Source organism: Myxine glutinosa, chromosome 1, assembly GCF_964187855.1.
Source record: "Myxine glutinosa chromosome 1, kmMyxGlut1.1, whole genome shotgun sequence".
In the NCBI taxonomy this organism is placed as follows: Eukaryota; Metazoa; Chordata; class Myxini; order Myxiniformes; family Myxinidae; genus Myxine; species Myxine glutinosa.
Genome location: NC_136261.1, coordinates 372163709 through 372235797, shown reverse-complemented (window position 1 = coordinate 372235797; position 72089 = coordinate 372163709). Strand labels below are relative to the sequence as shown.

The 72089-nt window shown below is 45.8% G+C and overlaps 2 protein-coding genes across 2 annotated transcripts; both read left to right on the top strand.

The window, feature by feature from the left end:
• Positions 1–20544: 20544 nt before the first annotated feature.
• LOC144889539 (E3 ubiquitin-protein ligase TRIM50-like) lies at positions 20545–37397 on the top strand. The gene is made up of 5 exons (XM_078770179.1): positions 20545–20586; positions 29633–29685; positions 31236–31685; positions 35787–35882; positions 36965–37397. The coding sequence occupies exons 3-5, from the start codon at positions 31275–31277 to the stop codon at positions 37121–37123; spliced, it is 666 nt and encodes a 221-aa protein (XP_078626305.1). The 5' UTR covers positions 20545–20586; positions 29633–29685; positions 31236–31274; the 3' UTR covers positions 37124–37397.
• Positions 37398–38027: 630 nt separating this feature from the next.
• LOC144889538 (tripartite motif-containing protein 14-like) lies at positions 38028–69857 on the top strand. The gene is made up of 4 exons (XM_078770178.1): positions 38028–39237; positions 39703–39830; positions 46592–46645; positions 69220–69857. Exons 2-4 carry the CDS (start codon positions 39737–39739, stop codon positions 69738–69740), a joined length of 669 nt encoding a protein of 222 aa, XP_078626304.1. The 5' UTR covers positions 38028–39237; positions 39703–39736; the 3' UTR covers positions 69741–69857.
• Positions 69858–72089: the final 2232 nt, after the last annotated feature.

Sequence of the window (72089 nt, the reverse complement as noted above, 5' to 3'; positions counted from 1 at the left end):
AACAAACAAACAAAAAAAAAATTGAATTGAACCACCAACTATTTTTGAGATCAGCGTAGGCCAAAAGGTCAACATAGGCCAAAGGTCAACCACTTTTTTTCAAATATCTAAAATCCTCAATTTTCATCCGATTGACTTGAAATTTGAAAAGGATTTACATATCGGCCACCTAAATTCAACCACCAGCTATTTTTGAGATCCGCTTAGGCCAAAAGGTCAATATAGGCCAAAGGTCAACAACCATTTCAAATTTCTTAAATCCTCAATTTTCATCCGATGCACTTGAAATTTGAATGGGATTTACATATCAGTTAACTGAATTCACGCAACAACTATTTTTGAGATCTGCCTAAGGCAAAAGCTCAACATATGCCAAAGCTCAACCACTTTTTTCAAATTTCTAAAAGCCTCAATTTTCATCCGATTGACTTTAAATTTGAATAGGATTTTCATGTCAGCTAACTGAATTCAACCACCAATTATTTTTGAGGTCAAAATGATGCACTACCGAAAGCCATTCTGCTTTGTTCTGTTTTGCCAAGTGTCACTCTACGAGTGATTTTTCATTTCTGTGTTTGTGTGTTTGTCTGTCTGCTCACTTATACTTGCCTACAGGTCACAATTTAAAAACGATCTTCACGAAACTTCACGAAATGGTAGAGTTTGTGGTTCGACAAAATCCTATATATTTTTGAGATCAAAAGGTCAAAGGTCACCATAGGCCAAAGGTCAACCACTTTTTTTTGAATTTCTAAAATCCTCAATTTTCATCCAATTGACTTGAAATCTGAAGAGGATTTAGATATCAGCTAACTTAATTCAACCACCAACTATTTTGAGATCAGCATAGGCCAAAAGGTCAACATGGGCTAAGGGTCAACCACTTTTTTCAAGATTCTAAAATCCTCAATTTTCATCCAATTGACTTGAAATTTGAAAAGGATTTACATATCGGCTAACTGAATTCAACCACCAACTATTTTTGAGATCTACATAGGCCAAAGGTCAACAACATTTTCAAATTTCTAAAATCCTCAATTTTAATCCGATTGACTTGAACTTTGAATGGGATTTACATGTCAGCAAACTGCATTCAACCACCAACTATTTTTGAGATCACCATATGCCAAAAGAGCAACATAGGCCAAAGGTCAACAACAATTTAAAATTTCTAAAATCCACAATTTTCATCCGATTGACTTGAAATGTGTATAGTATTTACATGTCGGCGAACGGAATTCAACCACCAACTATTTTTGAGATCAGCGTAGGCCAAACGGTCAACATAGGTCAAAGGTCAACTACTTTTTTGAAATTTCTAAAATCCTCAATTTTGATCCGATTTTTTTTTTTTTTTTTTTTTTTGTATACAAGATCGAGGCTCGTGAAAGAGCGAAAAATCGCGAAAAAAGCGATTGACTTGAAATCTGAATAGGATTTGCATAACAGCTTATTGAAACCAACCAGCAACTATTTTTTAGGTCAACATAGGCCAAAAGCTCAACATAGGCCAAAAGGTCAACATAGGCCAAAGGTCAAACAGTTTTTGGAATTTCTCTAAAATCCTCAATTTTCATCTGATTGACTTCAAATTTGAAAAGGATTTACATATTGGCTAACTGAATTCAACCACCAACTATTTTTGAGATCAGCTTCAGCCAAAAGGTCAACATAAGCCAAAGGTCAACCACTTTTTTTCCAATTTCAAAAATCCTCAATTGTCATCCAATTGACTTGGAATTTGAATGGGATTTTCGTATCGGCTAAATGAATTCAACCATAAACTATTTTTGAGGTCAACATAGGCCAAAAGGTCAACATAGGGCAATTGTCAACAACCATTTCAAATTTCTAAATCCTCAATTTTCATCCGATTGACTTGAAAACTGACTAGGATTTGCATATCAGCTTACTGAAACCAACCACTAACTATTTTTGAGATCAACATAGGCCAAATGTCAACCACTTTTCATCAAATTTCTAAAATCTTCAATTTTCATCCGATTGGCTTGAAATTTGATTAGGATTTTCATCTCAGGCAACTGAATTCAACCACCAACTCTTTTTGAGATCAGCATAGGAGAAAAGGTCAACATAGGCCAAAAGGTCAACACAGGCCAAATTTCTAAAATTGTCAATTTTCATCCAATTAACTTAAACTTTGAAGACGATTTGCATGTCAGGTCACTGAATTCAATCACTAATTATTTTTCAGGTCAAAAGGATGCTCTACCGAGTGCCATTCTACTTTGTTCTGTTTTGCCAAGTGTCGCTCTGTGAGTGATTTTTCATTTGCATGTTTATTTGTGACCAAAATATCTTCCTCTTCTTCAAATTAAATTAACCCACAAAACACAGTCCGTGAACTCTTAATTACGTAATGTTGGAATATACATTTTTACCCTTTAGACTGCTGAGACCCTTTAGACTGTTGACCCCACAGACCTTTGAAGACCATTTCAGTCCACCAAGATCCTTGAGACCATCAAGACCCCTAAAGACCCAAAATACCATGAAAACCCAAAAGACGCTTAAATACACGGAATACCCAAAATACCCTTAAAGATCCAAAGGACCCAAAACACCCAAAATACCAAAAAGACCCGAAGACCCAAAATACCCAAAAGATCCTGAAAGACCCAGAAGAACCAAAAGACCCTTAAGACCAAAAAGCCCCTGAAAACCCAAAGGACCCTGAACACCCGAAAGACTCCGAAGACGCCAAAGACCCCAAATACCCCAAAGACCCTGAAGACACCGAAGACCCAAAACACTCCAAAGACCCAAAGTACCCTAAAAGGCCCAGAGGATTCAAAACACCCTGAAGACCCAAATGGCCCCAAAGACCCAAAGAACCTTGAACCCTGAAGATCCAAAACACCCTGAAGACACAAAAGACCACGAAGACCCAAAATACCCCAAAGACCTAAAACAACCTGAAGACCCAAAACATCCGTAAGACCCAAAACATCCTGAAGACCCAAAACATCATGAAGACCCAAAACACCCTCATGACGCCAGATACCCTTAAAGACCCCGAAGACCCCAAAGACCCTAAAATACCCCAAATAACCAAAATACCCCAAACACCCTTAAAGACCCAGAGGAACCAAATGACCCTTAAGACCCAAAAGCCCCTGAAGACTCGAAGACCCAAAACACTCCAAAGACCCAATGTACCCTAAAAGGCCCAGAGGATCCAAAACACCCTGAAGACCCAAATGACCCCGAAGACCCAAACAACCCTGAACCCTGAAGATCCAAAACACCCTGATGACACAAAAGACCATGAAGACACAAAATACCCCAAAGACCTAAAACACCCTGAAGACCCAAAACATCCTGAAGACCCAAAACATCCTGAAGACCCAAAACACCCTCCTGACGGCAGATACCCTTAAAGACCCCGAAGACCCCAAAGACCCTAAAATACCCCAAATAACCAAAATACCCCAAACACCCTTAAAGACCCAGAGGAACCAAATGACCCTTAAGACCCAAAAGCCCCTGAAGACTCGAAGACCCAAAATACCCAAAAGACCCCAAAGACCCAAAAGACCCAAAATACCCTTAAAGGCCCAGAGGATCCAAAAGACCATGAAGACCCAAATGGCCCCAAAAACCCAAAGATCCTGAAGACCCAAAACACCTTGAAGACCCAATACATCCCCAAAGACCCAAAAACACACTGAAGACCCAAAAGACTCTTAAACACTGAAGACCCCAGAGACCCTTAACACCCAAAATGCCCCAAAGCCCAAACCTCAAGACCCTGAAAGACCCCAAAGACCCAAAATATCACAAATACCAAAAAGACCCTTAAAGACACAGAAGACCCAAAATACCACAAAGACCCTTAAAGAACCAAAATACCATGAAGACAAAAAACACGACAAAGATCCAAAAGACACTTAAAGACTATGAAAAACCAAAATACCCCAAAGACCCTTAAAGACCCAGAGGCACCAAAAGACCCAAAAGACCCTGAACACCCAAAACACATTGAAGACCCAAAATACCCTGAAGACCCCAAAGGACCCAAATACCCAAAAGACCCAAAAGACCCCAAAGACCCAAAAGACCCAAAACACCCTGAAGACCCAAAATACACTTAAAGACCCAAAGGACCCAAAAGACCCCAAATACCCAAAATTCCCTGAAGACCCAAAACACCCAAAACACCCAAAATACCTAAAAGACCCTGAAGACCAAAAAGACCCCAAAGATCCTTGAAGACTCAGAGGAACCGAAATATCATCAAGACCCAAAAGCCCCTGAAGAACCAAAGGACCCTGAAGACCCAAAAGACTCCGAAGACCCGAAAGACCCTGAATACCCCAAAGACCCAAAACAGCCCAAAGACCCAAAATACCCTTAAAGGCCCAGAGGGTCCGAAAGACTCTAATGACACAAATGCTCCGAAGACCCAAAAGACCCTGAAAACCAAAAAGACCCTGAAGACACAAAACACCCAGAAGACCCAAAACTCCTGCCGGTGCTCCTGCCTCACACCCAGCTCGGCTTCACGCCCTTGAAACCAAAGCTTTCAGAATCATTGGAATCTCCCGCGATGAAGCTATCTCCGAGGGCCTTTCACTCACTCACCGCAGGCAGTTAGGTGGTCTTTCTGTCTTCTACCGACTCCTCTCCGGTCTTGCTCCCCCAGCTCTATCTGTGGTCTGTCCCCCAAATATTCCTACAGGTCGCTCAAGATCTGCCAGCAACCCTCTTATGGTTAAACTGCCGAAATCTAGGCTCTCTGCTCACCTTCACTCTTTCATTCCTCTTTTCTCCCACCTCTGGAACAAACTCCCACACTCCCTTCAATCCCACCCCTCTCTCCAGGTCTTTAAAACAGCTGTTCACCACCATCTCTTATCTTCCCCCATCCAAAACCTTGATCTTTTCGACCCCCGCTAATTCACCCCAGATCCACTTTTTTTGAAATTCCAACTTCTTTCCTGGAAGTCCTTGCAGTGTCCATGTGTTTTATACCTCTCCCACCCCCCTTTCCCATGCCCCCCTCCCAATGCCCTCTCCCTCCCACAGATCTCTCGATGTCCCTGCTCTCAAATGTTGTATTTGTGCCCTTCCCCCTCTATCCCCATCTTGTCTATCGCTCCCCTTATTATATGTTTTATGTATCGGTTTGTCTTTCTGTGTGATTAATGTTAGCTCTTTCACGAGCCTCGATCTTGTATACAACACACACACAAAAAAAAGACCCAGAGGAACCAAAAGACCATTAAGACCTAAAAGCCCCTGAAGACCAAGAAGACCCAACAGACCCTGAACACACCGAAGACCCAAACCACCCCAAAGACCCTAAATACCCTTATAGGCCCAGAGGATCCAAAAGACCCCGAAAACCCAAATGGCCCCAAAGACCCAAAATACCCAAAACACAATGAAGACCCAAAAGACCCTGAAGACCCAAAAGACACCGAATACCCAAAACACCCTGAAGACTCAAAACACCACAAAATCCAAAACATCCTAAAGACCCAAAACACCCTGAAGACCCAAATACCCTGAAATACACTGAAGACCCCGAAGACCCTTAAAGACCCAGAGGCACCAAAAGACCCAAAATATCCCGAAGGCCCAACCCACCATCACCACCATTAACCCCCACCCACCATTCCCGCCATCCCTCACTCCCTGAGAAAACAGACATGGTCAAAGATGCCTACCCTCTGAAACGACGCGTGCGAGTCACGCTCGTATATGCAGTTCAGCATCTAAAAAGGCTGCGATGAATATTCCTTTAACACTCTACCGAAACACGTCCTCATTTTATTGTTCCCCAATTCTTTCATTGTACACCGCACCTTTCCTACGCCATCTCCAGGCGCTGCATAACGTCATTGCCGGGCACCGAAGGGGGCTCGGCAATGACGCACGTTGAAAGGGAGTACTCAGTTTTCACTCTGGTTGTTTTCTTGTTTTTTTTCGTTTTCTTTCTTGTTTGTCCGGGCGATATCTCAGCCATCCTTTGAGCTAGGAAGCTGAAATTTCGGCACAATAGTGAGCAAGTACTTTGTCAAAAACAGTAGTTTTTGTTTTTTGATTAATCAATTAATTGAGGAGTTTTTTAATTATTAGCGATTAATTAAGTACTTTTCCATTTCCTTTCCCTTCTGGCCATTATCTCAGGCACCTTTTGAGTTAGGAAGCTGATATTTGGACATGCCAATGACCAAGTGATTTGGCTGCAAAGGCTATTTTTGATTTATTGATTAATCAATTAATCAATTAATCTATTATTTATTTAATTATTCGATTAATGACTAAATATTTTTTTATTACAGATTCTGATGACATGGTGGTGGTTTATGTGTTCTATGAGCGAATTGATGAATTTTTTCATTTTTTTATGATTATGATTTATTTATTTGCATTATTAATTAATTTATATATTTTATTTCTCATTTGGGCAATATCTCAGGCACCTTTTGAGCTAGGAAGCTGATATTTGGACATGACAATGACCAAGTGATTTGGCTGTAAAGGGTATTTTTGATTTATTGATTAATCAATTAATCGATTAATTATTTATTGATTAATCAATTAATTATTTACTTTTGTTATTAATGACCTATTTAATTAAATTTCTAAAAGTTACATCTTCGGATGAAGCATTAGTGGTTTATTTGTGCTATTAGCGAATTGAGTAAGAAAATATTTTATGATAATCTTTTATTGATTTTAATCATGCAATTAATCAATCAAATATTGTGCATCTCTCCCTCCAAATACAGTCTCTATGAGATGCACGGCGGTATTGGCGGGTGAAGTTCTTTAAAAGTGGAATTCAAGTGGAAAATTAGCGAAATTCATCCAATAAAGATATCAAGCCACAGAGATCACAAAATGTTGGTTGATGCTTTCATAGCTAGAACCAATATGGGGGAGTTCCATACATGAGGTTTGAATCAACGTTCAACATTTTTTTTATACATAGTATCGATATATTATCAAAGCAGATCACCCAAGATATAAAAAATGTGATCCTGTGTAAAAAGGAAATTTTCCAGATATAAATCTAGCAAATACTCTCTGTTCCCTCAGTGCCGAAAAAAAAGGCCTGAATCAAAATGTCAGCTTAAGATCCCCACAATGGGAAAGTGAGCTGACAAATAAAAAGCCTTTTTTGTTTTTTTTCATGATAAGCACCCCGTTAATAATCTTCAAAAGGGGTGTTTTAATTTACCCAAATACACAGTTTTCATTCCCGCACTCACTTGGAGGTCCCTTAATATGCATTAGTGGGGCGGCTTAGCCCAAATATTCAAAAGAATTGTGCATTTTGTGATACAAGCACCAAATTTGGCACACTAGTAGACTATCATATTATGAAAAGATCTGGATATTGGGCCATCTCAGATTCAGAGATTTGATTTTTGCAAGATTTGCAGATTTTGCAAGCTGAGATTGCAACGCCAGGGACGGCCGACTCCTTCCTACGAGCTGCCCACGTCACCCGCACAAGAAGAGCTCATCAAATCACTGCAGCGGCACTGCACATCCTGCAACACCGTGCGTATGAACGCCACTGTATGACATATGCTGATGATGCAGAAGACCTGCCTGAGTTCGAAGACTGGTGTCACCAGAGAGGAGAAGACATTCCCAACTTTCAGTACTGGGCAACTGTGCTGGAACTAGAGATGTTGGTACTGGTCTACGTGCGTTCTCTGCGGCAGGCTTCATTCACGACGTACCTTGATGCCCTGACGGAACTGGTCCCATGGTTCCATGCCTTAGACCACACACACTATGCCAGGTGGGTCCCTGTTCACCTGAGGGACACGGTTGCACTCCCAATGAAGCACCCAGATGTAGCCAGAGAATTCAGGGCTGGCAACTTCACTGTACAGAAAACGAAGAAGGTGTTCTCTTCGATCCCAATCGAATCGAAATCTTGCAAAAATCAAATCTCTGAATCTGAGATGGCCCAATATCCAGATCTTTTCATAATATGATAGTCTACTAGTGTACCAAATTTGGTGCTTGTATCACTAAATGCACAACAGGTTTGCTATGCTGCTACACTACATGCAAAGTTTTGGGTCGCTAGGTTTCATGGTTTTGAAGTTATGGAGGTCACACACACACTTATTATTATAGATAAACCTTTTACCATTACCAAAGATACCAACATACCACCTTAAATTTATTATTTTGTACACTTCACCAACCATCTCCACAAACACTGCACACTCAACTTTGAATTCCTTATTTATGAAATACATTTTTACGATCTCCACTACCAAGAAACAACTTTGAACGAATACATATATGTATTTTTATTTAGTTATTTATTTATTTCCACACACTTTCCTTTCTCCACTGTCTACATATATGAATATATAACTTGTTGTTCTAGTTGTTTGTTTGTTATAGCTGTTTTCCTTGGCCGACTTGGCCATTTCTATTGCAAAGTCCTGAAGTACATCAGTGGTTTATCGACCTGAAGTACATGAGAGGTTTCTTTCTTTTTCAAGACACTTCAAATTGTTGTATTTGCTATGCTCAATTTTTGTGCGATGGTTCTAATTTAATTATTTGGTTATTTCAGCTTCCAAATTGCTTGCTTTTCTTTCATAGACAGTTCTCTGGTCTTCATGTTGGTTTATTCCTGCTGACTCCAAAGGCAGAATCCCAAGGCAAAATCAAAGCCAAAAACCAAGACGAGACATTCACAGCTCTTTTATGTGTGAACAATCAATGCAAAAAGAAACACCTCTCAATCATTTGTTCGAATACTTATCTTACCTAAAATGGGTGGACTGAACGTAAAAAGTGCTATTGTTCTACAATGGTCAAACACTTATACACTACATGACCAAAAGTATGCGGACACCCCTTCTAATTACTGGATTCTGCTATATCAGCCACACTCATTGCTGACAGGTATATATAATCAAGTACACAGCCATGCAGTCTCCATAGACAAACATTAGCAGTAGAATGGGCCATACTGAAGAGCTCAGTGAATTTCAACGTGGCACCGTCAAAGGATGCCACCTTTCCATTAAGTCATTCGTCAAATTTCTGCCCTGCTAGAGCTGCCCCGGTCAACGATAAGTGCTGTTATTGTGAATTGGAAACGTCTAGGAACAAAAACAACTTAGCTGCGAAGTGGTAGGCAACACAAGCTCACAGAACGGGACAGCCGAGTGCTGAAGCACGTAGCACGTAAAAATCGTCTGTCCTCAGTTGCAGCACTCAATACCGCATTCCAAACTGCCTTTGGAAGCAATGTCAGTACAACAACTGTTTGTCAGGAGCTTCATGAAATGGGTTTCCATGGGTGAGCAGCTGCACACAAGCCAAAGATCACCATGCGCAATGCCAAGCGTCGGCTGGAATGGTGTAAACCTCACCGCCATTGGACTCTGGAGCAGTGGAAACACATTCTCTGGACAGATGAATCATGCTTCACCATCTAGCAGTCCGACAGACGAATCTGGGTTTGGTGGATGCCAGGAGAAAGCTACCTGCCCAAATGCATAGTGCCAACTGTAAAGTTTGGTGGAGGAGGAATAATGGTCTGGGGCTGTTTTTCATGGTTCGGGCTAGGCCCCTTAGTTCCACTCAAGGGAAATATTAAAGCTACAGCATACAATGACATTCTAGACGATTGTGTGCTTCCAACTTTGTGGGTTGGTGTCAGGAAGGGCATCCGGCCATAAAAACATTGCCTCAAACGGGAACCATGATTGTCATGGGGCCCGCAAGGCTAACCCTCGCTATAGCGGGGAAAATGGCCTTAAAACGATCATTCATTCATTTTCATTCAACTTTGTGGTGACAGTTTGGGGAAGGCCCTTTCCTGTTTCAGCAAGACAATGGCTCCATGCACAAAGCAAGGCACAAACAGAAATGGTTTTGTCGAGATCGGTGTGGAAGAACTTGACTGGTCTGCTCAGAGCCCTGACCTCAACCCCATCGAACACCTTTGTGATGAATTGGAACACCGAATGTGTTCCGAACACCGAATGTGTTCCGAACATTAACAAATGTGTTAATGAACACCGAACCGAACATCGAACACCGAACACCGAATGTGGAAATAATCCACAAAGTTGGGAATGTCAAACTCGGTGGTGTAATGGAGCGTCGGCTCTGAGTCTGGGAGGTGGGAAGTTCAAACCCGGTCTGGGTCATACAAAGAGTTTGTAATTGGTACGAGCTGCTTCCTTTCTTGGCGCTCAGTATTTAAAAGGATAGAGCATGGACAACGCTGGGAAGGCAATGGCAAACCACCCAGTATGACCTACACCAATAATCTGTCCCGGCATCACCCATGCTCTGTAAAACGTATGGGACACAAATCAAAAAAGTGGGAAATCTTACATTGGTGTAAATCCGTGTAAAGGTTGATTAACATCTGATTCCTCACACTAGAAAGTTCATACTTGGTTGGGGAAACGATTGGAGTGTGTGAGTGTGTGAGGGTGTGAGGGTGTGAGGGTGTGTGAGGGTGTGTGAGGGTGTGGGAGGGTGTGTGAGGGTGTGAGGGTGTGTGAGGGTGTGGGACTGTTGTGAAACCATGTAAGTGGCAATGGCGGTTTTTCTGGTTTTCCTTGTTTCTGTTTCTGTTTTATTAATTTATTTTTCCATTTGGTTCCTGAGGCTGATTTATAACTCACTGTTTATGCCAAATGTCTCCTTCACTCAACTTGTACGTGAGGATCACACAAGGCCTAACACAAGGAATTTCAACACAGGAGGAGACCACGAGGCCCATTAAGCCTGCACAATCGTGCAAACATCCTTGCACCACTCGACCTATCCACCACTTAGAGTCATTGCCTCAGTAGTCGTTCATTTGGTTGTTGTGGACAATAATGCAGAAGCAATAGAGGTCACGATCTATTCCCAACCTGGGGGAATGCCACTTGTTTTCCAGCTTTCTGCGTTTTTGTTTCTCACACTTAATTTAGTGAAAATACCAAGGAGTGTGAAAACGAATCTTCACAGATTGTGACGTGGCAGGTACATGGACATTCAACAAGGTGCAAGAACAGAGTTATGGCGGTATTTGCCTGTTATTATGTTTAACATTTGCCATATACTTTTCATATCTCCCATATAAACCACAATGTCAGTTTGTGTGTTTGTACAGATGTCTGTCCCCCTTCATAAGGGAAGGTTTTAAATGCCAATCTTTTAACACGAATGTGTGTTCACTGGGGTCTATTTTTGAGTACAAAACAAACTCAAAAAGCATTTTCCAGAAAAGATTAATTCTGTCTCTTCTACGAGAATTGTAGACGGTGGCTTGCACAATGAGACTCAAGGGTGGTGTACAAAAGTGTTATTTTAAACAATGAATACAAGGCGTGCAGAGCAAAACGAATGTTCATTTTCGTCCGTATGATGTTTAATACGTAAAAAGATGCAAGTACACCTTGCCACGAGGCCGAGGCTTCAGACGTTGGCACGCTCATGAGGCTGCACCATTGAATAAACTGTTCAAACCCATCATTTTTGATGGGCTTTTATACTCGAACATAATAAATGCCTTCTGCTTTTCATTGATAGCATTCATTCCCTCTCTGCTCTCCCACCCTGTTCTCTCTGCCTCTGGGTTATATTTAACACCATCCATATTTGCTCCTACCTCCTCCTTTTTATTTTTTATATTCATGGTCAAGGCTCGTGGAAGAGCAAGAACACTGAAAGGATCATGATGCAACAGAACAAGAAGAACAGCAGAAAGAGGGGGGATACACAAACAGCAGGGCTGAAGGGGAAAATGGAAAGAGACTCGGACAAACACTGGGAGATGGGGAGGAAAGACTGAGTAGGGGAGTATGCATGCGGTGGACAAGATGGATAGTAAAAGTCTTTTTGGTATTTGAAGCAAGCTGGGGGACTGGTATGCCATTGAAGAGACAGAAAAGGCAAAATTGAGAAGATTGAGGGGGGGGTGGGGGGGGCTTTTTTTTGTGAATTGGGATGAATTGAAATTGGGATGAAAAAGGATGAATTGATTAGATTTTAGTGAAAATCCAGATCTGGATCCAGATCTGAGAATGTTTTAAGTGATTCTTCACCACTGAGTGAAAGGGCCAAAATCCATATGTAGCATGGTATCGCAAAAAAATGAGGATGGATTTGGACAGGTTGAGTGTTTGTCAAAGACGCATCGAGACAATTTTGGTGAAAACCCAGATGTGGGTTTGAGAATTTTCTGAAGGATTCTTCACCATTGAGAGATGTGGCCAAAATGACATATTGCGCACTGTAACATGATGTTTCACAAAGTTGAGGACAGATTATAACAAAACTTGGTGGAAGAATGGGGCAGGTGGCAATAAGAAGCCAATTAGATTTTGGTTCAGGTTCAGATGCAGATCCGGCCTATCAATGGAATACAAAACACAAACCTTTCAGCCTGGCGGAGGTGTGCACTCCACCGAGAGCCGTTCTTGTTCCTCCACCACCGAAGGTGGAAGGAGATTGTTTTCACCCCTATCTGTCTGTCTGTCAATGAGCACGATATATCAAGAAGGAATGGACGGAATGAGACAAAACTTGCTGGACAGGTTGCGTGTGCGACAAGGACGAATTGATGCGATTTTGATAAAGATCCGGATCTGATAAGTTTTTGAGTGATTCTTCACTGTTTAATGTTGAGGCCAAAAACCATGGATAGAATGATGCCTCAAAAAAGTTATGGATGCATGCATTCCAAGTAATGCTCGGGAATAGTTCATATACAGTGAAGGGGTACCAGTTCCCTTGAATGTACCTCTCAAATTGCTTATTCTATGGAAATCAAGGGAGGCGAAATGTGCCCCTCCCGTTTTGTGGGATCGTTTCTCTGGATGCAACTTTAACATACAACAGCACAACAACAGGCATTTTAAGGCCATTTTCCCTGCTAGAGCGGGGGTTAGCCTTGCGGTCCCCATGACATTGTTCTCCATTTTGCCCTATTTTCTGCATCTCCCCTTGTTAACCCCCTTGCCCGCATTTCTTCTTCGACCATCATTAGCCAAGTCTTTCTCGGTCTTCCCCGTCCTCTACTTCCTTCTACATTCATTTCCATCACTCTTCTCAACCAGTCACTTTCATCCTTCCTCAACACATCACCAAACCATCTCAACCTGTTTCTCTTCACAGCATCCATCACAGGCTCTATTCCCATCATCTTTCGCAATTCATCATTTGTCTTCCTCTCTCAACGATACTCCACACATCCACCGAACCATTCGCATTTCCACCCTTTCCAGCCTTCGTTGCTGCTCTATGTTCATTACCCATGTCTCGCTCCCATTAATCATAACACTTCTCACACATGCAGCATACACCTTTCCCTTCAGCTTCAATGACACTCCCCTCCTCATCAGCACGCCACTCAGTTCCCGAAACTTCTTCCATGCACATCTCACTTGAGCAACCATTGCCGAGTCTGATCCACCTTCAGCATGTCTCCTAGGTAACAAAATGTTTTCACACCTTCCAGCTTCATGCCGTCTCCAAGATCCAACTCAACATTTCCTCCATCTGCAGCTCCCTCTGTGCACACCTTACATTTGAATGTAGCAGCCACACTGGTTAATGACCCTCTCAAGCCACTACTTTTTTGATGAACCCACTCAGCACACATTGTACATTGAATGGAATTCACTCCGACACCCTTCCTGCACACAGCACACGGCCATTTCCCAGTTCTTTCCACCTCACCACATGCTTTACCACTTGCCATCACCTTCGTCTTTACGATATTCACCTTCAGACATTTTGTCTCCATACATTCCTTCCACTTGTTCATCTTCTCCTTCAGTCCATCCATACTTTCTGCAATCAACACCAGATCATTTGCATACAACAACTCCCACGGTAAACCCTCCTTTACGTTCTGAGCCAGCACCTCCATCACAGCTACAAATAGTAGTGGACTTAGTACCGACCCCTGATGCATTCCCACCTTCACCTCAAACTCACAACTGTTCCCGTCCTTCGTCCTTACAGCTGTGCGCACTCTTTTGTACATTGCCATCACTACTCTGATCAACCATTCCTCCACTCCTAACTTCCTCAATGCCCATGTCACTACTTCACGTGGAACCCTATCCAATGCTTTCTCCAGATCAACAAACCCAAGAAACAACTTCCCTCCTCTTCTCCATGTACTTCTCCTGCAACTGCCTCACAATAAAAAGCGCGTCTGTCGTTCCTCTTCCTGGCATAAATCCAAACTGCATTTCGTCAATCTTCACTTTCTTCCTTATCCTCTTCTACAACACCTTTTCCAATACCTTCATTCCATGCTCCAATAACTTTATCGCTCGATACGAGCCACAGTCCAGAGGGTCACCTTTCCCCTTGTATAGAGGGACAAGGGTACCCAGTTCCCAATCCACTGGAATGCGGCCTTCTTTAACAACCAGATTGCAGATCTCTGTCATTCTCTTCACACCCCAATTTCCCGCTGCCTTCAACATATCTCCCACAACTCAACTTTAACATGGCGACTGAAAATTCGTTTCTTGGCTTAAACTGGATGAAATTGCCTGCAAATTGCAGAAATAAATGCTTTGCACGTTGAGGTAATATGTTGCAAGTTTCAGCAATGTCCGTTAAGCATTCTTGAGTTTTATTAAGAAAACCCCCAAATTCACGATGGTGTCCGTCCGTCCATCCGCCTGTCCGCCCAAAATGTGTTGTCGCTCATATCTCAAAGGCTATACATTGAAACGAGCTGAAACAAGGTCTGGCGAGTCGGGTGGATGAGGATTTCACTCAAAATGCAGGTCCTCGATTGTTGCAGCTGTGGTGCGGGCAGTATGGGGCCGAGCATTGTCATGCTGGAGCAAAATACCTGTAGTGAGTAGTCCAAGACGTTTTGATCTGATTGCTGGTTTCAGATCAGATTCAGATTTGTTTTCATTTCAGTTTCAGATTTCAGTTTCAGATTCAGTTTTCAGATTTGGTGGCTCCTTGGCAGAGTATCGTTGAGAGAGAGTAAGACAAATGATGGATTGCGAAAGATGATGGGAATAGAGCCTGTGATTGATGCTGTGAAGAGGAACAGTTTGAGATGGTTTGGTCATGTGTTGAGGAAGGATGAAAGTGACTGGTTGAGAAGAGTAATGGAAATGAATGTAGAAGGAAGTAGAGGACAGGGAAGACCGAGAAAGACTTGGCTAAAGATGGTGGAAGAAGAAATGCTGGCAAGGGGGTTAACAAGGGGAGATGCAGAAAATAGCGCAAAATGGAGATCATTGTCATGGGGACCGCAAGGCTAACCCCTGCTCCAGCAGGGAAAATGGCCTTAAAATGCATGTTGTTGTTGTTGTTGTTGTTTTGTTGCTGGTTTCAGATGATTTTTAAGGAGGTCCCAATATGACGCACTGGTGACTGTGGTCCCTCTGGGCATGTAATGCCCCACAAGTGGACGTCAGCTGTCCCAGAAGAGCGTCAGCATCACTTTTCCAGTGAATGGCTGTGTGCGGAATTTTTTGGGCTACGGTAAAGTTGAATGGCACCACTCTTTGCTTGCCCTCTACATTCCTGGCTGAAAGTAGTGGACCCAGCTTTCATCCCCAGTCACTATACGCTGTAAGAATCATCGCCTTCTGTTTCATCACGTCGCAGAAGTTCTTCACATGCCTCCACTCGCCGTTTTTTCAGTTCGGGTGTGAGTTGTCTGGACACCCATCTTGCAGACACTTTGCTGAACCCCAGCACGTTGTGAATGATATGGTATGCTGAACCATGGCTAATGTTCAATTTGGAGACCACGTCATCCAGCGTAATGCCATGGTTTTCCTTTAGCATGCGCTCAAATCCTGCAACCATTTCTGGTGTGTTGGCTGTGTGAGGCTTACATGAGGGAGCAGCATCTGCCACACTGAACACTCCTCTTTCAAACTTCCTGTCCCAGTCGTACACCTGCTGCAGCAATAAACATGCATCACCATATTGCATTATCATTCTGCGATAGATTTCACTGGGATTCATACCCTCACTTACCAAGAAATGGATGACAGAACGTTTCTCCTCCCTGGTGCATGCTTCTAAGGGAGCCGCAATCTTGGTTTGTTAGGGTTGGCTCAACTGAGGTCATACGCTCAATGTTGCCAGATTGAAAACAGGCAAAACTTGACTCTTACCCATAGATATAACATTGGGTAGGTGGGGGTAATATGGACCCCCGAAGCCAAAGTCCCGATAGAGGCTATACAAATAGACAAGGAAAATTTCCAAATAATGGTATATTTAGACAACCAGACAGCCTACATCCGCATGCAGTTTGGGTTGAATAAAATCAAAGACATATGATTGAGGGGACAAATAAAAATATGCCATCAGTGTCCATATTCCAAACAACGTGGGGAATATGGACCCCCCATTGGGGTAATATGGACCGCGGGTCCATGTCACCTCAATGTGGTAAGTCCAGTTTCTTTTCGACAAATGTTCCCTGGGACAAATGTTACTTTTCGATTTTTCAGTGAACAACAACCTTAGCGACACTCGTCACAGACGAAATCACCTATACCCTCATAGTCAGTTTCGTTTTCGTGGGCCCATTGCTTGCATTCACTGCATTGGATCCAAGAAAATTCAGGTGGATCCACAAATAACTCATTGCAATATATGCGGTAGAAATTACTCATGCAGTTTTCAGGTCCTTTTCTGTGTCGCTTAGTAGACTTGGTAACCTGCTTTCGAATGGGAGGGCCGCGCTTTGTTCGTGGTCTGTTGCCTTTTTTCGCTTTCAAATTAGTTGGGGATAAAGGATTCTGCTTCTCGCGTGTTGGCCCTTTCTTCAGTGCCCTTCTCTCTTGTTCTTGATGTTCCACAATCAAACGTCTTTTATAAGGAGAGGATGTGATGATTACGCTTTTTCGGGGCGAGTTAAATCTCCGACAGTGCATAGTCACTGTCGGATTTTTATCCAGAATCAAGTGTACATGTTATCGGCTGTTAACAAACAGCTGATACTTGACGGCTACTTGGACCATGCCTAGTTTTACTTAGTCACATATTTCGGTGCAGAAAAATGTATTTGATTCAAATTTTGACAGTGAATATGCTGTTTTGTGGACTTATTCTATTAGCTTTCTGTGTGGGGAATATGGACATCGACCACGGGGAATATGGACATGGGCCCATATTAGACACCACCAAAGGGTCCATATTCCCCACACCATGCCTCTCGATCATGTCAGCATGCCCAGTACATATGCGCTGGGATGGAGTTTTCTACACACAGTGGTGCTGTAGACAGCTCTCATGTGTACTCAGCCAGGGACACCACTCATCAATCAAGCTAGTGACTACATGTACATACACAGTACTGCATGCTTATGAATTGTAAAATTTGAGATGAAAACTTTTGGAAGTTTGCACTTACCGTCATTAAAGAGTTTGAATCAACTGCAGTTGTTCACTTGCTGGTCGGCCATACTTGTTTATCCCGTGATATGGAGACGAGGCTTGATGCAGTGCATCATGGGAAATTCAGTGGGGTCCATATTCCCCCCACCCACTGTATGTAGTCTTCAACTAGACACATAACATTCTCGAATTTATGTCGCCATTTTAAGGTTACTTGTTGACTGGCCCTCGTATTTTGTGTTGCTGTTGCTTTTGTAATGAGAAGCGGCTTGGGAAAAACGCCAGGATAAAGTTATCTTAACACGGGTATACACCTCAACATGCAACCCCCTTGGTGGGGAAAACACCCTTGGGGTGTGGGGGAAGTTAAATTTCTCCAACCTCCATCGTGTGACTTACTTGTCTTCCTGTCAAGTTCGGTTGCGATTGGATAAGTAACGTATTTGTGTATTTGTAGAACTAGTGCACCCACTCACTCCGGGAGTGGCAGGAAGGGTCATTCCTCTTTGGGGTATATAGATTGCAGTCAATCTATGGTCCTGTCTCAAGAACGTTGGGTGTGTGTTCATTTACCAATTTTATTGTGGAGAGATTGCCATTTGGTCGAAGCATTTGAGCAGGCACTCCATTCAAAACCGTTAAGAAATGGCGGGCTTGGCAAGCAGCAAGCTAGTTGCTTGGAAAATTAGCACAACCCATGCTTCCTCCCTTTGTTTCGTGTGAAACAGCAGGAGCGAGTTTCAAAAGTTTGCTCCTAAAAATGGCACGTTAGCGGCAAGAAGGGTCATGTTATTAACCCAACCCCTATGGGGTATATAGAGTACAGTATATCTTAGCTCAGTTCTGAAAGTAAAAAACCTACCTCATGGATGTTGGGATTCCTCCAAATTTCTTTATTTAGTGTTATAAACAGCATAAGCAACTGTTTGAAAAGCTAATCATAGGCCTACGTGTTTGTGGTTTATAAAAATTTTACTTCTCTTGGAGGCCGTTGGGCCGTTGTTCGCATGGAAATGCCATGATAAGCTATTTATTAACATTGACTCGACGTTTGTTCAAGGAGGAAAAACACCTTGAGGAGGTGGGATATTATTGGTATTAATATTGTTTTGTAATAACATTATTATTATGCTGTTGTCGTTAGTTTTGTAATTCGAAGCGGTCTTGGAAAAACGCCACGATAAAGCTAACTTGCCATGGATATACACCTCAACATGCAACCCCATTGACGGCAATGGTGGGGAAAACCTGCTCGGGGGAGAAAACCCCCCTGCAGAGGGGGACAAATGAATGCACTAAAACCTTCATTGTGTAACCCTTAGTCATCCTGTCAAGTTTGGTTGAGATTGGATAAGTAATGACGGAATATATTGCGGTCAAACATTCATCAGTCAGACAGACAGACAGACAGACACAAAATGCCATATTTTAGTATGATGATGGGGAAGATGATACACTTTTACTATCTCCATTATCAACATACAACTTGAATTATTTATTTAATGAATACACTTTTACCATCTCCACTACCAACACACAACTTTGAATTACTTATTTACAAAATACACTTTTACCATCTCCACTTCAAACACACAACTTTGAATTACTTATTTACTAAATACACTTTTACCATCTCCACTTCCAACACCCAACTTTGAATTACTTATTTACTAAATACACTTTTACCATCTCCACTACCAACATACAACTTTGAATTACTTATTTTTTAAATACACTTTTACCATCTCCACTACCAACACACAACTTTGAATTACTTATTTACTGAATACACTTTTACCATCTCCACTTCCAACACACAACTTTGAATTACTTATTTATTAAATACACTTTTACCATCTCCACTACCAACACACAACTTTGAATTACTTATTTACTGAATACACTTTTACCATCTCCACTACCAACACACAACTTTGAATTACTTATTTACTGAATACACTTTTACCATCTCCACTACCAACACACAACTTTGAATTACTTATTTACTGAATACACTTTTGCCATCTCTTTGACCAAAGCACAACTTTGAATTACTTATTTACTGAATACACTTTTACCATCTCCATGACCAGCACACAACTTTGAATTACTTATTTACTGAATACACTTTTACCATCTCCATGACCAGCACACAACTTTTAATTACTTATTTACTGAATACACTTTTACCATCTCCATGACCAGCACACAACTTTGAATTACTTATTTACGAAATGCAGTTTCACCATCTCCACTACCAACACACAACTTTGAATGACTTATTTACGAAATACACTTTAACCATCTCCACTTCCAACACACAACTTTGAATTACTTATTTACGAAATACACTTTAACCATCTCCACTTCCAACACACAACTTTGAATTACTTATTTACGAAATACACTTTTACCATCTCCACTCCCAACACACAACTTTGAATTACTTATTTACTGAATACACTTTTACCATCTCCATGACCAGCACACAACTTTGAATTACTTATTTACTGAATACACTTTTACCATCTCCATGACCAGCACACAACTTTGAATTACTTATTTACGAAATGCAGTTTCACCATCTCCATGACCAGCACACAACTTTGAATTACTTATTTACGAAATACACATTAACCATCTCCACTGCTAATACAAAACTTTAAACTGCTGTATATATTTATTTATATCCCCAATCCTATCTCCACTGTGTACTTATACATTAATTTCGTTGTTTAGGTGGTTACCTGTAAAACGTGATTTACCTGTAAAATCAACACGTCCCATTTTAAGGTGTGGTTGGGCGTGTGTTCTCTGAGGATTTGCATTCTTGCTCATTTTATTTTCCCTCTTTGTACCTTTTAATTTATTATTACCTTCAAATGATAAAATCCACATTGTTCAGGAGAAACTGAGAATGAGACTGAGAAAAGAGAGGAATTCGTATTTTGACGTCACAACCATCTTTTCTCCATCTTTGTTACTTTACACAGGGAAAACAACTTCAAAGGATGATGTGTAATTTCCACAAGTGTTTATGATTGAACCAAGTGGCTGAGAGTTTGTGGTGGACTTGAAAACCGGAATAAGATTGAATAGTCACTTCAAGTAAATGACGTCAATGCATTCCCACGTGACATAACAAAACTGACATACCTGCTTTTTTCCTGGTTGGTTATCTGATCGTCGTGTAGTTTAAACGAATCTTCGTTACGAGAGGTAAGGGATTACATTAAGGTTACTGGATTGTGAAATAAATAACATATTATGTTTTGTTTTAATTAGAAATGTTGATAACCATGTTTGTTGCATCACAAAGGAGGAGATACATTCATAAATAATTTTTTCCCGGAGTCTTTTCAATAAGATTTTTTTCCCAAGTGTATCAAGTAAATAATCCATTGGTGGGGAAGGGGTCAAAGCTGGTGGTTTAATGGAGTGTCCGCTTTGAGCCTGGGAGGGTCGGAGAAACAAACCCCGTCCGAGTCATACAAAGATTTTTTTTTATAAATGGTACAAGCTGCTTCCTTGCTTGGTGCCCAGGATTTAAAAGGATAGACCATGGACAAGCAACGCTAGGAAGGCAATGGCAAACCACCCAGTGTAACCTTTGCCAATAATCTGTTTCGGCATCACCGACACTCTGTGGAGTATGGGACACAAATCAAAAAAGAACATCGAGTAAAAAAGGTGGGAAATCTTACATTGGTGACTGCACACACTGGCGAGGCTCTGACCTGTTCAAAGCTCCATCTTGTTTTATTTTTGAGTCAGGGACTCAGAGTCCTTGGGAGGAGAAGGGGAATTGCTAGATTGCGATCACAATTTTGCCCTGGAGAAAAGTACACCTTGTTGGGCTGCGCACACACTACTCGATTGCCAGAGAGGTAGGCCACAACGCGTTAGTACAACAAAGAGTCTTTATTCAAAGCTCGCACTTCAGCACTGGGCGGGCTCGAATTTAGAGCCCGCATATATGTGCCGAGGCCATGCCTTGTGCCCGGGCGTGGCCGATCGGTCGAAAGGTGGGGCATGAGCTTTCGCTCCCCGCCTGGACGCATCAGACCCCCGGCAACCCCCAGCCCTGCCATCCCGCTACCCCCCAGCCCTGCACGCATCGCCAGAGGGCGCATGAGCTTTCGCTCCCCGACTGGACGCGCGCGCCACCCACTGGTGCACGGAATTATTGCCCCTTGTGCCCGCCACACGTGCCCCCCCCAGAATTCCCGCGCACCTGAAGGGTGAGTTTGCGGGGAAGCCGGGTGACCCGGCCGAAACGCCCCCTGGCGAGGGGTGCCGGGCTGGGGGGTCCCGGGGGTCCAACCGCAGGGGGGCGGCCTCGACGCGGAGGCAGAGCTGCTTGCGGGACGTGGTCCAGATCGAGGTGGGCCGGCTTGAGGTGGTCCACGGAGATGCGATCCGGGGCACCACCGATGTCGATGGTGAAGTATTTGTCCCCAGTCTCCAGCACGTGGAAGGGCCCGTCGTACGGGGGCCGTAGCTGTGCCCGGCGGGCGTCGTGCCGGACAAAGACATACTTCGCCGTGCGAAGCTCCGGGGCGACATGGGAAGGCGGGTCACCATGGTGTGCCGTCGGCACCGGGGCCTCCGGGCGGTCTCCTGAAGGGCGGAGCGCTGCTGCGCCGCGGACCAAGGAGCCGTGGAGTCGGGGATGAATTCCCCCGGTACCCGCAGTGGTTGCCCGAAGACCAGCTCCGCCGAGGACGTGCGCAGGTCGTCCTTGGGCGCCGTCCTGAGGCCCAGCAGGAGCCAGGGGAGTCGGTCGACCCAGCCACCGTCGCGGAGGCTGGCCCGGAGCGCGGCCTTCATGGAGCGGTGAAAGCGCTCGCACAGGCCATTGGCCTGGGGGTGGTAGGCCGTGGTGCAGTGTAGTTTCACCCTGAGGCCTTGCGCCACCGCGGCCCAGAGCTCCGAAGTGAACTGGGGGCCGCGGTCGGACGAGATGTCCGAGGTGGCACCGAACCGGGCAACCCAAGTGGCGATGAAGACTTGCGCCACATCAGCTGCAGGCGTCGCCGTGAACCCCCCGCGAGGGGGGCAGGGGTCCCACCAAGTCGACGTGCACATGGTCAAAACGACGCTCGGGCACCGCAAACGGGGCCAACGGGGCCTGTGTGTGGCGGTGAACCTTTGCGCGCTGGCACGCGAGGCACGTCCTGGCCCAGTCGCGGACGTCCTTCCGGGGGCCATGCCAGACGAACTTCACCGCGACGAGCTTCTGGGATGCCTTCGTGCCCGGGTGGGACAGGCCGTGGATGGCGTCGAAAACTGGGCGCCGCCAGCCAGCGGGCACGATGTGGCGAGGCCGGCCGAGGGAGACGTCGCCTAGGAGGGCCGCGCCCGTGGCGTCGAACGGCACCTCGGTTACGCGGAGGCCCGTGACGGTGGTCCGCAAGGCCTGGACGCCGGGGTCGGTGGTCTGGTCCTCCGCCATCCGGGTATAGTCGACCCCGTGGTGGACCGCGTGCACGACTGACCGGGAAAGGCAATCCGCCACCGGGTTGTCTTTACCCGCCACGTGATGGATGTCCGTCATGTACTCAGACACGGCAGAGAGGTGATGCTGCTGCCGTGCCGACCATGGCTCGGCGACCTTGGCCATCGGGAACACAAGGGGCTTGTGGTCGACGAAAGCCGTGAACGGGTGGCCCTCAAGCAGATGGCGGAAGTGTCGGACCACCAGGTGGAGCCCAAGCAGCTCGCGGTCAAAGGTGCTATAGTGGCGTTCATGCGGGCGAAGCTGCCGGCTAAAAAACGCGAGCGGTTGCCAAGCACCACGCACCCACTGCTCGTGCACCGCACCCACCGCATAGTCCGACGCGTCGGTGGTGAGCGCGATCGGGGCATTGGGTGCCGGGTGCGCCAGCATGGTGGCTTTGGCCAGGGCCAGCTTTGCGCCCGCAAACGCCGTGGCCATCGGCTCCGACCAGGCGACGTCACCTTTGCCCGGCTTGCCCCAGAGGGCCTCGTGCAGGGGGCGGAGGAGCTGGGCGACATGGGGCACGAAGCGGTGGTAAAAATTTACCATTCCCAGGAACTCCTGGAGTCCCTTAATCGTGCGGGGCCGCGGGAAATCACTGACCACCTCCACCTTGGCCGGTAAAGGGACGGCCCCGTGCCTGGTGATGCGGTGCCCCAATAAGTCGATGGTGGCGACGCCGAAACGGCACTTGGCGGGGTTGATGATTAGGCCATGCTGGCCCAGGCGTTCAAAAAGCGTGCGGAGGTGGAGTAGGTGCTCCTCCCGGGACGCGCTCGCGACTAGGATGTCGTCCAGGTAGACGAAGAGGAAAGTTAAGTCGCGCAAGACGCTGTCCATAAGCCGTTGGAATGCCTGGGCCGCATTCTTCAACCCGAAGGGCATCCTCAGGAACTCGAAGAGCCCGAAAGGGGTGATGACGGCAGTCTTCGGGACATCATCCGGTTGGACGGGGACCTGGTGGTAGCCCCGGATGAGGTCCACCTTGGAAAACACGGTCGTGTTTGCCAACCGGGCGGAAAAGTCCTGGATATGCGGGACCGGGTAGCGGTCGGGGGTGGTGGCATCATTGAGCCGGCGGTAGCCCCCGCAGGGCCGCCATCCTCTGCCGGGCTTCGGCACAATGTGCAGAGGAGAAGCCCAAGCGCTGTTGGAGCACCGTACGATCCCCAGCCGCTCCAGCGTGGCGAACGCCGCTTTCGCCACGGCGAGCTTCGTGGGCTCGAGTCGGCGTGCCCGGGCATAGACTGGCGGCCCGACTGTGGGGATATGGTGCTCCACCCCGTGTTTAACGGTCACCGCTGAGAAGGTGGGCCACGTGAGGGCCGGGAAACTGGCGAGGAGGCGGGTAAAGTCGTCCGCTGCCGGAAGCGTGCAAAGTAAACTCGCCGGGACGGAACCTTCCAGCAAGCTGCTTGGCAAGCCGCTCGGTGAGCCGCTCAGTGAGCCGCTCAACGAGCCGCTCAGCGAACAAGCGAGCAAGCTGAAGGTTTCGGCCTGGACGAGCCGTTTGCGCTTCACGTCGACCAACAGCCCATTCGCACAAAGGAAGTCCGCACCGAGCAGTGCCATCGGCACGCTGGCGGTCACGAACGACCATTGAAAGCGCTGCCCTCCGAACCGCAGTGAGAGGCAACGCTTCCCGAATCTGCGGATGGGTGTACCGTTGGCGGCAAGCAAAGCGGGGCCCCGGCCCGTGGTTTGCTTGTCGGACGTGGAGGCGGGGAGGAAGCTTACCTGCGCTCCTGTGTCGCAAAGAAAACGGCGCCCAGACAAGGTGTCCATGACGAACAGGAGGCTGCCGGAATGGCCGACGCTCAGGGCCACTAATGAGCGCCAGCCCAGTCGTTTCCCGACCTGTCAAAAGAGCACGGCGGACGACACGATTTAGCCTTGCGGCCGAACCTGGCATGGTAGTAGCACCAGATTTGCGACAGCGGCGGCGGCCGCGGCGGCCATGGTGTTGGCAGCGGCGGTGGTGGGCAGGGCGCGGCAGCGGCCACGAGGGGCACTGTAGCCGCCGCCCCGGGATCCACTACGGCAGCACCACAAACCGACCGCGTGTCGCAGGCTGCGAAAAACTTGTCGGCCTCTACGGCCAGGGCGGAGGGTTCCTTTATTTTGGAACTGGCCAGCGCGATGCATACCTGTGCAGGTAGCTGGCGTAGGAAAAGCGCCCGGAATAAGAAATCCGGGGGCTGGTCACCAAGCAGCGACAGCATAAATTCCATCCGGACGGATGGTCGTGTGTCGCCGAGTTCGGGAAGGTCCAGGAGGCGATCGGCCCGTTCGAGCTCCGTGAGCCCGAACGTGGCGAGCAGGAGATGTTTGAGCGACTCGTACTTGTGGTCGCCCGGTGGGTGCCGAAGGATGGACACGACGTGGGCGGCAGTGCCGGGCCCGAGGGCGGCGACCACGTGGTAGTACCGGGTCTCGTCCGCCGTGATGCCTTGGAGCTGGAACTGAGCTTCGGCCTGGACAAACCAGATGTCGGCTTGCGCTTCCCAAAACTCCGGGAGTTTAACTGCGACGGCGTTGGTGGCCATGGCGCGTTCGGTGGTCAGCGATGGCTGAACCAATAGTGGTCACCAGTGTGGTGCTGCGCACACACTACTCGATTGCCAGAGAGGTAGGCCACAACGCGTTAGTACAACAAAGAGTCTTTATTCAAAGTTCGTACTTCAGCACTGAGCGGGCTTGAGCTTAGAGCCCGCCTATATGTGCCGAGGCCACGCCTAGTCCCCGGGCGTGGCCGATCGGTCGAAAGGTGGGGCATGAGCTTTCGCTCCCCGCCTGGACGCATCAGACCCCCGGCACCCCCCAGCCCTGCCATCCCGCTACCCCCCAGCCCTGCACGCATCGCCAGAGGGCGTTTCGGCCGGGTCATCTGGCTTCCCCGCAAGCTCACCCTTCAGGTGCGCGGGAATTCTGGGGGGGCGCGTGTGGTGGACACATTGTCAGTGGGCAATAATTCCGCGCACCAGTGGGTGGCGCGAGCGTCTGGGTGTGGAGGCGCAGCTCGGGCCACGCCCGGAGCGAAGGCGTCACGAGGCGCAGGGTGGAACTGAGGACATGCCCCGCCTGTCGGCCGACCCGCCACGCCTGGGGGCAATGTCAGGAGAACAGGACGTGGTCAGGAGCCACCCACTGGTGCGCGGAATTATTGCCCCTTGTGCCCGCCACAATCTCAAGATACGCACTTCAAACAACTCTCCCAATAATACAATTCATTTGGGCAATTTTTACATTCAGGAGTAAAATAGGATTTTGAAAACATGTCACCGGTTGTGAATCCTCATAGCAGGTGAGGCCTCATAGACTCAGACCAATATCGTTGACTGATCACTTTGCAAAATTAGCTGAAACCTTTGCAACTCGATGCTTACTCAGTGACATTAAGGACAATATTGACATCAATCAGTTTAGTAACCGAGCAGGTTATTCCACCTCACACTTCCTTGTTAAGTGTTTTCATTAATTAACTTGTTAATTGTTAACAATCTGTATGAGCACGCTGACAAACAACTAAGTCACCGCTTGGTGGTTGCAACAGATTTCTCTAAAGCTTTTGATATAATATGTACAATGTGATTGTAACATCGTAAATTCAAATGGGTGTCGGGGCCTGCTTTATTTTTCTGGATATGTGGTTTCTTGGATAAAAGAGTTCGATATGTTAGATACAAGGGTACCTTGTCTGTAAATCAAATCCTGTATGAAGGGTACCACAGGGTACCAAATTGGGCCCTCTCTGTTGTTTGGCTCAAACCAATGATGGAACGACTCAGCTTGATGACGATGCTCATATTCTAACCTTCAAGTATGTTGATGACATGACATTGATTGAGGATTGAAGGGGCAGGGAACCTAATGTGACAATACAATCTGCCTTGAATGTTTTTACCCAATGGGCAATGAAAAATAACATGAATTTGAATACTGATAAGTGTGTGCTAATGGAAGTTTGTTTCATGAAGCAACCTCCGCCAAAGCCTCAATTTACGATCCAAGCGACTTTACTGCAGAAGTTTGATCATATGAAAATACTGGGTTTTGTCATCTGATCTGATCTGGAGTGGAATCTTCACATCAGCAATATTGTCACCGGGGCAAATGGAAAGTTGTTTATGTTGAAGATGCTGAAAAAGTTTAACTTAGCCGTGGAAGATTTTTTATTTGAAGATTTTTAGAGAATGCTGTTCCAGTTTGGAATGCTGGTCTCACGATCCGCCAAGATAACCAACTGGGACAGCTTCAGAAAAGGGCTCTCCGAATCATTCTCGGACAATCATACAATCAGACCCTTCAGTTTTGTGATATTCGACCCTTCAAAGAATGTCGGCTTGAAACTTGTCCGAGATTTTCAGGCCAATTTCTAACATCTAATGAGGTTAGACATTGGTTTCCAGACCTGAGGCAGGATCGGATGCAATATTCTCTCAGAAACTCATCTCAACTCTCACAAATCACATGTAAAACCCAAAGGTAAAAAAACAGTGCTGTACCATACTTTAATATTATTAGTGAATAATATACATTGTACTCCCTTTTTAACGATGTCCTCTTTTAATATTTTTAAAGTAGAAAGTAAATTCCATGTTTATCTTTTTGTACCATTCTGCTGATTCTGATGCACCTATTCTTTAATCCTTCCCCTGCTTTTCGCTGTAGTTACCCTCCTCGAGGTTATCCTGCCGAATGATCATGTTATTTTATCATGAAATTTGTTTGTATTTCTTGTCATTCCTCAGTATTTGCAGATGACAGACCATTCAAGTGCACTTTGTTTTTAAAATTGTTTATGTCGCATGTATAATGTAGATGGTTTAGCCTTTTTAACTTTCAGTGATCAAATCAGTTTGTGATTTTTTCTGTTCTTTGTTTTAATGCCCTTTTTTCAGCGTGTTCACTCGTATACAATTTAATTATATTAACATGTACTATTTTGTTGATATTTCTGTTATTCTCTGTCTAAATGTTTATGATCGATTGAATAACACCATTTACTACTACTACTACTACTACCACTACTACTACTACTACTACTACTCCTACTACTACAACTACCACTACTACTACTACCACTACTACTACTACTACTCCTACTACTACTACTACTACTACTACTACTACTACTACTACTACTACTAGTACTACTACCACTACTACTACTACTACTACTACTACTACTACTACTACTACTACCACTACTACTACTACCACTACTACTACTACTACTACTACTACTACTACTACCACTACTACTACCACTACTACTACCACTACTACTACTACTACCACTACTACTACTACTACTACTACTACTACCACTACCACTACCACTACTACTACCACTACTACTACTACTACTACTACTACTACTACTACTACTACTACTACTACTACCACTACTACTACTACTACTACTACTACTACTACTACTACCACTACTACTACTACTACTACTACTACTACTACTACTACCACTACTACTACTACCACTACTACTACTACCACTACTACTACTACCACTACTACTACTACCACTACTACTACTACCACTACTACCACTACCACTACTACTACTACTACTACCACTACTACTACTACCACTACTACTACTACTACTACTACTACTACTACTACTACCACTACTACTACTACTACCACTACTACTACTACCACTACTACTACTACTACTACCACTACTACTACTACCACTACTACTACTACTACTACTACTACTACTACCACTACTACTACTACTACTACTACTACTACTACTACTACTACTACCACTACTACTACTACTACTACTACTACTACTACTACTACCTCTGTTAGCCGCTGCAGCGTAGATGCATTTTTGCCACCAAAGCATTCCAACGATTCCTTGCAAGTCACAACTTGACGAAAAGACGCATCAACAAAATATTTCACAAGATTTTGACAAACGCTGAAACTCTTTGAGAGCAAAGTGTAAATAACGCAGATTCTCAGAAAAATGCTTTAAAAGTGAAATCGATTAACGTTACGAACCGAAGCATTAATGTTCGGGTATTTCACAAACACTGATCGAAACGTTATTTTTAGCCCACCCTCCACACAGCGGGGTTTTGCAAGTGTGTGTGTGTATGTGTGTGTGTGTGTGTGTGTGTGTATGTGACGTGTTTGTGTGTGTGTGTGTGTGTGTGTGTGTGTATGTGACGTGTGCGTGTGTGTGTGTGTGTATGTGTGTGTGTGTGTGTGTATGTGACGTGTGTGTGTGTGTGTGTGTGTGTGTGTGTGTGTGTGTGTGTGTGTGTGTGTGTGTGTGTGTGCACGGGCTGTAACCTTTGTACCATTTCAGCTTATCTCATGGAAATTTTCAACAAAGTTTTATTACCAGAATACAGAGAAATCAAATTAATAATTTGGTCAAAAGGTCAAAGGTCAGTATCGAATAAAATCATCATTTTTTATCCAATTCACCTGAAATTAAAAGAATTTGCATATTGGGTCGCTGAATTGGTTCACCAATCAAAGGTAAAAAGCCGATTGTTTTTTTATTCACAAGGTCAAAGGTCAAGGTTGTATAAAATCGTCTGATCAGATTGGTTTGAAATTTGACCCGGTTTTACATATTGGGTCATTGAAGCCTATTCCTCTTGAGGTCAAAGGGTAAAGGTCGCCTAAATCGTCAATCTTTTGTATATTTACCTCTGACACCCAAGGTGGATGGAAGTTATGTTTTTACCCACTGTCTGTTTGTTTGTGTGTGAACAGGACATCTCAAAAACTTGTGGATGGATTCGGACGTAATTTGGTGGACAGGTTGTGTACGTGACACGGAGGTTCTGATTACATTTTGGTGAAAGTTCGAATCTAAGAATACCATCACACCATGGCATGAGGGACCCCCTCCTTCCAGGATAGAGCCGGAATTATAGGCCCAGCATAACTTGTCGCATTTGCCCCATGAGTCAAAACTTGAAGTTGATACTTCTTTTCCACCCGGTTACCATCGGAGTGATTGGCTTATTACTGACACACACAACCACACGTACGTTGTGACCAGGACCAGTCAGACCCTCTTTTTCAGAGCATGAAGGGCAAAGTGGAAAAGCATCAGGACATGCAGAGAGGAAGAATGAAGGACGGGTCATGGAGCATTGCCACTCAGATACTTCAGATCATCTTGTTAAATAGAAAGATAAACTAAGAGATCGAAGTATAGCTCCGCTGATTGCAAGCTTGCCATTGTTCTGTCTGTTTTGTCATCGATACTAATAGATGTTCGATTTCACAAAAATGGCTGTCCTGGTGCGGCCATGACATGGGAGGGGTGGGGATGGGGCGGGGTGGGAGTGGTGGATTAGGGGGGGGTGGGCGGGTTGTGAGGGGTGGATTGGGGGGTGCGGGGTGGGAGGGGTGGATTATGGGGGGGTGGGGCGCGTTGGGAGGGGTGGATTGGGGGGGTGGGGCGGGGTGGGATGGGTGGATTAGGGGGGGTGGGGCGGCTTGCGAGGGGTGGATTTGGGGGTGGGGCGGGGTGGGAGGGGTGGATTGGGGAGGGGGTGGGAGGGGTGGATTGGGGGGGGGGGGTGTTGCCTCGGTCTGTCATCATTCTGAGGTCTGCAAAATGAGTTCCAGCTTACTGGAATCGGAGCAATTCATCAGGGGCACAGCCACGCTCCCAGCAATGATGCAATCAGCAGCCTCAGCCTACTCGCAAAATCTGTATTATAAAAGGAGCCGTCTGTCTTGTTTGTTTGTTTGTTGTGTTATAACTTGAGAATGGATTAACGCATTTCAATAAATCAAACTACGTTGGATTTGGGTAACTCCCGGGAAAAACCTTTTTCTTTTATGGGTACATGGACACACGTGTCAAAAGTGCAAATGCAAACACGTGACCTATCTCCCAGGAATCTTTTGGGTTTTTTTCTTCCCCCATAGATTCGCCATTTCAGCAAAGATTGGTATTTCCATCAGAGAAGCGACGGATCTTGTATTCTAGAAATAATAATAATAATAACTCAGGAAAATACTTTTTTTATTTATTCTTAATAGAGGAAAATAATACTTTCTTTTGAATCCAAACAGCACAAAAACAATGCACAAACATGTTAATTAATGGTACAGTTTGGACAATTTTATAGTTGAATCCCAAACCATATTTTCCCCATTACCTCCTAAGTTTGTGGTTCATGGGGATTTTCACCACCTCGTGAACGACGAGGCATTCCTGTATAGACTTTAACACTGAGTGGGGTATCGTGTTCGATGAACTCTCTTGTTTCTGAGGTAGATGTGCTCCATAGTAATTTACCTGATGTTTTCTTACCTCTAAACTTTTGTTTTTATAACTACCCCTCTCGATCTACAGGTTTCAACTCTGCTCCACTTCCTTCTCTGAACCAAGAAAATGGCGTCTTCTTCGATGACTGGAGTTTGTGCAGATGAACTTCAATGCATTGTGTGTCTTGAACTGTACAAGGAACCAATTACTCTTCCATGTCGCCACTCATTTTGTAAAGTCTGCATCGAGCAACACTGGGAAAGCAGGGAAGAGGCCACAGTCTGTGATTGTCCGAACTGCCGTAAAGTATTTCCGATAAAACCAGAATGTCAAAAGAATGTGGCCCTTGCCAAATTGGTAGTGAAGATGAAGTTGGTGCCAGGAGTAAACGTGGAGGAGCGAAGATGCACCGAGCATGGCAAGCCAATACAACTCTACTGCAAGGATGATGAAAGCTTGATGTGTGTGATGTGCCTGGTTGGACAACATAAGAACCATGAAGTTGTTCCTGTGGAGCTTGTTCGTGATGAACTCAAGGCAAGTAAATAAATGAAAAGTTTATTTGTTCATGTAAATTTTATCCATTTGAATTTATCTCCAAGAATATAAAATCCATTCTCAAAGGAAGTTGAAAGAACAAAGTGCCAAAAGATATAAGACATTGATAAATTTCAAGTTCTGTAATCATGAAAATGTCTCATAACTCAGAACATTCCTCACAAGTGGAGGTTATTTTATAGAGAGACTACCTTCTTATGATACTTTCCCCGACACTGCTGGAGATCAATTGGTTGTAGAATGAGCGAAGTATCAAAACAAGTCTTTTAAATTGAACAACTGACAGAAAAGGTGGTTATTGATTTTACAGGTAAAAAGGTAGGCTTGAGAGCTCACCAAATTAACAATTTTATGCTGAGATTGTTCATGGCCCTGGGCCTAAGGATATAGACCCAAATCTCTGAAAAAGCTTGGAGATGAAATGTCAAGCGATGCTCAAGAATAATGTGTGTGAACAGCATTTTGAGCTGTTGAATAAAGGGAAGTGTGTGTTAATAAAAGATACAGGTTTAGACCACTTTAACATCCCAGGTATATTCATGAAAACAACACAAAACAACCTGTTATTGTTAAACTTCATATGGCACCCCCTTTAGAGGCCTTTTTCCCCCGCAGAGCAGGGCTTGGCCTTTTTCGGGCACCGTGTTCCCCATTGTTCAGCAATATTTTATGGCCGGATGCCCTTCCTGCCGCCAACCCTGTAAGTCGCCTCTTCCAACACACAGGGAATTACTAGTAAACTGGTACTCAATTTGCCGACCTCAGTGGGATGACAGGCTGAGTCAGCCCCCCTGGTGTTAATTCAGCGATGACCGGGATTCAAACCCAGGATCCTAGGATCCCAAGCCGGCACCCAAACCGCTAAGCCAACACCAGGGTGTTGTTAAACTTCATATAAAAGGATTTTTAAAAAACACTTCCAGTTACAACAATTACCAACAAGAGGTAATGTTCAGGCCTGGTATTATCCATTACTGGTGTTTGTTTTCTTGTGCTTTTACTTCCTTGCGTCACAACGTTCACATTCATACTGAGTCTCGGCCAATGGTCGTCTTATCATGGTTTCAAAGATCTTCAATAATATTTATGATGACATGACAATCAGACTTTAACAAATTACTCGACTGCTCGAAAGGATGAAGCAACAAATTATTTTGAGTTTTTTTAATGATCTCATTTTAATATTCTGTTCAAAGAGGACCAGCATATTAATCATGGAAACTCCTTTAACAAACCATGATGTAACTGGAAACCAAAGTTTAATTGTTCTCCATAAACAAAATGGCTGTTTGAAATGTGCACTGATATTGACAAGGACACCAGTCTACAAATGAGCACAGACAGGTTTTCACATTGACAGAAAGGGCCTTAATAATCCAACATTGCAGTTGAAATCAAAACCTTCCTTTTCTCTCATGGCCTGATCTCAAACCATCAGTTTGGTTTCGAACCCCATTCAATCTCCCTGGCCCTCCATCTGCTGCTCTTCCAACAATGGATTGAGGCTCTGATTTTTAGAAAAGAGATCAATTCTGTATCTCCTGGACATGGCTCACGCATTTATCCAAATCTGGTATTGTGTCTACCTCTCCTCCACTTTCATAGTCATGCCTGAGTCTCAATGGGATCCACTCCCAGTTGAAAATCTAAGGCCCCAAACCAGTCTCAGGTTAAAATTTTGCTTATAACTCCACCCTTTGCTGCAGCACCACTCATCCTCCAGACAGGCAGGCATCAGCTTCTTCCCTCTCTGAACATGTGTGAAAAAAGAAGAAGCTTGAGCAGCACTTGGAATTGTAAACCCTGGCGTCTCACTTTGTCTCTTTAAAACGACAAACTGGAAAAACCTCCAATCTACTCCATTTAAGCAACACTTGCAATTCAGGTCTTCAAACATGTTAACATCTCCATTAGCCACAATCCCTCCTGGACCAACTAAATATCTGAGTTGGCTTGGGAAGCCATTGCTTCATTGGGAATTCTCCATCATTCAAAGACAAATTATAATTTTTAACAACCCACGAGGCTTGCAGCTGCAGCCCAATGGAGTATTGCTTTCCTTCTGGGCTCATGTCCCTATTTCACACCTTTTCAACTTGAATCCATGGATAAACATGTTAATTGGATAAACATGTTAAATAAACAAAAGCAGTGCAATCTCCTTCAGCAATGCGGCATCCCTGGGCCTGTTACTCCTGCATCGCTGACAGCTTGGTTGGCTCTCTATGTTCTCCTGTGTCCTTGTTGGCATTTCACCCTCTCCCCTTTCAATGTTCTGTCTCCTCACCCTTCAACCCCCCACATGGTTCTGCCACGAACTCGCTTCTTGTGAAACTCGCAAAATCCAGACTCACTGCTCACATCCATCAAGGAATGACTTAACACGACAGAGAATGCCCGATCTGTGGTTGCTTTTGCAAACCAACTTTGTAACATGTTCAACCGAAGAGATGTCAGAAGTTGGACACTGAATCTCTTGGATACTCAGTGGTTGAACATGGAAATATGGGGGTTTATGTAATGGTCTTTCTGGTGTGAGACTGAGAGATTTGCCAGGTATGCAAGGTGTGATCCATTTTGTTTGTCCAACAATTCCAGATCGTGAGACAGTGATGCAGCTGCTGTATCTGCCTGTCCGCAGGATACAGTACTGTACTATATAATGTGGAGTCATTTGTGCAAGTGCTGGAAGTCCAGAAGCCAGGTATGATGGCTTTCTTGTATGCAGCAGTTAGTGAGCTTGACAAGTAGACCAGGATGCTACTTAGTATTGATTATCTAAATATGTCCAAGCCATGTTATATCGACATGTATCTTGACGATTTGTTTCAGATTCAAGCCTTCTTACCATTTCTAATGGCGAAGCAAAATCATTTGCAAAGTTGAATGACACAGAATCCAAAATGATGATCCGTCGTGAGGTTCTTTGAAAAGACAAAAGACTTTCCATCTATATCGATAATGGTTGACGTGATTTTGCTCGAAATGGAAGTTTGCTTACCGAAACTACACACACGGTTTTGATGAAACATGCCCAGTGCCCACAACCTTCATCACCCGTGATGTACCAATGTTTGTTCATGGCATAAAAAACTCAAGGTCTAAGGTGGTCTGTGGGGCCCCACCCAAAATTGGTATTTGCTCTCTTTTCTGAAACTACACATACGATGTTGATGAAACTTGGCCACAAACTTCATATCTGATGCCTAATGAAGGTGTATTGACTGAATAAAAATCTGAGCACATGAAGGGGGTTTACAGGGGAGGGGGTTGTGAGGGTTGTGAGGGTTGACCGCCCCCAAACCCCCCAAATACGAATTCGCTCTCTTCTCTGAAACTACACACACAATTTCAATGAAATTTGATCACAACCATCATCACTCATGATGTACAATAGTTTGTTCACCGCATTAAAAAATATTGTGGTCTGTGGGGGGTTTGAGTGACTGTTGCTCCTGATCCAGGTGAGCTTCAGAACCCGTTGTCCTATTTTTGCTTGGCTCATGGGGGCGATTCACAAAATGTTGGACATATCAATTTTTTGACTCTGGTGGTAATTCTTGGGAAAAATGCCAGGGGTATGGAAAAGGCCTCTTGATATGGCATGTGCCATGTGGCAAAGTATAGAAAAGATGTGACATTTTCTAGCTTGTAGAAAATGCCAAAGTATAGAAAAGAAGGGACATTCAAAAAATCTCATGTGCATGCTGGTCTACCCTTATGTTCTGAGGAGGAACCAAGTAATACTCCTGAAAAGTTCATATAAATGGCGCCAATTTCATTCATACAGCTGCATGAAGAAGTAAATGTATTTTATTTGCCAGATGTGGGGCGCCCCTTTATAGTCCACCTCTGCTTCCTTTAACTATCAATTATTCACCATGATAATAATGTTGATGAGCTCTCTTCTCATACAGTTGTATAAATAAAGAAGAGTTCATATTTAATTTGGAATCGACAAATGTCTTGTCTCCACTTTTTTGCAAATACATTTTAAAATCATTTTGTGCAGTTTGTGCCTCATCGTTTCTACATACAGATGAACAATTCCCTTTACCTGGACTTATTTATTCTGTGCAGGGCGTTTTGGCTGCAAAGTGTCCTGAACTATCAAAGTCAAAGCAGCACCTTGAATCCCAACTCCATCAGCTGAAGCGGGAGGTTGAACAAACACGGGTATGAAGTACCAAGGAATGGACGTGATTGAAGGGAAGAGAATTAGCATCTGGAAAAAACATTTGTTTCTCCAATGGGTGACATCACCACAGCTCAAACTACACAATCTTACTTGCATCTCAGCCATCTCAGGCCATGTCTGGCCATCTACACACACTAGCCACCAACCACCTGACCCAAAACAATGTCAATCCATGACCATTAATGTGAGATTTACTTCTAAATCCAACTGAACAGACTTTTTTTTTTAAAGTTGTCTCCTTAAAATGCTTTCAAGTTATTGTTTAAATGCTTTTTTGGACACAAGAGTCAGCTCATGGAAGAGCAAGATACAGAGTGAAAAAAGGAAATGTATTGACGGTGGGGCAGTGGGGCAAAAGGTGGAACATGAAAAGGTTAGGGAATTAATTAATGGGCAAAAAAGAAAAAATAACAAGATGTGAACAACGCATTAACCTGCAAGACGATTGGTTTAGGGAAGAGGGGAGTGATTGTGAAAAGTGGTGAAAATAGTGAAAGTGGTAAAATATTGCAGGTTTGGATGGTTCAGGATGATGGGAGAGGGTAGTGGGATGCCAACATCGAGCCGTGGAGGGTAGAGCGGGATTGAACTTTTTCATGAAGATTGTTTCACAAGCCAGAGAAAAGAGTGGAGGTCGGCAGGTAATCCTGTAATATTACTGCCCACCTCTGTGCAATTCCCTGGAAACAAACTCTGTCCATATCTGAACAAGTGTTGGTGTTTTTTTGTGATCAGGAAATCTGAAATTTTATTTTATTTCTTTCACTTTTAAAGATTTATACCTTTTCTGCCTAATTCTGTCCATCACATGCGAACTAATTAAAATCTCCCTCATCTTGGTTGGGTAAATGTTGAAATTTTCCATCAACCCATCAACTCACCCCAATAAGTGTTGTGGATAAGTGTCCTGTCCAAAACATTATGTCCTTTTAAATGCACTCGTGCAATATGTCCTAATCCTTCTTCAGTCGTAATTCTTAGTTCTCTTTAGTTTTAACCTTTTTCTGATGGTTTATTCTTGACTTTTAACTCCAATCGCACAATGATTGATTTATTCCAGGATTCAGGCAAAGGGACTGTGGACAGGATGGAGAAAAAGCGATTGGCGTTGTACCAATATGTGGATAAATCCGTGGATCTGATGAAGAGTGGGGTGATCAAAAGGCAAAATGAGAAGATTTTTCTCCTTCAGAAGCAGATGGACAAGGTGAAGGAGTAGTTGAACTCTCTCCAGGAAACAAATTCCACATTGAAAGCAGCACTCCAGGATCTTGAGACTATTTCATTTTTACAGGTAGGCATTCTTCTTCACCTTTTACAAAAGTGGTAATGTTTAATTGTCAATATTTATTGAATTTAATTTTTTTAGAAGAGAAAAAAATGGACTAATCATAAACCTGTAGGCCATGAGAACCGATTGAATGCTAGGACTTGGGGTATTGCTCGGAGAGTGAATTAATGGCACATTGTACTTTAGGAAGCATAATAACACAACATGAATATACCATCAGATGTGGAGATGTTGTTCTTGACACAGACCCTGGAAGGTTCATTTATCACTCTTGTTTCGGGATTATAGTTCCACATTTACCACAGCAGTGATTACTGACAGTTGTCACGCTATTGGAGATTGCAAGAACAGTAAGTTACACGTATAATGCTTATATAGGGCTGCTGGTGTGAGGGAAGACCAAGAAAGAAGCATTAATAAGATTTTGAAAGGTAAGTGTTGAGGGAAGATTTATTGATTGGGGGTGGGGAAGATTTACATGTGCATGAAGGTGTGGGTTAAGTTTTCTTTTAGTGATTGAAAGAGCAACCACAACAAATATTCGATGACGCCTGTTCCTGATGCCTGAAAGTTGAATTACGATGACGCCTGTTCTGCCACGTCAGTGCGAGGTAGTCTTCCTTTGGTCGTCGCCCTTCATGGATGAAGGCGACATAATGAAGGCACCGATGACATCATCATTAACATATATTATTCCCCATGGGGAGTACTTGACAATGAGGCATATTTCAATTTTTTCCATTGAGTAGTTTCGGAGATGTGGAGGTGCAAATTTTTTCCAAGGTGGGGTCCATGCCACGTGACCTATGACGCCATAATTAACAGCAAAAAAATCAATTGGCAGAGGCGCTCCGACGGTAAAAGTTCACGTCAATCGGACCAACAGTTGCCAAGAAAATGAATTTTTTAATGCAGACATAGCACACGTGTGGCACGTGGCACACATATGGCACACGTACGCACCTGAATGCTTAACCCCACTTTTCACTTCACGAGCGAAGGTTAATTAGATATTTCTGTGTTGTTCACCACTCCTTTCCTATGCCATCTCCTGGTGCTGCATGACATCATTGCTGAGCCCCCTTCGGTGCCCGGCAATGGCGCACACTTTAAGGGAGACATCGGTTTTCACTCCGGTTTCTTGCTTTCTTGCTTTCTTGTTTTCTTGGTTGCCGAGCGATATCTCTGAGGTCCTTTGAGCTAGGAAGCTGAAATTTGGACACGACAGTGACCAAGTTATGGGCTACAAAGGATATTTTTGATTTATTAAGCAATTCATCGATTAATTATTGAATTTGTCCGATTAATGACTTGATTACTTAAGTTTTTTAAAAGTTATACATTCGGATAAAACGGTGGTGGTTTAGGTATTATATTAGCCAATTGATTAATTATTTAATTATTTTATGATTATTGTTTATTTATTTTCATTATTAATCATTTATATATTTGCTTTCTCATCTTTGCACCTTTTGAGCTAGCAAGCTGATATTTTGACACGACAGTGACCAAGTGATGTGGCTAAAAACGATATTTTTGATTTAATGATTAATCATGACTTATTGAATGAATGACTTATTGAATTGATTTTTAAAACATTTACAGCTTCGGATCAAGCACTGGTGGATTACTTATGCTATTAGCCAATTGATTAAGATAATATTGTATGAATACCCTTTATTGATTTTAGTTACGCAATTAATCAATGAGTTATTGTACACCTTTCCCTCCCAATATAGTCTCTCTGAGCTGCACGGCGGTATTGCCATGCGCCGGAGGTGCCCCGGCAATGCCGCGCTGGAGGATATATATTTATTTGGAATGGGGGCGGTGTACTTTGAATGTATCTGTACTTGTTGTGTTGTTATCTTCAAGGGGGTACATTATACAGCCTGTAAAATGAAAATTAATTTCACGCTTAAATTTGCAAATTCAACAGTGTGCATTATTTACATTTATGAAGAGGGCATTCATTAACGAAGAAGTCGTGAGGTAATTCACTGTTTTCTTCCTTATCAGGGTTATAAGGATGTCATAAAAAGGTAAGACTGTGATGGTGTCCATCACATTGTTTGACACATCATCATGCTTTTTTCCTCATCTCTGTTCCTTCTTCATAACCATCATTCATTTTCATTCATCTCCAGATATATTTTATTGTCTACTTCTTCCAAAAATATGTAATTCCCAAAAATGTCGCAACTCGTTCTCATTTGATGATTCTTGTTATATAATGTAACCTGAATCCATATTATATGAGAGAACATGAAGAAAATAAAAGTTTATCAAATCCATTTGTTTTAAACATTCTCCTTTTCATATCTTCGCTGAATTATAGATTCTCATCGAAAGATTGGCGCAAATATAAATTCCATCTATCATTCTATTTCAACCACACTTTTATCGATATCTTCCATATTTGAGGCTTTTATAATATCATTTTACAAACCTTTTTCTCCTCCAATGACCCCCTGACCCTCCTGAAGTTTTTTCTTTTTCATGCCAAGGCTCGAGTCGGTGTCACATTTTCAATCTCTGAAGATGGCACAACCCACAGTGTTGGACTTCTCCAAGGATGAGAAGAATCTGGGCTCATTAATTGAACTCCATGAGAACTTTCTGAAGAATATAAGGAGTGAGTGACAAAAATGTGCTATTTTGTAAGGAGAATAATTATTTGGGGAAAATGAGATGCGAGAGAACCAGGAAGGATAATAGAAAAGTGAAAAGTATATAAATGACAAAGATCATTGTCTTCCTCTCATACACAACTTTCAAAAGGACATAATCTGTTGGGGCACCTTAGCGGTGTTTGGGGCACCTTAAAGGATATCGTACAGTACCTTCAGAAAGTATTCACACCCCTTGACTATTTTCACATTTTGTTGTGTTATGGCCTGAATTTAAAATGGATAAAATGTAGATTTTTTTGGTCACTGATCTACAAGTAATACCCCGTAATGTGGAATTAATTTTTTTTAGAATTCCCTTTTACAAAATAATTAAAAATGAAAAGCTGAAATGTCTTGAGCCAACAGGTATTCAATACTTTTCCTATGACACTCCAAATTGAGCTGAGGTGCATCCAATTTCCTTTGATCATCCTCAAGATGTATTTTTTTTTTTTTTTTTTTTTTTTTTTTTTGTATACAAGATCGAGGCTCGTGAAAGAGCGAACATTAATCACACAGAAAGACAAACCGACACATAAAACATATAACATAGGGAGCGGTAGACAAGATGGGGAGAGAGGGGGAAGGACACAAACACAACATTTGAGAGCAGGGACCGAGAGACATGGAGACATCGAGAGATCTGAGAGAGGGCGAGGGCTTTGGGGGGGGGGGGGCGTGGGAAGGGGGCAGTAGGAGAGGTATAAAACATATGGACACTGCCAGGACTTCCAGGAAAGAAGTTGGAATTTCAAACAAGGTGGATCTGGGGTGAATTAGCGGGGGTAGAAAAGATCAAGGTTTTGGATGGGGGAAGATAAGAGATGGTGGTGAACAGCTGTTTTAAAGACCTGGAGGGAGGAGTGGGATTGAAGGGAGTGAGGGAGTTTGTTCCAGAGGCGGGAGAATAGAGGAATGAAAGAGTGAAGGTGAGCGGAGAGCCGAGATTTCGGCAGTTTAACCATCAGAGGGTTGCTGGCAGATCTTGTGCGACCTGTAGGAATATTTGGGGGACAGAGCACAGAGAGAGCTGGGGGTGCAAGGCCGGAGAGGAGTCGGTAGAAGACAGAAAGACCACCTACCTGCCTGCGGTGAGTGAGTGAAAGGCCCTCAGAGATAGCTTCATCGCGGGAGATTCCAATAATTCTGAAAGCTTTGGTTTCAACAGCGTGAAGCCGAGCTAGGTGTGAGGCAGGAGCACCGGCCCATAGGGGAGAACAGTATTCCATTGAGCTGCGGATGAAAGCCTTGTATGTGGTGAGGAGCTCAGGTGTGCCGAGGAAGGACTTCGCACGACGGAGGATGCCCAGTCGGCGACTGGCTTTGGAGGCCAGCTTGGAAATGTGGTTTTCCCAAGAAAGATCATGGCAGATAGTGAGACCCAAAATCTTGAGCGACAGAACTTCTTGGAGAGGATTGTTGAGAAAGTAGATGGGAGGGTTGTCCAGTCGATCTTTTCGGAGAGACATAGTAAGAGTGTGAGATTTGTCAGGATTGAAAGACATGTTCCACTTGTTTGACCAGTCTGTGATTTTGTCCAGGTCTTCAGAGAGTGAGGAGGCAGCAGACTGCCGATCTGAGGGAAGAGGAATGGAGCGGCAGAGAGTGGAGTCATCAGCAAAGAGATAGAGAGGATTTTCGAGAGAGTCAGAGAGATCATTGATGAAGACCAGAAAAAGCACGGGGCCCAGAACACTGCCTTGGGGAACTCCAGCCTGAACAGGAAGAGGAGATGAGAGAAACCCATTCAGGGCCACACGTTGACGACGACTAGAGAGGAAGTCCGCCAGCCATGCGTGGAGATTTCCATGGATACCAAAGGAGGAGAGTTTGGTGAGCAGAGCGGGGTGCCAGACCGTGTCGAAGGCACGTGATATGTCGAGGGAGACAGCTCTAATTTCCTGTTTGGCATTGAGGACCTCCATCCATTGTTGAGACAGCAGAAGCAGCATGTCCAGAGTAGAGTGACCTGGTCTGAAACCAAATTGATGATCAGAGATCAAGCCATTGGAGAAGAGGAAAGATTTCATATCAGAAGCAATGATGGATTCCATGACTTTGCTGATAATTGGGAGAAGGCTGATTGGTCTGTAGTTGCTAGGATCTGTTTTTGCACCTTTTTTGTGCAAAGCGGTGATGTTGGCTGATTTCCAAGCAGATGGCAGTTGACCTTGAGCAAAAGAGAGGGTGAAGAGAACAGAGAGAGGGTGAGATAGAGCAGCAGAGCAGGATTTTAGGACCTGTGGGCTGATGCCGTCGGGTCCAGTTGCAGAATCAGAGTCGAGGGTTGACAGAAACTTTTCCACCTTGTCAGGAGGAAAGGACACGGAGTCCAGGAGCAGCAGGGTACGACTGGGTATGGTAGGTACAGAGAGGGATGGGTTTGGGACACAAGATTTAGAGGCAAACACAGAGTTGAGGCATTCAGCTTTTTCACGTGCGGAGTCAGCTGTGTAGCCGTTTGAGGTAAGGGAGGGGATGGAGGGGGAACAAACACCAGAAACGGATTTGACCAGACGCCACCAGGATTTGGAAGAGGGAGACAGATAAGAGAGTTCGGTCTTGAGAACGGAGATATATTGTTTCCTGGCTCTCCTGAGGGTGGACACACACTTGTTTCGGGCTTTGTGAAAGGAAATGAGATTTCCTTCCGTTGGATTTGCTTTCCAGGAGACGAAGGCAAGTTGTTTCTGGGCAACAGCCTCACCACAAGATTCCGTGTACCATGGACGGGAGGAAGGGTATGACAACTGAAGACGAGATGGGATAAATCTGTGCATGAGAGAGAGCAATTTACTTTGGAAGAATTCCCAGGATGAGTTGAGGTCAGAGGTGGTAGAGATGGGAGACCAGTCCAGATGATTGATGGCTGCTTGAAGACCGTGCCAGTTGGCCTGAGTGAAATGCCAGACTCGTCGACGCTGAGCAGGCTCCCTGAGGATGGTCAGAGAGATGTCCACTTTAACAAGGACATGATCAGATGATCCGATCGGAGCAGAAGAAGAGCAGCAGACATTTTCAGGGAAGTTAGTCATAACCAAGTCCAGAAGAGAAGATGTTCCGTTGACTGAGATCCGGGTCGGGAAATTGACAGATTGTGTCAGTCCCAGTGAGTCACAGAAGTCCTTTGCTGAGGAGCCATGGCTGGTGAGAGAGGTACCCACACCCAGCCAACTGGCATGATGACAGTTGAAATCACCACATATGAGGAAGAGAGAGTTGGGATGAGTGGATAGAAGTTGGTCCATATCATCAGACAGCGAGATGTAGATGGAGTCATCACTGTTTGGTGGACGGTACAACACACATATGAACAAGAGGTGGGAGCGAAGGGGAAGCCGTAGCCAGAGGTATTCCTGGGGGTGAGGTGGAGAGAGTGCAGTGCAGGGCGAGTGAGGAAGAGAGTTTTTGATAAAGATAGCAACCCCGCCTCCAGGACGAGGCTCAGGTCTATCATACCGGAGGAGGGAGTAGCCCGGGAGAGATACTATGGAATCAGAGACATCATAAAGGAGGAAAGTTTCTGTTAAGCAGATCACGTCTGGTTTGACAGAAGCAACCTGTATGGAGAGATCAGTTAAGTTTGAACGAAGGCCCCGGATGTTTGAGGTCCATACCGTTAATGAAGAGGAAGGGGGAGCATCAGATACAGAACAGGGGGGAGGAAGGGTAGGGTAAGATGTGGAAGAGGTGGAAGAGGTAGGGAGAGCTGTTGAAGGTGTGTCAGAGATTTCAGAATAGCTCGGAGAAAGGGAAGGATGGGGCGGACAAAAGGTTTGATGGTGATTGGGTGAGCCACAATGAGGTGTTAATTGAGGAGGGGGAAGAGCGAGGCAGAAGGTTGGGGGAGATGGAGGTGAGAGTTTGAAGGGGGAAGAAGCGGGGAGGACGCTTTGAGGAGGGGGAGTGAGAGGGGGGAAATTGAGAAGCAATGAGGGTGGGGAGATTTGAAGGGGAGGGGTGAGGGGGGAGTTTGGGAGGGAAGGGACAAGGGGAGGGATTTGAAAGGGATGGGATATGGGGGATATTTGGAGGGGAGGGGTGAGGCAGGAGTCTAGGAGGGGAGGGGCGAGGGGGCGTCTTGGCGGGGAGGGGTGAGGGGGTAGTTTAGGAGGGAGGGGGCAAGGGGGGAGATTTGAAAGGGATGGGTGATGGGGAAGATTTGGAGGGGAGGGGTGATGGGGAAGATTTGGAGGGGAGGGGTTATGGGGAAGATTTGGAGGGGAGGGGTGAGATTGGATTTTTGAAAGTGTACGTTTTATGGGAAACGAACATTTATTGCAAAATGAGTTTCTTGTGACCTTCGAGTTAAAAATACGTTTAAGGACGCTGGATGGAGGATGGAGTGCAGGAGAGTTTAGGGAATGTAGAAAAAAGGTTCAACTTCAAAAAAGGTTCAACAAAAAGATGTTCAACTTAATTGGATTCCACTATGGCCAATTCAATCAATCAATCAAAATGGTTTGTCGAAAGCATGTCTGGCAGAGAATGGCTGAATTGCACATGCATACATATTCATCTATCTATAATTCCAGTAATCTCTGTGTGTGTGTTTGTCTGTGTGTATGTCTGTGTGTCTGTGACCGCTGTTTCTCGACAACCACGGGTCCGATATACTTTAACCTTGCCAGGTATATTGCTGGGGACCTGAGGATGTGCCTTTTCAAGGTTTCATATTAATCGGAGAAGTAGTTACCGAGCTATGTCCAAAAAACGATTCAACCAATCAGAGAGCAGCGAGCTATCACGTGTGCCGAACGTGCCGAACAGACTCTGCCTCGGACGGCACATTTGAGAGCGTATTCATTTATTTCACGTTGGCAAACTATGTTGCCGCTATGTTGGCGTTAAACTATGTTTTAAAATTAATTAAAACTAATTTGCGATTCTTTCGCTTTCCTGCGCGTTTGTGCACGCTATGGCGATTTCTTTACCAAACTCCGCAAGCCGTTCGCTTTGGACCAAACCATTTCATGTAAATAGAGGGGGGGGATTGTCACCGTACTCGCAAGCCGTTCGCTTTGGACCAAACCATTTCATGTAAATAGAGGGGGGGGGGGGATTGTCACCGTACTCGCAAGCCGTTCGCTTTGGCTTTGCGAATGGACCAAACCATTTCATGTAAATAGAGGGGGGGGGGACATAATTTTAGATATATATATAGTACGGGCATGCCCTAGTATTCATAATTTTCAATCAAAGATTGCTTACAAGATAAAAGTTTATTAAATACAATTAGTGCATTGACAAAAAAATGTTAAATTAAAAAACAAACATGGCACGTTTCAAACAGAGCTAATGGAGCTCAATTGATTGGAAATGATATTATAAAGAAACACACCTTTCTATACAAGGTCCTGCAGTTAACAGTGCATGTCAGAGAAGAAACTACCATAAAGTCCAAGGAACTGTCCGTATAACTCTGAGATAGAATTGTGAGGAGGCGTAGATCGGAGGAAGGGTATCAAGCAATTTCTAGAATGTTGAAAGTTCTGTCCGACCAAACTGAGCAACCGGGCAAGAAGCACCTTGGTCAAGGAAGGTGAACAATAACCAATGACCACTGTGACAGAACGAGAGTTCCTTGGCTGAGATGGGAGAACCTGCTGGAAGGATAAGAGTCTGCAGCACTTCACAAATCTAGGCTTTATGGCTGGATTTGTGAAGCCAGACAAAGCCACTCCTGAGAAAAAGGCACATGACAGCATGCCTGGAATTTGCAAAAAGATACGTGAAAGACTCTGTGAGTGAGGCAACATATTCTGTGGTCTGATGAGACGACAATTGAACTCTTCGGCCTGAATGCAAAGTGCTATTTCTGGCGGAAACAGAGCACAGCTCATCACCCGTCTGACACCATCCCTACTGTGAAACACGGTGGTGGCAGCATCATGCTGTGGGAATGCTTTTCAGTGGCAGGGACTGGGAGACTTGTAAGGACAGAGGGAACATTGAATGGAGCCAAGTACAGGCAAATCCTTGATTAGAACCTGCTTCAGAGAGGAAAAGACCAAACGAGCTTTTGGAGCTGTGAGGGCTGGTATAAATATCTTTTCTTTGTTTCCTTTTTCCTGTTTCCAGTGGGACGGGGCAAGATAAATTATACTTGATTTTTGCATTTATTGCTTGAAGGTAAGGCATCCGTGTGTGTGTGTGTGTGTGTGTGTGTGTGTGTTTTTGTGTGTGTGTTTTTGTGTGTGTGTGTTTTTGTGTGTGTGTTTTGTGTGTGTGTTTTTGTGTGTGTGTGTGTGTGTGTGTGTGTGTGTGTTTTTGTGTGTGTGTGTGTATTTTTGTGTGTACCCACAGCTCGCTTATATTAACAGGAAATGAACGGAACTAAACACCTCTCAGTCTCATCCACAGATATTTCTCGTATTTCCTATTTGTCCAGGAGTCTGATTTTCATCCGGGAGCAAAACAATTATGGTTAATCATCTATGATTTGCCACTCGTTTAAATGCTGAAAATCATGTTTAAAAAGACTATTTGAGTTACACACTTCTCCCTAGCAGCGGCAGGTTAAAAGTGCCCTGATGAGCAGAAGCAAGTCCCTGAAAATTCACACACAGCGCATGCGGGAAAGGCCTCGTTAGCATTCACACATTGTTCAAATCTGTTCATGTTTATAAATTGTTCCTTAAAGCAAAAAATATTTACTGTATAAATAAACAGCAGGGTGTCCACATTGATTGTGATGTTGCTTTATCTTTCCTTCTTTCAACAGAGCCAGTGGAGCTCCAAATGTCTGAGCTGTACCAGAGCAGCTTGAGAAGACTTTGTAAGTGAAATGAAGGGAAATGGGACATGGAGGGTGAAGGGATTGAAAAGAATGATATTTAACGAGGAAATTCATTGTCCTTCTTTGGTTTTTCTCTTTTTCCATGATCTTTCAAAATTCCCACTTTCTTGACTTTAATTCGTTCCCTTTCCTTTGATTTTGCTTCCCTTTTTTATTCATTCTGATGCACTTGTTTCTTTTCTCTCTTACTTGGTTTATATGTTCAACATAGTTAAAGCTTTCTTGTTTTTTGAAAGTTCACTTTTGAAAATATTTCCACAAAATCATCAAGGACAAACTATAAAGAAATTTCAAACAGATAATGCATCACCGAAACTAATTTCAAACAAAGAATGCATTTTCATCTGATCATGTGCTGGTGAAGATCAACATCTCTTTGGCCATTCGCAGTAAACAGGCAATCCTTACATCACTGCCTCATTTACACTTAATCAATTATTGCTTCAAGCTGCGATAAACATTCCACTGGTTACAACAACACTTGATTACTCTTGTAGTCGAGCCACATACGGAGACTCTACAAATTAGCAGCCTGAATACAGTACATGATCATCAACAGTACATGATTTCAGTACCTGATCAGTTCTCAGTACATGATCATCAACTTTTTACAAACTGCAAGGACATCTCTAATAACAACATTATATAATTATCTACATTTGTGATTGGTCACTCGAAGTTGATAAAAAAGAAAAGTAGGAAAGACAACTGAATTTGCAATAAGTCCCTGAAATTACATCGGAGCTTACGACAGTGCATTCAGAAAGTATTCAGACCCCTTCACTTTTTTCACATTTTGTTATGTTGCAGCCTTATGCTGAAATCGTTTAAATTCATTTTTTCCCTCATCAATCTACACTAAATACCCCATAATGGCAAAGAGAAAACAGGATTTTAGAAAGTTTTGCAAATTTATTCAAAAGGAAAAACTGAAATATCACATTGACGTAAGTATTCATACCCTTTGCTATGACACTTGAGATTTAGCTGAGGTGCCTCCCATTTGTCTTGATCATCTTTGAGATGTTTCTACACCTTGATTGGAGTCCACCTGTGGTAAATTCAATTGATTGGACATGATTTGGAAAGGCACACACCTGTCTATATAAGGTCTCACAGCCGACAATGCATATGAGAGCAAAAACCAAGCCATGAGGTCAGAGGAACTGCCTGCAGAGCTCAGAGACAGGATTGTGTCGAGGCACAGATCTGAGGAAGCCTACAAAAAAAATTCTGCATAATTGAAGGTTCCCAAGAGCACAGTGGCCTCCATAATTCTTAAATGAAAGAAGTTTGGAACAACCTGGACTCTTCCGAGAGCTGGCCGCCCGGCCAAACTGAGCAATCGGGGGAGAATGGCCTTGGTCAGAGAGGTGACTAAGAACCGGATGATCACTGGCTGAGCTCCGGAGATCCTGTGTGGAGACGGGAGAAACTTCTAGAAGGACAACCATCACTGCTTTATGACAGAGTAGCCAGACCGAAGCCTCTCCTCAGTGAAAGACACATGAAAGCCCGCTTGGAGTTTGCAAAAACGCACCTAAAGGATTCTCAGACTGTGAGAAACAAGATTCTGTGGGCTTTTTTTATTCGCTTGTTTCTGTTATTTTTTACAACGTGGAATAACACAATGGTTTGGTGCCCAATCTTGGAGCAAATGTGTCAAGATACACTACCGGTCAAAAGTTTTAGAACACCTCAATTTTTCCAGTTTTTATTGAAATTTACGCAGTTTAATATCCAGTGAATAACCTGAAATGGTAGAAATGTAAGCAGTAAACTGCTCGAGGTAAAAAAAAAGTTTAGGTTAGCAAAAACTGGAAAATAATGTAAATTGCGCAGTTATATTGTAAAAAAAAAAAAAAGGCCTTCTTCAGTGAACAATATCCGCTTGTAAATATTCCCCTATTTTCTCCAATACTCCCCAACTTTCCCCAATCCCCCATTCCCTAGTCCCATTGCATGTAAACAACAATCAGTAGAGCCGACCTTCCCCTTATTCCCCCATTAAATGTCGTGCCCAGGTCCACCGCACCACACGTAGACAACTTTCGGACATCTTCCTAGTTATTCTTAATCTATGTCAGTTAAGGCCTCGTTTCCATTAATTATGACTCTTCGTTGCACCAGAATGTGATTATATGGCATCAGTAGTGAGTTTAGGACCTTTCCCATACCTCCTCCCATCTTCTTCCCCAAACAACAACAATAACAACAACTACAACAACAATTACAACTACAACTACGACTACAACAACAGAGGGGCGGGGAGTGTGCGTCCTCACACCGGCTCGGTTACCCGCCATGACCATGCGCTCCACGGCGTTACCCCGAAGGGGCTGGCTGTCAGCTCCTCGTCAGGGGCGGAGCCAGTAACCCCCCCACGCACCCAATGAGAAGCAACGTGCCGATTCCATCTGGGGCGGAGCTAACGAGCCGAGGGCGTGTCACTCCCCGCCGGATATACGCGGCCCCGCGCCGGATGTGACGTGAGATGCGCCTCAGCTTGGAGAGAGAAGCCACCGCCACCCCCAGCGCGACGATACCTCCCCGCATCTTTGGACCGGACCGGACCGTACTGTACCCTGCCCCGAGCCCAGGAGGACCTGGAGCCATCGATACCCGCTTTCCTGTCATCAACCCCCGTGTGAGTCAGCCGTTGTCCCGTTTGTCTGTCGTCTGTCCGGGGTTAATATAAGAGTGTGTCTAAGTGCCTGTCTTTCTGTGATTAGAACTCTAGCCCCTGTAATCTGACCTTTCCGTACGAATATAATCTCCTCCGGAGGTCTTGAGAATCGAAACATTGGTGTCGTATTGTGTTATTGTAATCCAGCCGGGTGTCTTCTTTTTCTTATTGAGCCAGCATCGCGCGACTAGTCAACGTTCGGGCACAATCGGGTAACTTGTGCAGACGTGGTCATACCATAAAACCGCTCGGTAAATAACATCCAAGCCACGTCTATAACAATTGGTGTCTGGGAGTGAGATTCGGGGCCCGAACCAAATTTTTAAAACATCTAGGAAAAAAATTTTGGTCAAAATTACGAGCTGCCGAACTTTGTTTTTTTTAAGCAAAACCCGAATTTTGAAATCGCGCCATGGCTGTTCAAGGCGACGGGATGCCGGTGGGAGAGATAGACGGGGTAGAATCGACCCAGGACTTAGAAAAAAAAATGGTGGAGGAGAGTAAAGAAGGTGTGGTTGAGGGTGTATCAGGTGCACAAAATGGCAGCCTCCCGTACGTGACGGCGATAGCCGGACCCGCAGTGCCAATGGACTGGGGTGTTTGCATGATGCATTTCAGTGCCGCTCTGAGGGGTGACAGTAAGGGATTTGATGCAATGATGGCTACCCAGGGGCTAGACGCGGAAAAAGCGAGGCACGAAGCAAGGTACAACCCGATTGGATTTGAGGAGCAAATAAACGCCACGGTAAAAAGAATACAGGAAGACATTGACCGCAGGTTTGGCGAGCAGGTCCCACGGGTGCACGGGGAGGTAACGCGTGTCGAAAAGCGCTGGTTGAGCGAAGCGGAGGAAAGCACGGGTACAATGACGGGGGTAGAAATCGCGACACGGGGTTTGGAAAAGCCGGCGACCGATGAAGTAGAGGGAATTTTATTAAAGCCAACGGTCGCCGAGGTTAATAAAGAAAAAGCAGTAGCGGGAATTAAAATTGAAGAGATGACGGAGGTAACCCGGGAATTGCAGGGAGAAATGGAAAATGTACAAAGTCCCTGCTCAAATCATGATGCTGTACTCGCTAACCCGAATGGAAGTTTGCAGGTTCGCGTGGAGAAAAGGATCCCCCAGGTGAGTCGTGCTGTATATTGTGCGGGTAGATTTTGCAGGAGGATGTTTAGCGACAAAAGAATTTTCGCGCGCTTGGGATCGAGGAAGCATCCGGGCGTTGGTGAAGGGTCCCGTGTGAGTGGAAATGGCACGCGTGGGAGGAAAAAGTGTGCGTCGGCGAGTGGGTGTGTTATAAAGTGTGGGAGTGAAACCGAGTGCGAGCGAGAATGCACGTCGGGGTGTACGGAGAGTGACACGAATAGTGAGTTGGTGGTGGCGCAGGTGCGAGAGGGCACATCGGAGCGCGAGTGTGAAACCGAGTGCGAGCGAGAATGCACGTCGGGGTGTACGGAGAGTGACACGAATAGTGAGTTGGTGGTGGCGCAGGTGCGAGAGGGCACATCGGAGCGCGAGTGTGAAACCGAGTGCGAGCGAGAATGCACGTCGGGGTGTACGGAGTGTGACACGAATAGTGAGTTGGTGGTGGCGCAGGTGCGAGAGGGCACATCGGAGCGCGAGTGTGAAACCGAGTGCGAGCGAGAATGCACGTCGGGGTGTACGGAGTGTGACACGAATAGTGAGTTGGTGATGGCGCAGGTGCGAGAGGGCACATCGGAGCGCGAGTGTGAAACCGAGTGCGAGCGAGAATGCACGTCGGGGTGTACGAAGTGTGACACGGAGAGTAAGGTGGTGGTGGAACGTGTGCGAGAAAGCACACCTGAATTGGTCATGGCGCGGGTGTGGGAGAGCCCATGTGAGCGCGTTAGTGGGTGGATGCAAGAGTGCACGCCCATGGTGAGTGTTACGGAGGACGTAACGGAGGAGAGGTGTGGACCGGAGTGTGCGCAAGAGGTGTGGTGTGTAACAGAGAGAGCGTTGGTGGAATGTACGGACGGCGTTGGAACGCCAGGTTTTGTGAGGGTGAAAGGGGTAGCGTATGCTTGTAAGCATGCAAGTGAAGCATCGATGGTAACCGGTTTAGTGGTTAGAGCGACGGATAGCCGATGCGAGCACTCGGTGCGAGGGGTGCTTGGTTGGGTGCGAGGCCCGGCGTCGATCGAAGCTGCGTCGTTTCTCTTCGAAGCGTCGTTGCCGATTCGGGCTTGGCCCCGCCCCGCACGGTCGAGTCCGGGCTTTGTCGGGCGAGGCGACCGGTCCGGTTCGAGGGCGAGTGGGAGGAAGCGGAACGGTGCCCCCTCGTGGGGACGGGGTTCCGACCAGGGGAGATGGAGCCATCGGGCCCGGGACCGCAAGGTGCCGCGCCGAGATGGTGCGTGGAATCTCGGTCCAACCAAACCACCTCCCTTGAACCGAAAGCCGGACGGATTCAACCTGCAGGCAACCAAACCACCCGAATTCATTGCTCGGCTTTACGAAGCCGAGTTTAATGATGTCATGACGCACCGAGGCTAGGATATAGCGGACTGTGATGATGGTGATCGTGATAGTGATAGTGTTTTGGACCCAAAATTAGAGAAAAACAAAATTTGATGATTGGCAAAGGATTGGCAGTAATGATTGGCAGATGATGAGTAGTGATTGGCAAATTTTTGATTTGTTGAAATTTGATGTGCAAAATTGGTAGTGAGCGATGGGCCCGGTGGGTAAGGCTGGCATCCCTGCCACCCTTCCCAGGTGGGGGCAAAGGAGCTATAGTTTATGGGGTGTATGGCAGTGAAAACTAGCCCGGGTGGGTTAGGTTATATTGTAGGGATCTAGAAGAGATTGACATTAGGTAACGTTAAGGTTAGTTAGTGACTGATACCTGTAGTGGGGACGCAGGTAGATTAGTGTGGATTATAATGACGAGGGAGCGCAATAGTTTAAAGGGACGACTGGGAAGCGCAAGTTTCAGAAGGGAGTAGTTAGCTGAGATGATGCCGTGTGTGTGAGAATTGAACAGGTGTGATTGCACAGGTGTGCAACTGGACAGGTGTGTGGAGCAGTGTATGAGGGAGTAGTGGTGATTGTGTGTTGTGTTGACCAACTGGTCCAGGAAGAGGAGGAGGGTGCAGGTGGCACCAGGTAGGATTGCACAGGTGTGCAACGACAGGTGAATGAAAGACAGGTGTATGGAATAAATGGTATGGAGTATTGGAATGGATGGTCGTGGAGTGAGTATGGTGGAAATTGTGGAGTGGAGTGGATGGTGCGAAGGTGTGGATGGGGGAAGAGTGGACCCCTTTCACGAGTACCCGGGGCGGGTAGTGTAAGTGTTAGGTAGAGGGTATAGGTAAATTGTGGTTGGAAATTGGCATTTGTGGTGCGGTTGCAGAATGGTGTTGTGAATGGGTGCATTAGTGTTGTGGAAATGGCTGGGCGTGTAGCCTGTTAGTGTGTGTAGTTGGTTGGGCACTCCACCACTGTGAGGATGTCGGCCAGGTGAGGCCGCAGGTGGGCTCTGGGAGCCGGTAGTTGTAAGTGGGTGCCTGAGGATCCCGGGTGTGGATCGGGCAGCCCCGTGCCAGAGAGGGCACCGAGTGGGGAGAGTGCCAGAGGGCCTTCCCCAGGTAGTTAGGTTAGGGTAAGGAGCAGGTAAGCTCGGAGGCAACTGCAGTGGTGGAGGTGTGCAGGTGGGTAGACCCGCTGGGAGAGGTACACGCCACAGCCCAGAAATTGTGCGAGGGCACCGGGAGATGAATCGGGGGAGTGAGACCCCAAATTGAAAAGCACCACAGTTTGGCCAATGGGAATTGGTTTTTAGAACCCATAGTGTAAGAGGGCCAATGGTTTGGCCAGAGAAAGACCCCGGGTAGTGTAAAGTGTGTTAAAATCATTTAGAGGATAGTTAGGATGAAGGATCTCCTCGCACCATCTGCATCCACTCACCTGAGGTGACAGGTACTCCACACCATGCCATGTTTAATTATTTTTACTGTGCAAATGTTTGGAATGTGAGACGCATCATGACGTGGGTGTGACATTGTGCGTAATTCCATCTCTTCCTCCTTATGAGGATTGATGATGAATTGATGATGGCAAATTTTTGAAGTAGAGGGATTGTGGTGACGAATTTGGTATAGGGGAAATATGGGGAAGACGTGACAGTAGTGACGAATTGGTAATGTGTAGATTTTGTACATATGGGGTAAGGGCAAGGGTAGGCTAGGTGACAGGGGGGTGACGTACGGTAGGGACGAGCTTTCTCACTTCGCCCTCCGTACGCATTTCGCCTTGCATTGCCTTTTTGATGTGTACCCGTGAGACCTTACCCCTCGCTCATCTGTCTTGTCCCCCCTTTTGTCTCCCACATGAGGACCTGAGCGCCGTTGGGCGCCGAGGGGAGCGTGCGTGGGTCGGCCATTGTGCGCCCAAAATTCCCAGAACCAGCTGTCTGCATCGATGCACCACATTATGGACCACATGTCTGTGGCCGAGCACCACTTATGGACCCCATGGGTTGGGGCATGGCCCCTCTGCTGGAACCGGCCATGAGGGCCCGAAATCTTGCTGGCGGACCTTGGCCACAGGGCACCGATGCCCCACAGGTGAACCACACTAGTCGGCCCTGTGGGCCATAAATAAATAAAATGGACACGTTTGGGCAAGCTCTATTGCAAATAGGCCGCCAGTAAGCAAAGCAAATGAAAATGACAACAACTGGAAGAAATAATAATAACCAGCAGAGGGAGCCGAAGAGCAAGAGATCACCTGCAGGGTTTGGGTTTGTTGGTTTTATTTTATTCATTGAAAAATGGTGCTTGTATTGGTGCGTTTTTGGGTGCTTCAATGGTGCATTGATGCAGAGCAGACTGTCCTCCCCCCAGAAAGAACAATTACAGGTCCTGGGTTAGTTTTGTAAATAAAAGCAGAGTCATTGTAAATAATGCTCCCCACCGTCAGTGTATAGTTTGAAGACCATTCCGCAATTCGGTTAACTGTGGGCGAAAGTCTGTTAGGCAGGGTGCAATGGAGCAGCGGGACACATTTATTTATGTTTAAACTGTCGCACTCAGGGTCAGGTTAAAAATAGAGGGAACTACACCTACGTGTCACGCTAAAGCTAAAAGTTGTAGGCCCGGGACGTGCCTAAGAGGAGGAGAGTGCAGTGTTGTGGATATGAGGACTGCATATATTTTTTTTTATTGTGTGCTGTATGATTATTATTATTGTTGTTGTGCTGTGCCTCTTGCCTCCGGAGCTGTGTAAGATCAAAAGGGCGTCCCATAGTCCACAAGCATACACGTCAGCCAATCATAGGATATTCATGTTCGATAGTTATATCTTATTCTGTGTTTTAAGATAAGGCTGTGTCTCCCATTAATTGAAATACTCCATTGCACCAGTGAAAGAGAATAGATCCCCTTCCATTCCCATCCCCAAAAATCCCCATTTCCTTCACATCCCCCCTTTCGTGATTGCCGACCCTCGATTGCCATATTACATCCCCTCTCGTCATTGCTGAGCCTCGATTCCCAATCACCTCCCCTCCAATAACCGCCATTGACCACGAGGCTCGAGTCAGGGAAGAAAGGCGTGTCTCCACCTCGTCATAGAGGGGGAGGAGTGAACCAGCCCCGCTCGACCAACCATGAGCCAGGGGTTTGGCTACAGAGGGCGGAGGAAGAGCGGTCGGGGAGGTTCGCAAAGGTTGAGGGGCAGGGGCCTATATAACCCAAGGCAGGGGTGTGGCCAAAGGAGATGAGTTTTTACCGGCAGACACAAGGGAGCCCAAGCCGTGGAGAGGAGTCAGAGAGATTCGCTTTTGCAAGAGACTGGAAGAGTTGAGCTTTTACCAGAGACAAGACGGTTGAGCTTTTACAGAGAAGAGAGAACCCGTCACACCAAGGCTCCACCAAGCTCCGTGTTGGCTCCACCAAGCTCCGTGTTGGCTCCACCAAGCGTGCACCTCCAGCCGTCCACCTTCTGCCATTCCTGGCATTCCCCGAGTGAGTCAGTGTCTTCGTTTGTGCTGTCCTGGGTAGTTAAGTCAAGTCTGCATAAGCTAATCATTTTCACTGTGTCACCTGCGTCTCATGTGCCTGTAAATAAACGTGCCTGCTTTCTTCTTGCTTATGTGTGTACATAGTAAATAAATTTAGTAGTATTTCCAACTTCTTTGCCTTCGTTTTCCTCTTTGCATTCGTCGTTTTTGTCTTTTCCCCTCATTGGGCAGCTACGGTGCGATACGGCCAAAGTCTGGGTGAATCGGGTGAGTTTTGTTAGGTCGCGGTCTTACACCACCGCTCGGTCTATAACATCTGTCCGCGATCTATAACAATTGGTGTCAGGAGTGGATCGGGTATGGATCGGGTAGCCCAGTGCCAGAGAGGGCACCGAGTGGGGAGAGAGCCAGAGGGCCTTCCCCAGGTAGTTAGGTTAGGGTGAGGAGCAGGTAAGCTCGGAGGCAACTGCAGTGGTGGAGGTGTGCAGGTGGGTAGACCCACTGGGAGAGGTACACGCCGCAGCCCAGAAATTGTGCGAGGGCACCGGGAGATGAATCGGGGGAGTGAGACCCCAAATTGAAAAGCACCACAGGTTGGCCAATGGGAATTGGTTTTTAGAACCCATAGAGTAAGAGGGCCAATGGTTTGGCCGGAGAAAGACCCCGGGTAGTGTAAAGTTGTTAAAGTCATTTAGGAAATAGTTAGGATTGAAGAACCTGTCGCACCATACGCAGCCACTTACCTGTGGTGATGATGATGACTCCACACCTGTGTTTTCTTTGTTTTGTTGCAGGAGATGAATCGCTGTGTGGATTTGTGAGACGCATCACGACGTGGATGAGACATTGGGGTGATTCCATCTCTCCCTCCCTAGGAGGGACTGATGATGAATTGGTAATGGCAAATTTTGATGTGCAGTTGGAGATGGCAAATTATGATGTTGAGTTGAAAATGGCAAATTTGATTGGTTAGGAGGGAGAGAAGACGAATTTGGTTTATGGGAGGAACGGGGAAGACAGTAGGGATGTTTGTTGATTTGTAAAGTAGATGTTTATGGGTAGTGTTGTGTTTTGTGGATACAGTAAGGGGTAAGGGAGGGGCCATGTAGGTTACCTGGTGGGGGGGGGCGTACGATAGGAACGTACCTGTCTCACCTGGTTCCCATGTGCCCCCAGTGTGCATCACCTTACATTGCGTGCATTTTTGCGCCCTTACCACCTTACTCACTTGTTTCTTCTTTTGTCTCCCACCTCCGAGGATCTGGCTTTGGGGTAGAGAGAGAGGAGAGAGAGGTGCTGGCTGCGCAGTTGTGGGCCTGCACTTTCGCTGTTTGCTGCCGGGATCGATACACCATATGGACCGCAATGTTTGTGGCCACCCACAATGGACCGCAGTTCGTTTGCGGCCAAGCACCACCCGGGGATGGACCTATGGATCAACGTGGCACCTATGCCATACAGGTGAACCACTAATAGTTAACACCACCAAGTGCACCACAAGAAGAGCAAGAGACACCTGCAGGGTTAGGGGTTGTCGAATTTATTTTTATTCCAATGAACAATGGTGACTGCACCGATTGGTGGTGGGGTGGTGCTGTTGATGCTCGGGAAGGGTGCTCTGCACGTTATTAAAGGCCGTCGGCCACAGAGCACTCGTGGGTTGGTGTATCGATGTTGGCAAGCGCGCTCTCTCTATGCATAACATCTGCATGTGTTCCTCCAAAAACAGGTCCTGGATCGTAGTGTAAATAGCAGCGTAGTCTTGTAAATAATGCTCCCTACCGGCTGTATGTTTAGTTTGAGAATTCTTTCCGGATTCGGTTATCCTGTGGGTGTGTTTCTGTGAGGAGAAGGGTGCAACGTCGCAGGGGGACATATTTACTCATTTGTGAATATCTGTAAAACTGTCGCACTCAGGGTAGAGTTAATAGTAGAGGGAACTACATTGCGTGCCACACTAAAGTAGGTAAAAATTTATCGGGTCGGGACGCCCCGAGGGTAGAGAAGGGTGCAATGTTGCGAATATGGAATTTGGCCTCCATATCCGCTTGTAAATATTCCCCTATTTTCTCCAATACTCCCCAACTTTCCCCAATCCCCCATTCCCTAGTCCCATTGCATGTAAACAACAATCAGTAGAGCCGACCTTCCCCTTATTCCCCCATTAAATGTCGTGCCCAGGTCCACCGCACCACACGTAGACAACTTTCGGACATCTTCCTAGTTATTCTTAATCTATGTCAGTTAAGGCCTCGTTTCCATTAATTATGACTCTTCGTTGCACCAGAATGTGATTATATGGCATCAGTAGTGAGTTTAGGACCTTTCCCATACCTCCTCCCATCTTCTTCCCCAAACAACAACAATAACAACAACTACAACAACAATTACAACTACAACTACGACTACAACAACAGAGGGGCGGGGAGTGTGCGTCCTCACACCGGCTCGGTTACCCGCCATGAGCATGCGCTCCACGGCGTTACCCCGAAGGGGCTGGCTGTCAGCTCCTCGTCAGGGGCGGAGCCAGTAACCCCCCCACGCACCCAATGAGAAGCAACGTGCCGATTCCATCTGGGGCGGAGCTAACGAGCCGAGGGCGTGTCACTCCCCGCCGGATATACGCGGCCCCGCGCCGGATGTGACGTGAGATGCGCCTCAGCTTGGAGAGAGAAGCCACCGCCACCCCCAGCGCGACGATACCTCCCCGCATCTTTGGACCGGACCGGACCGTACTGTACCCTGCCCCGAGCCCAGGAGGACCTGGAGCCATCGATACCCGCTTTCCTGTCATCAACCCCCGTGTGAGTCAGCCGTTGTCCCGTTTGTCTGTCGTCTGTCCGGGGTTAATATAAGAGTGTGTCTAAGTGCCTGTCTTTCTGTGATTAGAACTCTAGCCCCTGTAATCTGACCTTTCCGTACGAATATAATCTCCTCCGGAGGTCTTGAGAATCGAAACATTGGTGTCGTATTGTGTTATTGTAATCCAGCCGGGTGTCTTCTTTTTCTTATTGAGCCAGCATCGCGCGACTAGTCAACGTTCGGGCACAATCGGGTAACTTGTGCAGACGTGGTCATACCATAAAACCGCTCGGTAAATAACATCCAAGCCACGTCTGTAACAGTATTCAGACCCCTTCACTTTTTTCACATTTTGTTATGTTGCAGCCTTATGCTGAAATCGTTTAAATTCCTTTTTTCCCTCATCAATCTACACTAAATACCCCATAATGGCAAAGAGAAAACAGGATTTTAGAAAGTTTTGCAAATTTATTCAAAAGGAAAAACTGAAATATCACATTGACGTAAGTATTCATACCCTTTGCTATGACACTTGAGATTTAGCTGAGGTGCCTCCCATTTGTCTTGATCATCTTTGAGATGTTTCTACACCTTGATTGGAGTCCACCTGTGGTAAATTCAATTGATTGGACATGATTTGGAAAGGCACACACCTGTCTATATAAGGTCTCACAGCTGACAATGCATATGAGAGCAAAAACCAAGCCATGAGGTCAGAGGAACTGCCTGCAGAGCTCAGAGACAGGATTGTGTCGAGGCACAGATCTGAGGAAGCCTACAAAAAAAATTCTGCATAATTGAAGGTTCCCAAGAGCACAGTGGCCTCCATAATTCTTAAATGAAAGAAGTTTGGAACAACCTGGACTCTTCCGAGAGCTGGTCGCCCGGCCAAACTGAGCAATCGGGGGAGAATGAATGGCCTTGGTCAGAGAGGTGACTAAGAACCGGATGATCACTGGCTGAGCTCTGGAGATCCTGTGTGGAGACGGGAGAAACTTCTAGAAGGACAACCATCACTGCTTTATGACAGAGTAGCCAGACCGAAGCCTCTCCTCAGTGAAAGACACATGAAAGCCCGCTTGGAGTTTGCAAAAACGCACCTAAAGGATTCTCAGACTGTGAGAAACAAGATTCTGTGGGCTTTTTTTATTCGCTTGTTTCTGTTATTTTTTACAATGTGGAATAACACAATGGTTTGGTGCCCAATCTTGGAGCAAATGTGTCAAGATACACTACCGGTCAAAAGTTTTAGAACACCTCAATTTTTCCAGTTTTTATTGAAATTTACGCAGTTTAATATCCAGTGAATAACCTGAAATGGTAGAAATGTAAGCAGTAAACTGCTCGAGGTAAAAAAAAAGTTTAGGTTAGCAAAAACTGGAAAATAATGTAAATTGCGCAGTTATATTGTAAAAAAAAAAAAAAGGCCTTCTTCAGGGAACAAGTAATGGGTTAACAACTTACAGCTGCTCTGCAGCAATGTAAGTAAATTAAGCCTTGAAAGTTGATGCAAACAATTCGTACAGGTGTCCCAACCTCTGCTGATTACTTGATTACAAACCCCCTGTCTGTATAAAAGCAGTGTTTTAACAGACTGTTATTGTACCCTCCGAAGCATTATTTGGACAATATTGCACTGCAGGAAGTAGTATATTGGAAACTGGAGGAAACTGAGGGGAAGAGGTCTGGCAGACCCAAAGCCACAACAGAATCAGAAGACAAGTTTCTGAGAGTCAACAGCTTGCGTGATAGGCGGCTCACAGGACAACAGCTTCAAACACAGCTTAACACTGGTCGAAGTAAGCAAGTCTCAGTTTCAACTGTGAAGAGAAGACTTCGAGCTGCAGGTTTGACAGGTCGAGTGGCAGTAAGAAAGCCATTGCTAAGATGGCTAAATAAGAAAAAGAGGCTTGCCTGGGCCACGAAGCACCGCCAGTGGACTACTGAAGACTGGACACACCTGCAGGTTGTCCAGGTGTGAAAGCCTAAACACACCTCCAGGCGACGTCAAAACTACTTTCGAGGAAAAGAACAAGAGGCCAGGCCTCAAATCATGGAATGGCCAGCACAGTCTCCAGACTTAAACCCCATCAAGCTGGTTTGGGATGAATTGGACAGAAGTGTGAAAGCAAAGCAACCTACAAGTGCAACACATTTGTGGGAACTTCTGTAACAGTGTTGGGAAAAACTTCCCAAACAATATTTGATTTCCATTGGAGAAAGAATGCCACGAGTGTGTTCGGCGGTTATATCTGCAAAAGGTGGATACTTTGCTGAGTCAAAAATTTAAATTAAATTTTGTTAAACAAAATGATTCTATGATTTTTTTTTTGTTATCTCCAATTGTTTATTTGTTCTATGCTTAATTTCAGAGTACATTGAGACATAAAACTGCATAAATTTGAATAAAAACTGGAAAAATTGAGGTGTTCTAAAACTTTAGACTGGCAGTGTATCTTAATCAGCAATGTCAAACACTGTACATGTGTTCCTATATTGTTTTACGTAAGCCTGACTGTATCTTGCAGCTCTGTCTTATTGCTCGTTTCTCAAAGAGTAATGTCTTAATCCAGCCTCAGGCCACACAATGAACTGCACTTAGAAATGCCCAAAATAACTGTTGTGGTTTCCCTCCAACCAATAGGGTGAGAACAGAGGGGAGGGGCGGAGCCTCTCGAGAGGAATTTATGAATGGCTGGACGTGAAAGACACTCTCGTGGTTTTTACTGTTTTGCTTACTTGAAGTGTCAACAAAACTTATTAAACACTCGAACTGCAACTATCCTCAACAAACTACGATGAGAGTACGAAAACATACTCCAACTTTCGTTTTGTATCTGTGGGTGGGGCCAACATTTTTTTTTTTCCGCGTCATCCCGACGTGAGTACGTAGAGTCGAAAGTGCCAGCACACACTGATAATAGTTTTGTAAAATTAACATCATTGAAGAACTTTATCAAGACAAGATATAAGTATTTATCTGTAGTATCCAAATCCTGGTTCTGAGAAATCAGAAGACCTCAGTAATACTTGAGTAGATTCTGTCCAGACAAAAATAGTCACAAAAAAATCATCAGAAAGACGTTAGTCAAACACACTGCACACGTGACACGCTTTTTTATCTGAGCACGTGCACAGCAAGGTTCAGGTTTAATCGAGTATGGAAACTAGGATCTTTATATTTAAATATCGATTAGTTGCCCATTGACCAGTCCAGTCAATGCAGTATGCCAAAACAAAGATGAAAGGAACACGAAATGTCAATTCAAATATTTATTCAATTCAGAGTTCGAGTTGATCCCTTGTTCAGCCTGTTCTGCACAACGGCATCACTGATGCGCCGACGTAGCGAATCTGCCGCCGAGAAACCGTGACTCGAGATGGTTATTGATCACGTGGTTCGCTTTGCCTTGACCCGTGACTGGAAGGTTCGTGATCACGTGTCCCGTGTACGATGCCGGTGTGTAGCTATTATTTTATTTTCATGAATGTAACACTGAAAAACAAGGCATTTCCGAGGCAGGATATTTCTGCTGATATCATTTGATTCCACATTATCACGCACAACGCCGACACTGAGGCAAATGTGTCCAGCGGCCCCGCCTCCATCAGGCTGAACGACCGTCATAGCCACGCCTACCCCGGTCCTATTCTTTTGTAAAGGAATGTCGTTTTACGTAGTTTTCGTGGAATCCTTTCAAACTATCAGAATTATAATACCAAAGGATGTCACAGGAAGTAAAACTCAGTCGGATGGTCGCCGAACGAATCATTGCTATTGATAGAGGCAGCGCAGAAATATGCCCTCTGAAGAAGATTAGGCCTATGATGAACAACAAGACGTGAGTGGTTCGTGTGCAGCCACCCGGGTGCTGGTTGCATCATTTTCTGGAAGTGTGGCTGTGCCGCAGACGCAGTGCCACTGTTAACTAATAACTACAAGGGCACTCGGTAGTGGGAATACCCCTGGTGGAGGACATACCACCGGCAGAGTGCATACCTCTGGTAGAGTGTCTACCTTAGGCAGAATGTATAATCCTGGTAAAGGCCATACCTCCAGCATACCTCTGGTAGAGTGCATACCTCCGGTGGAAGGCATACCCCTGGTAGAGTGCATACCTCCATCAGAGTGAATACCCATGCAAGAGTGAATACCTCCAGTAGATGGCATACCTCAGGTAGCGTGCATACCTCCAGTAGAGGGCATACTTCCAGTCGGGTGCATACCCCTGGTAGCGTGCATACCCCTGGTAGAGGGCATACCCCTGGTAGATTCCATACCTCTGGTAGAGTGCATACCCCTGGTAGAGTGCATACCCCAGGTAGACGGGATACCCCTGCTAGATTGCACAACTCTGGTAGAGTGCATACATCTGGTAGAGTGCATACATCTGGTAGAGTGCATACCCCTGGTAGGGTGCATACCCCTGGTAGAGTGCATACCCCTGGTAGAGTGCATACCCCTGGTAGAGTGCATACATCTGGTAGGGTGCATACCCCTGGTAGGGTGCATACACCTGGTAGGGTGCACACATCTGGTAGAGTGCATACCCCTGGTAGAGTGCATACCCCTGGTAGAGGGGATACCCCAGCTAGATTGCATACCTCTGGTAGAGTGCATACATCTAGTAGAGTGCATACCCCTGTGAGGGTGCTGTTACATATTTAGGGGAATGTATGTGAATTACTATTCAGGTCTTTGTTTATCAATGTGTAGTCGATTAAGGGTTGTTGTGGTTGGAGGGTCAGGAGCCCTTCTGGAAAAAGAGACCGGAAACGGAAGAAGAAAGACACGAGGTCGAGAGAAGCGACGAGGATTCTTCTTCCTCGCACCGTTCCGACGAGAGGTGGGATCGATATTGAGCCGTGTGGAAAAGCGGCGTTCCCAAGCCGTCTGGCGAGAGGAGTTACCGGGACGGGTACCTGCCCGGTGGACACGTCAAGCTGCCGTGGGGCCGTGCACCGACCCAGCGTCTGGCACCGTTCGCGGCACCGTCCACAAAGACGCGTACGGGTCGCACGTTGGGGCCTAACACGCGTTGCAAGCGGCGTGTGGCTTTTGCCTGCTGTACAGTACCCGCTTCGCGTGGCCAAGAGGGGGCTGCAACCTTGGTTCCCGGTACGATACATGCCCGGTGGAAAAACGTCCACCCGGGGTTCGTTCAACCGCCCGAGTGCGGCGAAGCCGACCATCATCTTGGTCAGGAGGGGCCCAGAGACATTGTGAGGGACAGAGACCAAAGGGGGCCGTGAGTACAAAAGGGGACACACGTATGTAAGATGGCCATCTTAATCATCTAGGGGATTGATTGTTGAGTGTGAATTGTGGATGGTGGATTGCTCGGGGAATATATCCTTGATTGTATCATTGAAATTGTATGGTATCCTTACCATTGAAATATATCATTGAAAATCAGTTTTCTCTTGGGTGGAATTCCTAGGGATTGCGTTGCGAACGCGCATATATAATACCACTTTCTGGCGAAGTTCCTCTCACGGTCCGGGGGTCACCGAGACCAGGTAGTCACCGAGGGGACCACGTAACAGAATTGGGGGCTCGTCCAAATTACGATTTGCGGATTCGCCATTGGGTCTACGTCCGGGATCTAAAATTGTATAAAATAATAAAATAATATTTTTATTTATTAAAATTTATTAATTAAGTATTAATTGGTAAATTTTTGGGGAATTGGGGGTAAAGTATTGGGTGAAGGTTAACAGGTGTTAACTATCGGCACCATGGCGTTTGTGGCACAGAACTTTGCGGTAACCCCGAGTGAGGCACAGTTCCGAGCTTTACTAAAGTCGGACCTCTTGAAATTGGCCAAACATTTTAACTTGGAGGTCCGAACTAATTTGAGGAAGGCAGAGTTGCAGGCCACGGTGATACAATCTATGGTGGGATTAGGAACATGGGACGAGTTAGCCTGGGAGTGGCTACCCGAAGAACCAGAAGACGTTGAGCTCCGGAAACTGGAGTTGCAATTACGGAGCCAGGAACGGATCAAAGAAGAAGAAAGGAAAGCAGAAAAGGAAAGAGCAGAAGAAGAAAGGAAAGCAGAAAAGGAAAGAGCAGAAGAAGAAAGGAAAGCAGAAAAGGAAAGAGCAGAAGAAGAAAGGAAAGCAGAAGAGAGGAGAGAAGAGAAACAAGCAGAGGAAAGGAGAGTGGAACGAGAACTCCAGGAAAGGTTAGAAGGGAGAAAAGCAGAGGAGCGGAGAGCTGCAAGGGACGTTGAAGCAGAGGAGAGAAAAGCGGAAAGGGAATTAAAGGAACGTGACATGGAGCTTCAGCAAGAAATTAAATTCAAGGAGCTGGAGTTAATGAGAGAACGGGGAGAGGCACCACCCTTGCTGACGGGGTCGACACCTAACCAGAAAACCTGGGATGTGGGCAGACATGTGAGGCTGGTTCCACCATTCAGTGAAAAGGAAGTCGCGAAATTTTTTTCACACTTTGAGAAAGTGGCTCGACAATTAAACTGGCCGGAGGAGGCCTGGACCATACTCGTGCAAAGTGTGCTGGTGGGAAAAGCTCAAGAGATTTATTCGGCGCTACCAATGGACCAATGTGCAGAATATGAGGTACTGAAGAAGCACATCCTCAAAGCCTATGAGTTGGTTCCGGAAGCTTACAGGCAAAAATTCAGGAATGCCAGGAAGAGGGAGAGTGAGACCCATGTGGAGTTTGCCAGAGTGAAAGAAAACATGTTTGATCGGTGGTGTGAGTCAAAAGGAGTCGGGAAAGACTTCGAAACATTGCGTGACTTGATCCTGGTGGAGGAATTTCAGCAGTGTGTCCACGAGGACATCAAAGTGTACCTGCAGGAAAAGAAAGTACCAAAGTTGTGGGACGCAGCCACCATGGCAGATGATTATGCCTTAACCCACCGAATAGGGGTCCACGAACCTAACTCCTCGCCTAGATCTCCGCAGGGGAGGTGGGGAACAGCAGGTGCGGAGAACGACAATACATGGCGGCGGCCTCGAGAGGATTATGGGACAACGCGGATACCCCACCTGTTCGAAATCAGAGGGATGCGGGCCCAAGACAAACGTATATTTCGGGGGGCCCGAGGCAGACCACGAGTTTTTCCTCCGGGCCTACTTGCGCTTTTTGCAAGAAACCTGGACACTTGATGTCCAGTTGTTACCGCATGAAAAGGGAAGACCCAGAGCGGAGTCCGACTATTACGACTCCAAATGCAATGGCCATTGTGAGAAATCGCCATCAAAAGGGTTACCAACCATTTATTTCAGAGGGGTTTGTGTCACTGGATGGAGCCTCGACTAACCGGAGACCGGTTAGGATATTGAGGGACACAGGAGCACATCAATCTTTAATGCTTGAAGGCATTTTGCCATGGTCCGAGGAGACGGCAACGGGGGATAGTGTTCGTTTACAGGGGATCGGGGGCGGTGTTAGTGCTCCACTTCATGTCATCCATTTGGAGTCCGATTTGGTGTCAGGACCGGTCACCGTCGGTTTACAAGCCACACTTCCTGTAGAGGGTGTATCTGTGGTTATCGGGAATGATTTGGCCGGGGGTCAAGTTTATGGTAACCTGAGGGTTGGTAAAGAGCCCAGCAGGGAAAATAACACCACACCAGCTCGGGATGGCGACAAAAGTACCAAGTTATTTGTAGGGGGACTGAACTTCAAAACAGAGGAAGAAGGTCTGACCTCTGTCTTCAACAGATATGGGCCGCTGGTGGAAGTGCGGTTGGTAAGAGACAGGGAAACGCAACAGTCAAGAGGGTTCGGCTTTGTCACGTTTGCAAGCACAAAAGACGCCAGAGAGGCAGAGAAGAATTGGAATGGCAAGGATTTGGAGGGTCGGACCATAACAGTAGGGAAGGCATTTCGTAGGCGTCGAGAGGTCTACAGGAGAGTACAACTGGGCGGTAGTTTTGGTGGTGGCCGCAATCAATATTATTATGGAGGCTCCCTGAGTTACAGCAGCTCCCGAAGGAAGGATTGTCAAAGTAGTGGCCGAGAAGGAGACCGCTATTCATGGGACTACAGTGACAAGCGGTCCCACCATAATTATTAGGGAAGTTCTGAAAAGCTGAAGCACTGAATGCAGCGGAGCTGCCGAGCCAAGATTCCTACACGGATTAACCGTGAACGCCACGTTCCTAAAGGCGTCCATGTCGTGAACTTTCATGCACGGACTAACCGTGAACTCCACGTTCCTCAAGGCGCCCATGTAGAGAACTTTCCTGCACGGACTAACCGTGAACTCCACGTTCCTAAAGGCATCCATGTAGTGAATACTCGGCTTGGCCTCCCGGAAAAAGTGCTATCGAGTTGCTTAACTTTGGATCTTTGATCAACCCCTTAACCTTCATTCACAAGAAACTGACAGTCAAAGTCAGAGGGTCATGAGATGGAGATTGGCTTGGCAGGAGTCCAACGGGAAATTGAACATGTAAAGGGCAGGGACAATGTCGTTGCTGGTGCTTTGTCCAGAGTGAATTACCTTTGAAAATCTCTGGGGGTTGTGTGAAATTTTGTTGCTTTATTTTTAAGTGATAACTGTGCCTGGGGGGAACTGATAATGTGGGGGGGGGGGTTGAGTTATCTGGTTTGTTTATCCAAGTTGGCCGGCAAAGAAAGTTTTCGCTGGGTTCAAACTTTCTTTCTTGAAGGGGGGGAGTGTTACATATTTAGGGGAATGTATGTGAATTACTATTCAGGTCTTTGTTTATCAATGTGTAGTCGATTAAGGGTTGTTGTGGTTGGAGGGTCAGGAGCCCTTCTGGAAAAAGAGACCGGAAACGGAAGAAGAAAGACACGAGGTCGAGAGAAGCGACGAGGATTCTTCTTCCTTGCCCCGCTCCGACGAGAGGTGGGATCGATATTGAGCCGTGTGGAAAAGCGGCGTTCCCAAGCCGTCTGGCGAGAGGAGTTACCGGGACGGGTACCTGCCCGGTGGACACGTCAAGCTGCCGTGGGGCCGTGCACCGACCCAGCGTCTGGCACCGTTCGCGGCACCGTCCACAAAGACGCGTACGGGTCGCACGTTGGGGCCTAACACGCGTTGCAAGCGGCGTGTGGCTTTTGCCTGCTGTACAGTACCCGCTTCGCGTGGCCAAGAGGGGGCTGCAACCTTGGTTCCCGGTACGATACATGCCCGGTGGAAAAACGTCCACCCGGGGTTCGTTCAACCGCCCGAGTGCGGCGAAGCCGACCATCATCTTGGTCAGGAGGGGCCCAGAGACATTGTGAGGGACAGAGACCAAAGGGGATCGTGAGTACAAAAGGGGACACACGTATGTAAGATGGCCATCTTAATCATCTAGGGGATTGATTGTTGAGTGTGAATTGTGGATGGTGGATTGCTCGGGGAATATATCCTTGATTGTATCATTGAAATTGTATGGTATCCTTACCATTGAAATATATCATTGAAAATCAGTTTTCTCTTGGGTGGAATTCCTAGGGATTGCGTTGCGAACGCGCATATATAATACCACTTTCTGGCGAAGTTCGTCTCACGGTCCGGGGGTCACCGAGACCAGGTAGTCACCGAGGGGACCACGTAACAGGTGCATACCCCTGGTAGAGTGCATACCCCTGGCAGAGTGCATACCCCTGGTAGAGTGCATACCCCCTGGCAGAATGCATACCCCTGGTAGAGTGCATACCCATGGCAGAATGCATACCCCTGGCAGAATGCATACCCCTGGCAGAATGCATACCAGGCTGATTAATTCCATTTTTGTCCCACTGATCAGATCCAGATTCGAACGTTCACCAAAATCGAATCACCTCTTCCTTGTCACACACCCAACTTATCCACCAAGTTTCGTCCGAATCTGTCCATAACTTTTTGAGATAGCGTGCTGTATATCATTGTTCGCCCGATCATTCAATGGTGAGGTTGGTGTTGGCTTCACGGTTCAGGTGGCTGGCTTTAAATGATCGGGTCCTGAGTTTGAGCCCCTGCCATGATGTTGAACACCAGGTGGGCTGACACAGCCTGTCATCCTTTTAAGGTGGGCAAAATGAGTACCTGCCGACTGGTAATGGGGGCATTGCATCAGTGCACGTCACGTCTCCAGAAAATGATGCAGCCAAACAGCCACAGGCTGCATCTGAACCACCACCAATCAATGAAGAAGAATCCCGAAAATAATTCTCGTATCCGGATCCGGATCTTCACCAAAATCGAATCATTTATTTCTTGTTACCTACCCCACCGGTGCACCGAATTTCGTCCGAATCCGTCCATACCTTTCTGAGATATCCTGCACACAAACAGACAGGGTAGAAAACATAACCTCGGTCCACCTTCGTTGGTTGGAGGTAACAATAAAATTCCTTTCACGCCATTTCATTGGCTAAGGAGTGCAGTACTGACCAGGTCGCCACTCCGACGCAGGATACTCGAATGGTTTATTACTCCCAGTAAGCTGGTACTCACCTGGTCCACCTCGGAAGGATGACAGGTTGAGTCAGCCCACCTGGACCCGGTTGCTCGAAGCTCTCCAGTGGATAAATATGTGAGATCCTTCCAGCAACCGGGCCCAGGTGTTATTTTAACGGTACGACAGGTGCTCAATGTCAGGACCTTAAGATGTTAAACCCGCCACCTTGACCGTTAAGGTAACACCAGGTTTATGTTACCCCATAACCCATTCACAAGATGTTACAATTTCCATGAAACGTCATTATTTTTATTTTAAAAGAAAATCGAACGAAGGCGAAAATTAAATATCCGGATGTTCGGGGGAGGGTTTTGTTATATGGGAACAAGAGGCTGGTCGGGGGAGGCTTTTGTTATATGGGAACAAGAGGATGGTCGGGGGAGGGTTTTATTATATGGGAACAAGAGGATGGTCGGGGGAGGGTTTTGTTATATGGGAACAAGAGGATGGTCGGGGGAGGGTTTTGTTATATGGGAACAAGAGGATGGTCGGGGATTCCTAACCAGGTACAGAAAGGTGAATTGTGTTTCGTAAAGAAGGTGAAATTAATAATGTATTTAATATTTCAAATGTTATAAAAGAGATTAATGTTTGTTTCTGTCCGTTTGTCTAACAAAGTCTGTGACCCCGCGTCGTGTCCACAGATGGACGGACCCCGAGTCTGGACCCAAACTCTGCACATCGACTGATCAAGATCTCCCGGGATCTCAGGACGGCGACTCGAACCGAGACCCACAATCCGTACCCGGAACATCCTGATCGGTTTGATCGTTGTGTACAAGTTCTTTCGTCTGAGAGTTTCTCCTCGGGTCGTCATTACTGGGAGGTCGATGTGAGGTCGAGTAGTTTGTGGGGAATCGGAATCTGTTTAAACTCCATAGGGAGGAAAGGGGAAGAGTGCATGTTAGGAGGGAATCCCGAGTCTTGGTGTTTACTGAAATATCAAAACAAATACTACACAGTCCACAACAATCAAAGAACCCAACTGTCCGTGCCGGGGGATCCTGAACGGTTTGGGTTCTTGTTGGATTGTGAGGAGGGAGAGTTTACGTGTTTCGGGGACTCGCGGGTTCTGCACGTGTTCAGGGGGAACTTCCTGGACCCCGTTAAACCCGCGATTTGGGTTTATGGTGTTGGTGACTCCGGGCGGTTTTGCTCATTTTAATGATTTCGTTCATTCCGTTTTGTTCGTTCATTCCATTCTGATTATTTACTTTGTGATTATAACAATGTATTTACAATCTGATTGTTGATTTGTTAATAATGTTTATAAAATTAAATACATTTATTGTTTTTCTAATTTAGTGTTTGATGAAAATGCATTTATTTCCTTCACATTCCTCACATATTCACAACAATATCTGGGCATGACGTATATCTCATGATTTTGGGATGAGAGAAAAAGTCATGGGACGTGGTTTTCTGAATTGTTGGAGTGAAAAACCCCAAAGAATCACATCAGACTCCATCCTCATCCTGTCAGACTACCGTCTCCACCAACAACACACAACTATTAATTATTTATATATTTATACACACGACACCACCATATACCACAACTTCTACCGACACGTGATGGTTGTACCCCCCAACGGAAGTCGTGGGTCAAATCTTCCCCTTTCTTCCTGCTGCCCGGATTCATCAAGTGCTGATCGGTCCCCGTGGACCGGCCCTTTCCCTCTTGTCTCGCTCTCACACTCTCTCCCTCTCTCTCTCACACTCTCTCCCTCTCTCTCTCACACTCTCTCTCTCTCTCTCACACTCTCTCCCTCTCTCTCTCACACTCTCTCCCTCTCTCTCTCACACTCTCTCCCTCTTTCTCTCACACTCTCTCCCTCTCTCTCTCTCCCTCTCTCTCTCACACTCTCTCCCTCTCTCTCTCCCTCTCTCTCTCACAAACACTCTCTCTCCCTCTCTCACACACACACTCTCTCTCTCTCACACTCTCCCCCTCTCTCTCTCACACTCTCTCCCTCTCTCACACTCTCTCCCTCTCTCTATCACACTCTCTCCCTCTCTCTCTCACACTCTCTCCCTCTCTCACACTCTCTCCCTCTCTCTCTCACACTCTCTCCCTCTCTCTCTCACACTCTCTCCCTCTCTCTCTCACACCCTCTCTCTCTCACACTCTCTCCCTCTCTCTCTCACACCCTCTCCCTCTCTCTCTCACACTCTCTCCCTCTCTCTCTCACACTCTCTCCCTCTCTCTCTCACACTCTCTCCCTCTCTCTCTCTCACACTCTCTCCCTCTCTCTCTCTCACACTCTCTCTCTCTCACTCTCTCTCTCTCTCTCTGGTGCGGCCGCACGTGTGTAATCAGAGAACGTTGCTGCGCGGCGTTTCTCGTGGTGCACGCCGTGTGGCAGCGCCGCCTCCCTCCCTTTCTCCCGCTCTGTTCTTTACTCTTTTATCTATACGTTTCATTTCTTGCGAGTTTGAGAGTGAGAGAGCGCACTCGATCCCGCGTTGCTTGTTTGCTTCACGGTATCGAGTGTTTCCCCACGCCCGTGGCCATGGCGAACATCGAGGATTTTTCCGGTTTGGAAAAGTTGAGTCGGAAAAATGGTTTGCCGTGCACACCACCTTCCGAGGTGACGGTGGAGCAGATCGTGTTGTGTGTCGGTAAATGTATCGGTACGCACAATGTAATTGCTGCTTCGAGGATGAATCAGCGCGTCGTCATCTTCGTCTCGAAAGAGGAAATGGTGACGCAGCTCGTCGAAACCGGTTTGACTGTCGAGCCGGATATCTTCGTGTTTGTTTCACCGTTGGATGCACCTTCGGTGAAAGTGATTGTGTCTAATATTCCACCTTTTATCCGACACGAGCAGATTAAGACTGCTTTGGAGCAGTATGGTAACGTTGTGTCGAAAATAACTTTCATTCCTGTTCGATTTAAGGATCAGCAGATAAAACATGTCCTGTCCTTCAGGCGTCAATTATTTATTATTTTAAAGCCGGGAATTCGCAATTTGGAGGTGATGTTGAAAATTAAACACGACGACTATACATACCGGGTGTTTGCTACGTCACAGACCTTGGTATGTTTTAAATGTGGTCAGCACGGACATGTTAAAAACGAATGTCCCAGTAGCGTGCCCGAACAGCCAAGGGGGGAGTCTGAAAAGGAAAGTGAACCTGTGCCAGGTAACGAGGCTCCCACAGAGCCAGGTGAAACTGCTGAAAATCAAACCGAGGATACGAGCGGCTTTTGTGTTGTTACACGAGGAAAACGAAGGCACCAAGGTTCAGGTACAGTCGAGCCTGTTTCATATGCTGAAGCAGTCGCTGTGAAGAGGGTCTCACTCAATAGGAATGAGGGTAGTCCGAACCTCCTCGGTGCTGAGTCCGGTCCTCCTCCTCCTGGTGAGGAGGAGGCTATGGAGCAGCAACACGTCTTGTCAGGTGATGCTCCAAGTGGAGGTAAACCTTCTGCAGACTGTACATCAGTAAATGATGAGCTTAGGCATGGCAGTCAAACAATAGGTGTACCTGGTACTCCAGAAACCTCTGA

Bases quoted from the DNA above. Each gene is read 5' to 3' on its own strand.
- LOC144889539 (XM_078770179.1), top strand. From the start codon at position 31,275: ATGGCGTCTTCTTCGATGACTGGAGTTTGTGCAGATGAACTTCAATGC. The intron at 31,686-35,786 runs GCAAGTAAATAA...TATTCTGTGCAG, and splicing joins TTGTTCGTGATGAACTCAAG to GGCGTTTTGGCTGCAAAGTG. The intron at 35,883-36,964 runs GTATGAAGTACC...GATTTATTCCAG, and splicing joins GGGAGGTTGAACAAACACGG to GATTCAGGCAAAGGGACTGT.
- LOC144889538 (XM_078770178.1), top strand. From the start codon at position 39,737: ATGGCACAACCCACAGTGTTGGACTTCTCCAAGGATGAGAAGAATCTG. The intron at 39,831-46,591 runs GTGAGTGACAAA...TTCTTTCAACAG, and splicing joins CTTTCTGAAGAATATAAGGA to AGCCAGTGGAGCTCCAAATG. The intron at 46,646-69,219 runs GTAAGTGAAATG...TCGTGTCCACAG, and splicing joins GAGCAGCTTGAGAAGACTTT to ATGGACGGACCCCGAGTCTG.